The following is a 70797-nucleotide window of genomic DNA, read 5'->3' on the forward strand; positions in this document are numbered from 1 at the left end:
CCGAACGGGTACTCTTGCTTCTTAGTACGATTCAGCTGTTAGACCACCACTATGTCTCCTACCTGGAAAGGGTGTGTAGGTTCCTGTGAAGAGAAAGGAGAGGTGCGAGCAACATTTCTTTCAACTCTGTCCAGGGTTTGAATGAGTTTCCTAATATACTCTCTCTGTATTACTTCTAGATCCCCTCTTTCTAACATAAGTGGTTGTCTGGCCCACGGGGTGGGAAATGGCCTACCCATAAGGACCTCAAATGGAGAGTATCCTGTTTTCTTTGAGGGGGTCATTCTTATTTCGGACACAACTGCTGGTAGGACTTTCTGCCACTTATTATATGTGCCTCCTGTTGCTTTTCTTATTTTATCTTTTATTGGTTCTGTTCATTCTCTCAACAATACCTGAACTCTGCGGGTGATAGGGTATATGAAATTTCCAATCAATTTTAAGTGCTTTCACTAAATCTTGTCACACTTTTGAAATAAAGGCAGGACCATTCTCCAAGTGGGCATTCCCATCTTGAGTACATGCCTACTATTACAAGTAAATATTTTTGCCTTTTACCTAGCTTGGGCATATGGGTAAAGTCAATCTGTAAATGTGTAAAAGGTGTGGATGGATATGTTAGGTGTTCATGTTTTGCCTTGTGTGGATTTCTTGGGTTGTTTCGGATGCATGTGATGCATCTGACAACATATGATTTGACCAAAGAAGGAAGACCGGGGATAAAGAAATCATTGTCCAATAATTCACATGTGACCTGCCAGCCTCTGTGCCCTACCCCACGATACTGAGAAATAAATAAAGGTGCACTAGCTACAGGTATACGTTGTCTCCCCTCTTGGCAGACAAGTCCAGTATCTGGATCTTTCTGCACTCCTGCAATATTCCATTGTTTAATATCAGTTTCTGTAGCATATGTCTTAAGATCTGACAAGGTTTGGTCTAACAGGGGCATTTCAGGTGCAAGTGATGGCATTTGTATGGTAGCTTCTTGTTTAGAAGCTGCTTCCTTTGCCACTTTATCAGCTAAGGCAATAACTTTTGAAACACCATCTTGGTTTGTGGTATGTTGAATGTAAAATAGATTCAACATCTGCTGCTTTAAATCCTCTTTTTAACCAGATAATACCAAAATCGTGGAATACACCGAATGTGTATTTAGAATCAGTATAAATGTCCCCATCTTGTCCTTCAAAGAGCTGGCATGCTCTTGTAAGGGCAATCAGTTCTGCAGCCTGAGCTGATTGAAATGGGACTGGGTTTGCTGGGCTACAACTGAACCATCAACAAAAACATTTTGTGCCCCAGGGATTGCAGTGGAAGACATATCTGCACGTGGAGATGTATCTTGGTGGATTATTTCAATGCATTCATGTTGAGGAACTATCTCATCCTCTTCTCCTTTTAGACCTAGTAACGCATTTAGAATCGGGGCTGGGCCTGAAGTGTGGGCAGCATATTTTATTTCAAGATTAGGATTTGAGAGGAGAATCACCTCATATCCACACAATCTCTGAGCTGACATGTGCTGGGTATGAATATTTTTCAACAAAATGGATACATTATGAGTAGTACGTAAGGTGGTTGGATGTCCTAGAGTAAAATAAGTAGCCATTTCTACTACCATAGCACAGGATGCCAAAGCTCTGAGACACGCCGGCATACCCTGTACCGGCATTGGCACAATTCTTGAAAAATATGCAATAGGGCAGAGTTTTCCTCCGTGCTCCTGCACCAGGATTCCCACCATTGTTTTACAATTGTCCCTGGCAAACAAGTGAAACATCATGCCATAATTGTGCAATCTGAGGCCAGGGGCCAATTCTAGTGCTGTCTTAAGGTGCACATCTGTCCATTTTACACAATCTGCCATGTCTGAGCCTGTCGCTTGCCTCACGAGGTTATCATAAAAAGAGCAGTCAGGTATCCATTGGTGGCAGTAACAAATCATACCAAAAAAAGATAGCATATCTTTCTTTGTCAGTGGGCGGGGCAGACCCACAAAAGCCGCAGCTCTCTTGTGACTGACTCTTCTTTCTCCTTTTGTGAGGGTAAAACCAAGTTATTCAAGTCTCTTGACACCATTGCAATTTCTTTTTGGAGACTTTATGACCATTTTCTGCTAACCAGTACAATAAATCTCTAACATCCTCTCTGCTAGCAACCTGACTTGGACTGCATAACAACAAATCATCAACATACTGTAATAGGACTGAACCATGGCGGGGAGTCCAGGACGGCAGGGTTGCCTGGAGTACAACTGAAGAGACTACAGGGGAGTCTACATACCCTTGGGGCATTCTGCACCAGGTCATCTGGTGATTTCTAAAACAGAATGCAAAAATAGGCTGTGTCTCTTCATCCAACTGGACGCTAAAAAATGCATTTGCTAAATCAATAACTGTAAAATACTCTGCATCGGATGGTATGGAAGCTAAGAGTGATGGCACATCAGGTACTATAGGTGCTATGGGCACTACGAGATTCTTTATGGCCCTAAGGTCTTGAACAAACCTATAACTGCCATCCAGCTTTTTGACTGGATTTATAGGAGTGGTGTAAGTAAGGTGAAATGGTTTCCTTTAAAATTCCTTGTTTAAGAAAATGTTCCACCATGGGAGCAATTCCGTCCTCCTTGTCTTTTGACAAAGGGTATTGTTTGTGGTAGATGGGTTCTGCCCAAGGTTTGAGGGTGGCTTTGTATGGGGTACAGGAGATGAGACCCACACCCAAAAACCCATCTGACCAGGCATTTTGTAAATCTTTTGGAAATTCTTCTGTTGGTACTTCATTACTTAGGGCCAAAATGGGCACAATGGGGACCTTTTTTAAATAGATAGTAAGGCTGCCACTAGGGGACATTACTATTTTCATACCCAATTTTCCCATTAAGTCCCTACCCAAGAGATTAACTGGACAATTTGGTATGATCCTGAAACTCTGGTGGGTAATTACAGACCAATGTTCATCATCTACAATTGGGAGGAGAGGGGTTTTGTAGGTCTAGGTGAGTATCCCATTAATTCCCATTGAAGGCTCAGCATTTGTGGTTTCACCTCTATAATAATCTTGGCTTAAACTACTCTGAGTAGCCCCGGTGCCTGGGAGAAACGGGATCAGTAACCCATTTACATGTAGGGTCACCAATGGTTGATCATCAAAAGAGTAAGACACAATAGGAAATGCTGGGATACCACCTTCTGGGCAGCTTCATTGTTGTTTAGGCTGGGTCCACTGAATAGAGAACCTAGGACCAGCAGAAGGAGGTGGTTGGCTCAGAGACCTTTGTGAATTTGGATTGATATAATTTTGAGGGTTGTTGTAGGCTGTTTGGGTCAAACACTTCATAAGGACATTGATTTCGCCAGTGATCTTCAGCTCTACAGAAGCATCCAGTTCTAGTGGGAGGGGGTCCTCGGGAGAAACGTCTCCCTTGTCCTCCTCCTCTACCTCTGCCTCTGCTTCGTCCTCTACTCCCCTTATCCTGGGGTCTCATATCCTGTTGAGAGGGACCTCCTTGGAATTGGGCACCTGAACTTTTTTCCCTTGGTATGTCAAAACAACCTGCTGCATCCTTTTCAGTCAATGCTTTCTGAAAGTCCCCCATTGATTTTATGAGCCAATCAGAAATCATCTGCTTAACCATTAAACCATGTTATGGTTTAAAGGTTGTTAATGAAAGTTTGGATCATCAAGCTATGCACATTTGCCAGTGTGGATAATACAGCCTCCTGAGTCCATACATCCATGAACCTTTTTCAGAATTCTAACACACTTTCTCCAGATTTCTGTTTACATGCTATGGCAGTGGGAAGGGAGGTCCTGTTTTTAAATGCACTATTTGATTCTGCCTCCAATTGGTCCCACATTATGGTTCTTCCAGCTTCTGTATTTAGGCTATAATATAACTCAAATAACTCAGTGTAGCAGGTGATGATTGAGTGGGTTTAGGACAATGCTTGATAATGCGATTTATGTAATCAATAACTATAACCTTTTTAAGCATTGTAATAGTGAGAGTCCCTGTCGCTATAAAAATGGGGTTAAAGTGGACATAGGGTATGCACATTTGCTTGAGGCAAGGCTTCAGAGCATAAATGTGGACTGGAGAAAACTGCTTTTGCAGCTTTCTCCAGGTTTTGAGATCCACCAGCAGATTGACTGGTCAGGTGTGTGTTGGGCTATTTGTAGACACCTGACCATAGTTCTGGGCTCCACCCTCCCGAGGAGTCCAGGCAAGCAAGGGAGAAGTGTGCATGTCTGCACAGGTCTGTCAGAGTAGACAGAGGGTTCAAGCCTATGGGCTGGAAAAGGAAGCTGGAAAAGAGTGCTGAGGTACTGGGTGTACAGGAACTCTGTTATAGAGCCGAGAGGGCTGAAGCATAAGTTTGAGCAGCAGTGCTGCTAAAGAGAGCCAGGTGGCTTGGTATTTCTGATTGAACTTACATTGTTGCTGTGGAAAGCTGAAACCCCTGTGTGGGCAACACTTCTGTTATCGGACATTTTCTTTCTTTAATAAAAGTGGGCCGACAAGCCCTTAAAACTGCGTATCTGGCGTGGACTCGGCTCACTGGTAAGCTCTACCTTTAAGCTAAACCAACCCCCGATGTTACAAGTGGTTGTTGGATGTGGGCAGAAGACGGTGGAATCCGGGTCCTTGCTCCACAGTGAGTTCAAGTCAGGAACTATTGGCTGTGTGTGGAAGTGCAGCCAGGCAAAAGGCATTGTGTGTTACAGGTGGTGTACCTGTGAATGAAAAGTCAAACTTATTTTTTTTTTTCCTGCTATGAACTGTGTTTGTGTGCATGAGACAGCACAATCTGTGTGTGCACTGTGCAGGTGAGGAAATCTTGCATGAAGTGAAAAGCAACTTGCTTTAAAGTAACAGTGCTTCATTTTTTTTTTTGCTGGAAAGCGCAAAAGTGTGGTGGAAGTGAGCTCAGCGTGGCCTGAGAAGATGTCGCCACCTAGGAGGGCCAGTCCAGAAGGCCTAGTGATGTGCGATGCAGTAAATGAATGGTTCAAGCGGAATCGCAAAGAGTGGGCCGCAGTGCAAGGGGCTGAGATTGTGGCCTCTGACTATGTGCAACCCATGCTACCTACAGAGGAGGTTGGGGAATTCCTGAAAAAATTTGAAAAAGTTGCTGTAAGGAGAAAATGGCCTAGGGATCGGTGGCCAAAATTGCTGCAACCCTTGTTACGGATAGAGTTCCGGTCGGTTTACCATTTAATGGATTGGGAACAGGATGACTACTGCAAGTTTAACCACTTGCCGACCGCCTAACGTATATATACGTCGGCAGAATGGCACGGGCAGGCAGAATCACGTACCTGTACGTGATCTGCCTCCCGCGGGCGGGGGGTCCGATCGGACCCCCCCCCCGGTGCCATCGGCGGTCGGCATCTGACTGGGAGCGTCGGGAGGCGAGGGGGAGACCATCCGATCGTGGCCCCCCCCTCGCGATCGCTCCCAGCCAATGGGAATCCTCCTCTGCCTGTGTGTAGTTTCACACAGGCAGAGGATGTGATGTCATCTCTCCTCGGTCTGGCAGTTTCCGTCCAGCGCCGAGGAGAGAAGACATGTAAGTCCACACAACACAAACACACACAGTAGAACATGCCAGGCATACTTTACACCCCCGATCCCCCCCCGATCGCCCCCCGATCCCCCCCCAATCATCCCCCCCCCTGTCACAAACTGACACCAGCAGTATTTTTTTTTTTTTTTTTTTCTGATTACTGCATAGTGTCAGTTTGTGACAGTTACAGTGTTAGGGCAGTGAGTATTACCCCCTTTAGGTCTAGGATACCCCCCTAACCCCCCCTAATAAAGTTTTAACCCCTTGATCACCCCCCGTCACCAGTGTCACTAAGCGATCATTTTTCTGATCGCTGTATTAGTGTCGCTGGTGACGCTAGTTAGAGACGTAAATATTTAGGTTTGCCGTCAGCGTTTTATAGCGACAGGGACCCCCATATACTATCTAATAAAGGTTTTAACCCCTTGATTGCCCCCTAGTTAACCCTTTCACCACTGATCACCGTATAACTGTTACGGGTGACGCTGGTTAGTTTGTTTATTTTTTATAGTGTCAGGGCACCCGCCGTTTATTACCGAATAAAGGTTTAGCCCCCTGATCGCCCGGCGGTGATATGCGTCGCCCCAGGCAGCGTCAGATTAGCGCCAGTACCGCTAACACCCACGCACGCAGCATACGCCTCCCTTAGTGGTATAGTATCTGTACGGATCAATATCTGATCCAATCAGATCTATACTAGCGTCCCCAGCAGTTTAGGGTTCCCGAAAACGCAGTGTTAGCGGGATCAGCCCAGATACCCGCTAGCACCTGCGTTTTGCCCCTCCGCCCGGCCCACCCAAGTGCAGTATCGATCGATCACTGTCACTTACAAAACACTAAACGCATAACTGCAGCGTTCGCATAGTCAGGCCTGATCCCTGCGATCGCTAACAGTTTTTTTGGTAGCGTTTTGGTGAACTGGCAAGCACCAGCCCCAGGCAGCGTCAGATTAGCGCCAGTACCGCTAACACCCACGCACGCACCGTACACCTCCCTTAGTGGTATAGTATCTGATCGGATCAATATCTGATCTGATCAGATCTATACTAGCGTCCCCAGCAGTTTAGGGTTCCCACAAACGCAGTGTTAGCGGGATCAGCCCAGATACCTGCTAGCACCTGCGTTTTGCCCCTCCGCCCGGCCCAGCCCAGCCCACCCAAGTGCAGTATCGATCGATCACTGACACTTACAAAACACTAAACGCATAACTGCAGCGTTCGCAGAGTCAGGCCTGATTCCTGCGATCGCTAACAGTTTTTCTGGTAGCGTTTTGGTGAACTGGCAAGCACCAGCCCCAGGCAGTGTCAGGTTAGCGCCAGTACCGCTAACACCCACGCACGCAGCATACGCCTCCCTTAGTGGTATAGTATCTGATCGGATCAATATCTGATCCGATCAGATCTATACTAGCGTCCCCAGCAGTTTAGGGTTCCCACAAACGCAGTGTTAGCGGGATCAGCCCAGATACCTGCTAGCACCTGCGTTTTGCCCCTCCGCCCAGCCCAGCCCACCCAAGTGCAGTATCGATCAATCACTGTCACTTACAAAACACTAAACACATAACTGCAGCGTTCGCAGAGTCAGGCCTGATCCTTGCGATCGCTAACAGTTTTTTTGGTAGCGTTTTGGTGAACTGGCAAGCACCAGCGGCCTAGTACACCCCGGTCGTAGTCAAACCAGCACTGCAGTAACACTTGGTGACGTGGCGAGTCCCATAAGTGCAGTTCAAGCTGGTGAGGTGGCAAGCACAAGTAGTGTCCCGCTGCCACCAAAAAGACGAACACAGGCCCCTCGTGCCCATAGTGCCCTTCCTGCTGCATTCGCCAATCCTAATTGGGATCCCACCGCTTCTGCAGCGCCCGTACTTCCCCCATTCACATCCCCAATCAAATGCAGTCGGCTGCATGAGAGGCATTTTCTTTATGTCCTCCCGAGTACCCCTACCCAACGAACCCCCCAAAAAAGATGTCGTGTCTGCAGCAAGCGCGGATATAGACGTGACACCCGCTATTATTGTCCCTCCTGTCCTGACAATCCTGGTCTTTGCATTGGTGAATATTTTGAACGCTACCATGCACTAGTTGAGTATTAGCGTAGGGTACAGCATTCCACAGACTAGGACACACTTTCACAGGGTCTTCCAAGATGCCATCGCATTTTGAGAGACCCGAACCTGGAACCGGTTACAGTTATAAAAGTTAGTTACAAAAAAAAGTGTAAAAAAAAAAAAAAACACATACAAAAATATAAAATAAAAAAAAAATAGTTGTCGTTTTATTGTTCTTTCTCTCTCTATTCTCTCTCTCTATTGTTCTGTTCTTTTTTACTGTATTCTATTCTGCAATGTTTTATTGTTATTATGTTTTATCATGTTTGCTTTTCAGGTATGCAATTTTTTATACCTTACCGTTTACTGTGCTTTATTGTTAACCATTTTTTTGTCTTCAGGTACGCCATTCACGACTTTGAGTGGTTATACCAGAATGATGCCTGCAGGTTTAGGTATCATCTTGGTATCATTCTTTTCAGCCAGCGGTCGGCTTTCATGTAAAAGCAATCCTAGCGGCTAATTAGCCTCTAGACTGCTTTTACAAGCAGTGGGAGGGAATGCCCCTCCCCCCCAACGTCTTCCGTGTTTTTCTCTGGCTCTCCTGTCTCAACAGGGAACCTGAAAATGCAGCCGGTGATTCAGCCAGCTGACCATAGAGCTGATCAGAGACCAGAGTGGCTCCAAACATCTCTATGGCCTAAGAAACCGGAAGCTACGAGCATTTTATGACTTAGATTTCGCCGGATGTAAACAGCGCCATTGGGAAATTGGGAAAGCATTTTATCACACCGATCTTGGTGTGGTCAGATGCTTTGAGGGCAGAGGAGAAATCTAGGGTCTAATAGACCCCAATTTTTGCAAAAAAGAGTACCTGTCACTACCTATTGCTATGATAGGGGATATTTACATTCCCTGAGATAACAATAAAAATGATTAAAAAAAAAAAAAAAATGAAAGGAACAGTTTAAAAATAAGATAAAAAAATAATAATAATAAAGAAAAAAAAAAAAAAAAAAAAAAAGCACCCCTGTCCCCCCTGCTCTCGCGCTAAGGCGAACGCAAGCGTCGGTCTGGCATCAAATGTAAACAGCAATTGCACCATGCATGTGAGGTATCGCCGCGAAGGTCAGATCGAGGGCAGTAAGTTTAGCAGTAGACCTCCTCTGTAAATCTAAAGTGGTAACCTGTAAAGGCTTTTAAAGGCTTTTAAAAATGTATTTAGTTTGTCGCCACTGCACGTTTGTGCGCAATTTTAAAGCATGTCATGTTTGGTATCCATGTACTCGGCCTAAGATCATCTTTTTTATTTCATCAAACATTTGGGCAATATAGTGTGTTTTAGTGCATTAAAATGTAAAAAAGTGTGTTTTTTCCCCAAAAAATGCGTTTGAAAAATCGCTGCGCAAATACTGTGTGAAAAAAAAAAATGAAACACCCACCATTTTAATCTGTAGGGCATTTGCTTTAAAAAAAATATATAATGTTTGGGGGTTCAAAGTAATTTTCTTGCAAAAAAAAATTATTTTTTTATGTAAACAATAAGTGTCAGAAAGGGCTTTGTCTTCAAGTGGTTAGAAGTGTGGGTGATGTGTGACATAAGCTTCTAGATGTTGTGCATAAAATGCCAGGACAGTTCAAAACCCCCCCAAATGACCCCATTTTGGAAAGTAGACACCCCAAGCTATTTGCTGAGAGTCATGTTGAGTCCATGGAATAATTTATATTGTGACACAAGTTGCGGGAAAGAGACAATTTTTTATTTTTTTTATTTTTTTTTGCGCAAAGTTGTCACTAAATGATATATTGCTCAAACATGCCATGGGAATATGTGAAATTACACCCCAAAATACATTCTGCTGCTTCTCCTGAGTACGGGGATACCACATGTGTGGGACTTTTTGGGAGCCTAGCCGCGTACGGGACCCCGAAAACCAAGCACCGCCTTCAGGCTTTCTAAGGCCGTAAATTTTTGATTTCACTCTTCACTGCCTATCACAGTTTCGGAGGCCATGGAATGCCCAGGTGGCAAAAAAACCCCCCAAATGACCCCATTTTGGAAAGTAGACACCCCAAGCTATTTGATGAGAGGTATAGTGAGTATTTTGCAGACCTCACTTTTTGTCACAAAGTTTTGAAAATTGAAAAAAGAAAAAAAAAAATTTTTTTTCTCGTCTTTCTTTATTTTCAAAAACAAATGAGAGCTGCAAAATACTCACCATGCCTCTCAGCAAATAGCTTGGGGTGTCTACTTTCCAAAATGGGGTCATTTGGGGGGGGTTTGTGCCACCTGGGCATTCCATGGCCTCCGAAACTGTGATAGGCAGTGAGGAGTAAAATCAAAAATGTACGCCCTTAGAAATCCTGAAGGCAGTGATTGGTTTTCGGGGTCCCGTACGCGGCTAGGCTCCCAAAAAGTCCCACACATGTGGTATCCCCATACTCAGGAGAAGCAGCTAAATGTATTTTGGGGTGCAATTCCACATATGCCCATGGCCTGTGTGAGCAATATATCATTTAGTGACAACTTTGTGCAAAAAAAAAAAAAAAAAAAAAAAATTTGTCACTTTCCCGCAACTTGTGTCAAAATATAAAACATTCCATGGACTCAACATGCCTCAAAGCAAATAGCTTGGGGTGTCTACTTTCCAAAATGGGGTCATTTGGGGGGGGTTTTATGTCATCTGGGCATTTTATGGCCTTCAAAACTGTGATAGGTAGTGAGGAGTAAAATCAAAAATGTACGCCCTTAGAAATCCTGAAGGCAGTGATTGGTTTTCGGGGCCCCGTACGCGGCTAGGCTCCCAAAAAGTCTCACACATGTGGTATCCCCATACTCAGGAGAAGCAGCTAAATGTATTTTGGGGTGCAATTCCACATATGCCCATGGCCTGTGTGAGCAATATATCATTTAGTGACAACTTTTTGTAATTTTTTTATTTATTTTTTTTTTTTTGTCATTGTTCAATCACTTGGGACAAAAAAAATGAATATTCAATGGGCTCAACATGCCTCTCAGCAAATTCCTTGGGGTGTCTACTTTCCAAAATGGGGTCATTTGTGGGGGTTTTGTACTGCCCTGCCATTTTAGCACCTCAAGAAACGACATAGGCAGTCATAAATTAAAGGCTGTGTAAATTCCAGAAAATGTACCCTAGTTTGTAGACGCTATAACTTTTGCGCAAACCAATAAATATACACTTATTGACATTTTTTTTACCAAAGACATGTGGCCGAATACATTTTGGCCTAAATGTATGACTAAAATTGAGTTTATTGGATTTTTTTTAGAACAAAAAGTAGAAAATATCATTTTTTTTCAAAATTTTCGGTCTTTTTCCGTGTATAGCGCAAAAAATAAAAACGGCAGAGGTGATCAAATACTATCAAAAGAAAGCTCTATTTGTGGGAAGAAAAGGACGCAAATTTCGTTTGGGTACAGCATTGCATGACCGCGCAATTAGCAGTTAAAGCGACGCAGTGCCGAATTGTAAAAAGTGCTCTGGTCAGGAAGGGGGTAAAACCTTCCGGGGCTGAAGTGGTTAAAGAGGAAATTCTTCTTAGAGGAGTGTTCCAGCGTATCATGGGCCACCAGCAATGCTCCAGGATGGGAGAGGTGTCACCGGAAGACCAAGGTTTTGGAAATGCAGAGAAACGCAAAGTTTCGTGTCATGGCCGCTTAGGGAAAGTGGTCAGCCCAGAAAGGAGGGTGCAACAGTCTACATCCTGCATGAGGTATAGCCAACCAGTTTTGGAGTGCAAGTCTGCTGTTATCCCTAGCAACAGGAATCGTGTGTTGCCTACAGGGGGCATCAGTGGGTCTAGAAAGGCTGCAGTATTGCTCCGTGACCACATGGGGGCGTCAGCCTGTGGAGACACCACAGATGAAAGACATCGCACTCAAGTGAAGGCTATGACACCAGCTGCAGGAACTGGTAAGACTGTTTCAGTTTATGATGCTGAACCCGGTGAAGTGGGAGTATGTCCAGTGGGGAGATCCGCAGTACAAATGGACATAGACTTGCTGCAGTGTGCTACCCAGAGCAGTGGGGAGGCACAGCGTAAAGCCCAAGTAGCTGCAGGGCTAAAGACTGGAAAGGACATGGGGACTCTGCAAGTGCCTGCTATAATCCAGCAGATGGCTGGAAAAATTGAGCTAGGGGTGACCAAAACAGTGTTGGTGCCATGTTCCCTAGTTACAGGTGCTGCAGGGTTGCCCAGGGAAACTTCCAAGGAGCTCGCAGTGACGGAGCAGAGAGTTTCCCAGGTCAGCTATGGAGCTGCCCAAGTAGGTAAGAGTGCCCCTTTACAGAGAGCAGGCGCTGTGAAGAGTCACTCAGAGGTTATGGTGGCTCATAGACAACCCATAAAAACGGCAGTTGTGTCTACATGCAATGAAAAGGCTAATGATTGTTTTGACAAAAGTGTTACTATGGGTAAAAGTGATGTGGATTGTAATGACATTGAAACATGTATTTCTTGTAATGTCATATCTGAGAGTGAGGTTGGTAATATGTTCACTACCAATGATGAGAGTAGATCTCACGTGACAGGCGGAGGCATAGGATTGTCCATGGAGGTCTCGGGGTCTCCATGTGATGAAGCCAGAGTCTGTCCAGGATGGTTCTGGTCCTACTCTGGTGGAACAAGGTTGGACTGAGTCACACAGTGAGTGTGTGTGGGCACAACCTGACAACCCTAAGTGTAGCCCAGTTGGCAAGGGGTTAATTCAGCCTGTAAAAGCTGAGAGTTCAAAGCTAGATGTGTTTGTAGCGCCACCAGAGCAAGGTGGTCAAAATAAGGCATTGCACATTGCCTTGGTTGAGGATGCAATTTCTCAAGTTGATATGAGTAAAAAAATATTGTCACAATGTGAGGTAGATAGAAGTGACAAGTGTGCTGTTTTGGCTAGTGAATCCCAGGTTCCTGTGGGGCCTTCTAGAGCAGTTGATGCAGCGCTGTGGAGCACTGGTGATGGAACCACAAGGGACTGGGATGATTGGTGCAAGGAAACACTTGCGGCGCTAGGCCAAGTGACAAAGAATTATGAAACAATGATGTGTAACAACGGTGTGGACAGAACACCTGCTATGCCCATTGGAGGGGTCACAGAATGGCCGATGCTCATGGGTACACTAGCCCCTGTAAAGACTGAGGCCCTCCAGTCTGAAGGAACGGTTCTGGGCGCAGGCATGGCAGATGGGTTGTCCACAACCCAGCAACTAAGTAATAGCAAGTGTCAAGGTGACAATGTGACTATTGTTGACCTGCAGAGGCTCATTGTTGAGTTGGAGGGGAAGAGGAGACATGTGGCTGACAGTGCTCCAGGGGAGCAACAGGCAGTGATGGTGAGTACCTCCAAAGAGGTGGAGGTCTCTTCCAAGGTCTCAACCTCTCAGACTACAGTGGATGAGCCCCTCCATGTCTCGGAGGAGGGAAAGGTCCCTAAAGAGGTCACAAATTTAGACTTGGAATGTATTGAAATGACAGAAACTTTACTTGAAATGCTGGAGTTGGCAAAAACACGCTCACTGTACACTTGGGTGTCTCCATCGTGGTCGGACCAGGTGGTGCTGCGTAGTACCAATGGGTGGAGCCAGGTGATACAGGCGGTGCTGGAAAACCTTGCCCAAGAGTGGAATTGGTGGAACCAATGTTTATTAACCATTTGGCACAGGATCTCTCGATTCCCGGTGAGAGTACTTCCAGTTGTTGATTGGTATGGAGGTCGCTCAGGGGAACTGTTGGAGATATCAGAGGTCTCTCCGCCTGGTGCAGTGACTGAGAACATCTTTGCTGGTGCAGTCCGAGGTGCGGCTGAGCAGTGGTCAGTAGAGGGCGCAGACACTGTCTCACCTGCTAGACCTCATGAAAAGGAAGGGCCCAGAATGGACGCGGCAGTAGTCGAGATGCTTTCTGTCACTGGCCAAGAGGTACAGGTTAAGGTACCCGGAGACACTGTAGGAGAAAGTGCTGAAGGTTGCTGTAGCAATGTAATGTGTACACCAGTTGGCATTATCGCAGTAAGGAATGATTTGTGCTTGGGTCTGTGTTTGTTAGGACAGCCGCCCATGGAGCGTTGGACAGCAGGTGAGGTGGAGCTTGGTGATAGTTCCATGGAGCATAGTCACTCGCCTGTGTGTGGTCCCTCCTCAGGACAGGTCCTAACAAACTCTGAAAAAAGCACTGGTGGTATCGGAAGTTGGAATCTCAAAATTGGTGATCTGATGATTGGTGCTGTTAATAATGACGTGGTTGCCGTAGACAACCAGAGAAAGATATTAGAACCTATAGTGAAGGTTAAAGCTGATGTCAGTGAGTTGAAAGAAAGGATCAGGGAAAGCAGAGTTTCCCCTAGAAAGATGAATAAGCCCAGGCACCCAAAAAGAAGAGGGAGAAGGCTGAGTATAGGGAAATGTAGGACCCTGTTAAGATCCAGGGTGGGACGTACCTGGAAGCGCACCCGAAAAAAAGGTTGGGCCTACGTGGCTGACAGCCAGCACAGAGGTGTTCCAACCATGACGGGTGCTGGTGTTCCTCCCTCCGGATCGAAACAAAGGGGGGGGATATGTAATAGTGAGAGTCCCTGTCGCTATAAAAATGGGGTTAAAGTGGACATAGGGTATGCACATTTGCTTGAGGCAAGGCTTCAGAGCATAAATGTGGACTGGAGAAAACTGCTTTTGCAGCTTTCTCCAGGTTTTGAGATCCACCAGCAGATTGACTGGTCAGGTGTGTGTTGGGCTATTTGTAGACACCTGACCATAGTTCTGGGCTCCACCCTCCCGAGGAGTCCAGGCAAGCAAGGGAGAAGTGTGCATATCTGCACAGGTCTGTCAGAGTAGACAGAGGGTTCAAGCCTATGGGCTGGAAAAGGAAGCTGGAAAAGAGTGCTGAGGTACTGGGTGTACAGGAACTCTGTTATAGAGCCGAGAGGGCTGAAGCATAAGTTTGAGCAGCAGTGCTGCTAAAGAGAGCCAGATGGCTTGGTATTTCTGATTGAACTTACATTGTTGCTGTGGAAAGCTGAAACCCCTGTGTGGGCAACACTTCTGTTATCGGACATTTTCTTTCTTTAATAAAAGTGGGCCGACAAGCCCTTTAAAACTGCGTATCTGGCGTGGACTCGGCTCACTGGTAAGCTCTACCTTTAAGCTAAACCAACCCCCGATGTTACAGCATGTAATTTCCTATAGTCATAAAAGGAGCCTGCATGCTAACACCTTGTACATTTGCATCCATCCCATATACCTTTCCACTCTTTGTTCTGGTTAGGCTTAAAAAAATTACAATAGCACCTCCAATAGCTTTTGTGATTCCTATCATGTCAAGATCATCTTCCTCGTCTATCTTTGCTACTATAACAGCAGGGGGGATTGGGTAGTTGGGTAGGCGCTATCACTATCCTCAGAATCTTGTGATGGTTGTCTTTGTGGGGTGGCGGGTGCCTGTGTGGCTTCTACTGTTGGCTGATGTGCCTGTGTGGGTGCTCGTTGTTGTGGTGGAGCCTGTTGCTGGGGTAATGGGGCATCTGCAGGGGGAACCTCGCAGAGGAACCTCGTTGCTGTCTGTTTTGTTATCTACAGAGAGGAGAGCTGCAACAGTCTAAGAGACTTGATTATCTAAGATTTACCTGCTTAGTGAGACTGCCTGGTCCCCACGTTGGCTGATTGAAGGTTGCATTCTTTTATCATACCTCTGCGGGTGAGGCACCCACATCTAGCTTTGGATTATCCATCTCCCTCAGCTCACCAACGATTGCCACGGAGGAACCAGGGGAACCTGCCGTATACGTCCTCCCATCGAGCTTCCATTTGGATCGGTGATCCACAAGCCCGTATGACACCTAGCCATATGGCAAATGTGTCCACCCATTCCGGTAAGGGTATTTGCTCCTTCTATTCTTTTTTGTGGATATTGATTATTGGAACACCATCTCTGTGATTTATATGGCATCCAAGAGTTTTGGGACACCATCCTTGTGATTTATATGACATCCAAGAGTAACTTCTTGTCTACCTATAAACACACCATCCCACCTTGTTGGACACTTACACGATTATAATACTCACTCATGCAAAAAAAAAATGTTTCTCACATATGGTCATCACACCATTTTTTTTGTATGTTTGATAGTCACATATATGTGCAACGTTCATTTTTATTTAGCGCTGCACCTATATCATCCATTATATATATCAGGGCCGTCTTTAATGTTGATTGGACCCTGGGGAAAAATTTTCTTGGGCCCCCCCCATGCATTTTTGCTCTCCACCTGCTTTGAGATATACATTAAATATCAGCTAGACTCAAAATCAGTTTACTGTATCAGATCAGGAAGTGATTGCGATTGGTTGCCAGAGGTTACAGCATATCATTACCACGTACTGACTGGTTGCTAGAGGTTATAGCACACATTATGGCTCACTGATTAGTTTCTAGAGGTTAGAGCACATGATTTCTTCTTGTTGATTGGTTGCTAGAGATTACTGTATGGTAATACTGCTCACTGATTGGTTGCTAGAGGTTACAGCACATCATCTCTTCACTGCAGAGGGGCATGATATACATATGAATGCCGCCGGCCTCCACCATTAACATATGAATCCTGCCGCTATTTACATATGAATGTTCCTGTTATTTACATATGAATGATGGTTATTTACATATAAACACAGGGTCTGCAGGTGAGTCATCTGTACACAACAATAGGGCAGAGCTGGGCAGCAGTAGTAGCAGCACTTCACACTGAGATATCAGGACACAGCACAGGACTAAAACTTCAAGGGTCAAGGGAATTTAAGCTGGGATAGTTGCCAAATATGAGGCTGCTGCTTTGAGCCCCACAACAATGACAGGGCCCAGGGCAGCTGCCCCTTTTTCCCTGCCTTAAACACGGCCCTGATATATATAAATTATTATACATGCTTATGGTTTGGTGATATTGATTGCGCATTGAGTATTATATATTGAGTCCATTTTTCCTGAATTCTTATGCCCTGTACACACGGTTGGACATTCCGATGGAATATGTGCGATCAGAGCTTGTTGTCAGAAATTCCGACCGTGTGTGGCCTGCATCGGACTTTTTCCATCGGAATTTCCGACACACAAAGTTTGAGAGCTTACAACAAAATCCGATCCTTTAAATTCCGATCATGTGTAGACAAATCGGACAGACAAAGTGCCACGCATGCTCAGAATAAATTAAGAGACGAAAGCTATTGGCTACTGCCCTGTTTATAGTTCCGACGTACTTGTTTTAGATCACCGCGTTCAGAACGATCAGATTTTCCGACAACTTTGTGTGACCGTGTGTATGCAAGACAAGTTTGAGCCAACATCCGTCAGAAAAAATCCATGGATTTTGTTGTCGGAGATCTCCCAGCTCCCTCATCCTCTTCTCCTTATTCTTCTATTTCCTCATTTCTTCTGTCTTTGTCCTTTTTCTCTTTTTTTGGTCTCTTTCTTGAGAAGTTTGTAGTAACTGGGAGGTGTCACGTTTTTTTAAGACTGTTCTCTAGCTTCCTGATGTGAGAATAGTGAGCTGAGAGAAGCCCTGGAGGTAGATGACACCCTGGAATCAGAAGTATCAGATGTCTCTGACTGGAAATCAGCTGCTTCTTGGAAATTAAAGTTAACCCTTTGGTTGAAGTGTTTGTGTTTTTTTTCTTTAGAATGGAGTGCAGAGTTTTTTGGAATCTTTCACTCCCCTCCTTCATTCATAAACAGAATTCTCGGTGTAATCTTCTACATCTCTGAGGAATATAGATCTTTCTGTTTCTATAATGTCACTTTCCAATGTTTCCACTATATCTTGTGTAGCACCCTGATGTTTAGGCGGGGTTGCTATTAAATTTATTTGCCAAGTGATAGTTGCCTTAGCCGATTGTTAGGAGGTCAATTGATTTCACCCTAATTCTGGAATTGCTGCACTTCTCTCTTCTGTCATTAGATGGCCGGGTATCTGGTGACATTAGGTAAGACAAGAGCATTGCAAGGACAGATTAAGAATGAATGGGGTATCTCAGGCAATGGGCAGGGATTTTCTTGAGTCCCTTGGCCTGCTGGGAGAGCCTATATATTCAGGTGAGGTCAGGCGATCTATGTTCTGTGCCACCTGGACGGCTGTCTGGGTGGACGTGTGTTGTATTGCCCTGGGCTGCTAGGCCAGAGACCTGAGGCCTATCCCGGGGACATCTGGTTGCTAGGCTGTCTGAGGGCCTATCTAGAAGCAGGAGAGCAGCGTAGGGTTGGGATTGTGGCTTGCAGTGCAATCAGAAGTGACGGTTCTGCTGGCTGGAGAACCTGTCATGGTCAGAGGTAAAGGGGAAGCTGTCACCACTAAGGGACCATCCACCTTGTTACCAAGGACCACTGAGAGTAGCTAAAGCAAGTACCGGAGCAGTATTCTCACCAACCAGGGACGGTGAAGAATTGGGAAACTTCAGCAAGTGCCAAGCCAGAGACCCAGCCAGTGGAGGTGATGCTTGCAGAGCATTATTGTGTGCTAAGCCAGGGACCGAGCAGGTGATCGGGGGGTGACGCTTGAGGAGTATCTGTAAGTGCCAAGCTAGGGACCCAGCAGGGACGCGGGGGTGACACTTGAGGAAAATACTGAACGAGAAGATTGGAAGAGCTCAGGGGATCCAGTGACAGTGGATCAGTGAGTCTAGTGAAAGACTGGGAGCTCAGTTGAGTGAAGATCTTCAAGGGGAGATTGTAGAAGAAGTGAAGGAGTATGTTGCAACTTTGTTAGAAACTGTTACAAGACTGTTGCCATAGGAGACAGCGATCCTACTCATGTAGATGTGGCGTCTAGCTTGATGCATTTCCTGCATGGCTGTCTGCCTATAGAAGTCTCGGAGTCTGACAATTACAGTAACATTGCATCTACTTAAGGGTGTCCTTATATCTCGGTCAGTGATGCAGCTGCAGCAATGATCAAGAAATCATTGTCTAGAGCCAGCAATTCTGCACAGGATAAGAGTAATTGGAGTGGCTAATGAGCTGCTGAATTACTTTTACAGGGGGGTGGGGTGGAAGGGGGCCCCACCTCCTCCCGCCGCCATCTTTGCTGGGCTCTCCCGTGCAATAAGGGAGCCTGGTAAGGAAGCAATGGGTGACATTCAGCTCTGGGCACATAGTGAGAGGAACAGATGTTGTTCCTCCCACTGTGTGACATCAGAAACCGGAAAATGACGTGGCGATTGTGGCGCAAACAAATGTTAACCACTTCCCGCTGGAAGGCCGTCATATGACTTCCTGGAATTGAAGTGGAGATATCTGGATGATGGGTACAGTTCAAGGCATATCTTTGTTTTCAGCCGGCAGTTCCCTCTCTTGTAAAAGCCATCCTAGGGGCTGATTAGCTGCTGGATTGCTTTTACAGACAACGGAAGTCCCCCCTCTTCCGCCGCCCAGGCTCTCCTGTGCGAATGGATTGGGGACCCGGAGACCTTATCCGGCAGTGGAGGATTACCATATAGCTGGCCCTGAACTGGATAGTCCCTGACCACCACACATGTGAGGTATCGCCACAAACTTTATAGCATAGATCTCCTTTGTACTGTAACTCTAAACTGGTAACCTGTAAAAATTTGAAAGCGGTGCCTGTGGAGATTTTTAAGTACCGTCGTTTTGCGCCACTCCTCAAGTATGTGCAATTTTAAATGTGACATGTTGGGCATCTATTTACTTGGCATAACATCATCTTTTATATTTTATCAAAAATTGGGATATATATTGTGTTTTTTTGCATTAAAATTAATTAAAATTTGGAAAATTGCTGCGCAAATACTGTGTGACATAGAAAAGTGCAATAACTGCCATTTTATTCTCTAGGGTATCTGCTAAAAATATATATATATATATATAGATCTGGATCTCAAATTTTCCGACAACAAAATCCGTTCTCATAAATTCCGATCATGTGTGCACAATTCCGACGCACAAAGTGCCACGCATGCTCAGAATAAATTACGAGACGGAAGCGCTCGGTCTGGTAAAATTAGCGTTCGTGATGGAGATAGCACATTCAAATACCTTTTTGATCATTGAGGGATTGAAGATCTTAAAGACGATTAAACCTTCACTCCAAAGATCTTTTGCCCACCCGGATAGGTCTCTCTCACTGACCTAGCAGCCGGAATGGCGCACGAACAAAAAGTCTTTGCCAGAGACTTTAAAGGAACAAAATTTGATGTACGAACCTCTGCCACAGGATGTAGTATTAGATGAACAGTCCTCTGCCACAGGACGTAATGGTTTTAGATGAACAGCAACACAGTACCAGAACCTTTAAGCCGACCCGGCAGTACTTGTGCGGTAAGTTAGGTTAGGATGCATCCTCCAATTGAGTCACCAGGCCCCTTTTGAGACAAGCCTTCCGCACGGTCCTCTCCAAGATGGGTCCTCCCCCAGATCTTCTCAATTGCTTGGCTTCTTCCCGCAGGACAGATAGCACAGGACCACCTCTAAACCAGCGGGCCCCAGATGACCTCTGGGCCCACTTATAGTAACCCAGCCTCAGGCCAGCATGGCCCCAAGACTGAAAAGAAGCCGTCACATACCTCTAGGCCAGGAGGGCCAGCAGGTGAAAGAGAAAGAAAAATGGCGTCTTCTCCTTAAGTACTCTCTCCCAGAATGCACAGCAGTGGACCACCTCTGCCGAGTTGCTTCTGAGAAAGAAGAGCACCCAATACACTTCAGCCTGTTGCTTTTCAACACCGGCCTGTGGTGACAACAACATTTACAGGCAACAGTGTGAAACTGCACACAACATAGCCAATGCTGGAACAGGGGCTAATTTAGCCATAGATTAAATCTGTATCATATATTAACAGATAACCCACTAAATTTACATATAAGCGCCTGATCAACAGGAGCAGGGCACTACATAGCGTTACCAGAGAGGAACTTTTTACACCAATTAATTAAAAATACATTTATTATAACAAAGTTTATACATAGAAAAAACACATAAAAACATCCAATTCAATCTGAGGTGTAAAAAGTTCCTCTCTGGTACCGCTATAATCCATCATGTCGGTTCTCTATTTCTGTAAAGTCTAGTAAGGATGAGGTACCCCCATAGCCTTAATGTTCAGTTTTCCATATAATCTCAAGGAGGTTGGTGTTGGTGTCCCTTGTTAATTTGACATTGTATTTTTGAACTGTACCTGCCTACTCACAAAAAACGGTCCTTTTTGAAGTAAAACACATAGCCAAGTATTTCAGAAAAAAAAAATATCCATTTATTCTGGGTCATGACAAAAAAAAAGAGGAAGGCAACGCTGGAGAAACTGCTGAAATTTGCGAAGCCTTTGTACCCCAGGGCAGACATCAATAATTTTACAGTCAAAATTGGTGGCTTGAGTGTCACAGATCAGCTGCGGAGCTGATCTGTGTCTCACCTTTACTGCTGGCACCTGTTGTTCCACTAGCTTGTGTTCAGCTCTTTGCAATCTGTAGCTATGGGTGTCACCGGTCTCACCTGTTGCTTAATATAGGATTCCTTCCTGCTACTTCCTGTCCAGCCCCTCATGTGATTCTCTATTTAAATCACTTTCAAACCAGCTACTGGTTGCTTGAGCAACATTTGTTTCTGAGCTCCCTTTGTGTAACCTGCCTTAACCTGACCTCTCGTGAACTGATCTCTTGTGTACGACTCGGCTTGTTCTGGTTACGTTGTCTGCAGCCTGCCCTGACCTTGGCTCGCTATCCGGCTCTCCTTTTGCTTCATCCATCCATCCTTGTCTGACAATGTCTTCTGGTACTTCCCTAGGAGGGTCGTGACATGGGGTCAGCACGCAGCTAAGCCCAAACCCTTATGAGGGGGTCCCTGGCAGAATACCGGCTGGCCCTTAGACTCCACGGCCTGGGGGATCCCGTGTCACCTGCTCGCCTGTGGGCTCACTGTAGATAGTACTGTGACACTGAGGAGTCCTTATAATAGTGAGCACAATCTGGTCCAGGACTACAAGAGATCAGGAACAGCAGCAGATGACATATATGTCCCCAGGCTGTGGTCATACAACAGCCTGCAGCTTTTGTCAGATCAGACTGAACCCAGGTCATCACTTTCTTGTCTTCTTTACACACTTCCTTCCAGGCTGTGGCTCTGGTGTTGTAGTTGTGGCAGGAGATGGAGGAGGAGGAGGAGGAGGAGGACCATGGTTGAACTCACAAAAGTGGCTTTGGTTTGTGAGTTCGCCCCTCAACCCCTTATTTAGGGCTAGTAATATCAGATATTCACATAAGAGGCGTTGCCCTCCTCCATTTCCTGCATTTTACAGGCTGCCATGTAGGCATATTCCTCTTGATTATTGGGGGGGGGGGGGGTTCTGAGGGCCGCAGTAGCCTTCCGAAATGTAATGCAGAGGGGAGGAACCTGGGTTTCGGGCAGGCTACTGGGCCCGGCCACCTCCTGGCTGCCACTTTCCACGGCCTGGCTGAGGCTTTCCTGTGTATGAAAAAGGGAGGTAGTTTTAGTTTTTTGTTCAGCAATCACACACAATTTTCAGCTCATGACTGTTGCAAATTGAATGTAAATAAATTGAAACGACTATCATTCTGACCCCAGCATTTTTCATTCATGTCACAATCATTTTTGTCTACTACTGTCTATTGATATGTAAAACACTTTTTGAAATCATAAATTAGTGATAAAAAATAAAATATATTTAACATCATTAATTTGATAACCAGAAATATTTTTAAGAATGCTATACCTGACTCAAGCTGGGCTCCTTCACATGTTGTTTCCTGGGAGGCCCAGGTTGGACGTCTGAAGCCTCAGGTGGGGGGGAAGGAAGCCTTGAAGGAAGACCGGAGAGTGCTGGCCTGGGTTCCCTCTGGTCTGACAGAAAATGAAATCTGTCACAGTACCACAGCCTGGGGACATAAATGTCATCTGCTGCTCCTGATCTCAGGGAATCCTGGACCTTATTGTGCTCCCTAAGATAAGTGCTCTTCAGGCCACCAATTTTGGACTTTAAATACTTGATGTCTGCCGTGGGGATCATCGGCTTCACAAATTTAAGCAGTTTCTCCAGCGCTGCCTTCCTCTTTGTTTTGTTATAAAAAAATGGGTGGTTCACCTGCCACAGACAGGGCAGCTCCCTGAACATATCAATGAATATTGATAGAACTTCCATATTAATGAAGGGATCCATTTTCTCTGCAAGACACAACACAAGACAAACCCTAATGTCAGGCGAAACTCTCCTAGTCTTCACCCAATATAGGCCTCAATCTATAAGCAGTATAGGCCACTGATGCACCAAGTTAAAATTGTACCTTCGGTAAAACGATCAGCGCTTCCGATACTCCTTCCTCCTCTCACAGATCGTACGTACGACGAAATGGAAACTTGATTCAGTGTAAGGAGAGGACACATGGAAGAAAAATATATTTAAAAAAAAACATTCTTAATATATTTTTCCCAAATATATTGACATATATTTGAAATACTACAATTTTGGCCATATTCAATATATTTCAATATATTTGTGAATATATTATTGAATATATTTCAAACTATATTTTGGAATGCATTGTGAAATATGCTGCAAATATAATCAGAAATATATGTTAAAGAGGGGATCCGGCCGTTTTTTTTTTAAAGTCAGCAGCTACAAACACTGTAAGTACTTAATAAGGACACTTACCTGTCCAGCGAGCCCGCAATGTCGGCCCCCCTGAGGCCGTTCCGTCCATCGGATCGGCTGCTGGCGCCGCCATCCTAACTAAGGGAAGCAGGCAGTGGAGCCTTGCGGCTTCACTGCCAGTTTCCTACTGCGCATGCGTGAGCGGCTTTCTGTGAATGGCCCCTTCGTTTCCTGGGACACACACAGTTCCCAGAAGGCAACGGGGCCACACACCGAGGAGCAGGACACGCCGCAGAATAGGAAGAAGCAGATTACGAAGACTGCCTAGCAACAAGGGTTTCGGGTAAGTTTAAAAAAATTTTTTGTTTCAAATGTTTTTATTTTTTTTATTTTTTACGATGCTATTTTTTATTTTACGGTGGCCCTCCACTTTAAATGTACTTCTGAATGCATTTAGCAATATAATTTCTGCAGCCATAAATATATTGCAAAGTGCATTTTGGAATGCATTGTGAAATATACTGTGAATATAATCTGGAATGTATATTAAGTGCCGGTTCACACTGCTGTGACTTGTAATGTGACTTGAGAGTTCAAAGACGCATTGCAGGTCACTCCCCATTAACGACAATGGAACCGTTCTAATCGGTGCAACTCAGAAAAAGGTTCCTACACTACTTTAGGGGCGACTTCATCATGACTTGATTTTTGTTAATGAAGTCGCCCAGGCTGTCAAAGTCACAAGACTTTGAAGCCGCATAGATGTGAACCGTAGTAAATGTACTTCTGAATGCAAAATTAAAGAAATACATTCCTATTACATTCTGAAATGCATTTATATATTTTATTTTATATATTGTAGGCCTATAAAACCAGCAAACATTTCTGATAGTTTTCAAAATAAATTTCTAATGCATTTCAAATATAATCCAAATGTATACCCATTGAATATTTTCTGGATGTGGAAAAAACAATAACAAAGTACAATACACAAAACGTTATTATCATGTAAATATAAAAAAAAAACTACAACACACAGAATAGAGAGTGGTGATAAATGACATTAATGACATAAAAGTTTATTTGTGGTATTATGCTGAGGTTCCTGATGTTTCCTTCAGGCGATATTTCAGCTCCTCAATTTTTCTCGTAGCGGCGTCACTGATCACACCTTTTCAAGTCCCAGGAAACTTTGCAAAAGTAGCAGCTTTAAAAAGTAAATGGAAATATTAGATTTATTAAATTTTCCTTGTGAACCAAAAGCCATATAAGACCCTTTTCACACTGCAGTGCTGCTAAAGCTCCGGACGTTTTTGAAGTGTTTTTGTAGCGCTTTTCAGGCGCTCGCGAGACCTTGTTATTTATTTATTTTTTTTTAAGGGGAAAAAGTCCAGTTTTGCTGAGCTTTGAAGGCTCTTTGGAAGCACTGCCCAATAATTTCAATAGGCAGGGGCGTTTTAGGAGGGCTATTTATAACGCTCCAAAGCCGCCCCAAAAGATGCTGCTTGCAGGACTTTTTCTAATGTTCTACAAGCGCACCGCCCCGGGGTGAAAGTACTCATTGCACTGAAAGGGAAGCAGTTTTCCTGCGCTTTTTAGAGGCGATTTCTAGCACTAAGGCCTCAGTGTGAAAGGGATCTAACAGATGCAACTGAGTAAATAAAACGAACAAAATGAAGCATGAAGCGTGTATAAAAACACCCAAATATTGTAGACTTTTCAAAAATCTGTATAAAAATCAACATCTTGCCTACAACTTGCCCTATTAATTCAGACTAATACCAGACTGAAGAAGATCTCATTTTCACACAACAGTCAAATTGGCTTACAGGCTACATGTCAAAGCTGATGTTTTTATAGGGTCCAACTGCACCCGCTTCTCTCCACCTGTCACCCGCTTCTCTCCACCTGTCACCCGCTTGGAGACACCGCCTTGAAAGTTACTTTTTATTAACCATCTTAATACCGGGCACTTCCACCCCCTTCCTGCCCAGGCCATTTTTCAGCTTTCAGCGCTGTCACACTTTAAATGACAATTGCGCGGTCATACAACACTGTACCCAAATGAAATTTTTATTCTTTTTTCCCCATAAATAGAGCTTTCTTTTGGTAGTATTTGATCACCTTTGCGGTTTTTATTTTTTGCGCTATAAGCAAAAGAAGAGTGACAAGTTTGAAAAAAAAAAATGCATTATTTTTTCCTTTTTGCTATAATAAATATCCAATTTTTTTTTTTTAAACAAATTTTTTGCTCAGTTTAGGCTGATATGTATTCTTCAACATATTTTTGGTAAAAAAAAAAAAAAATCGCAATAAGTGTATATTGATTGGTTTGCGCAAAAGTTATAGCGTCTACAAAATAGGGGATAGATTTATAGCATTTTTATTATTTTTTTTTTACCATTAATGGTGGCTATCTGTGATTTTTTATCGTGACTGCGATATTGCGGCGGACACTTTTGACACCACTCACATTTATACAGCGATCCATGCTATAAAAATGCACTGACTACTGTATAAATGTGACTGGCAGGGAAGGGGTTAACACTAGGGGGTGATCGAGGGGTTAATCATGTTGCTAGGGAGTGTTTTTAACTGAAGGGGGAGGGGACTCGCAAGGGGAGGAGACCGATCGGTGTTTCTCTATACCAGGGATATGCAATTAGCAGACCTCCAGCTATTGCAAAACAAGTCCCATCATGCTCTGCCTGGTTGGTGTCATGCTTGTGGCTGTCAGAGTCTCGCTATGCCTCATGGGACTTGTAGTTCTGTAACAGCTGGAGGTCTGCTAATTGCATATCCCTGATCTATACTGAGAACACACATCGGCCTCCTCTCCTCTGACAGGACGTGGATCTGTGTGTTTACACACACACAGATCCACGGTCCTGCTGTGTTACCGGGCAATCTCGGGTGCCCGGTGGACGTCGCGGTCGCTGGGCATGCGCATCGGGTGCCCAGTGACATGGCGGGCGCGTGTGATTGCCGCCAGCAGTGCGTGCGCCCCCTGGTGGGCTGGGAAGGCGAGGGCGTCTTATGACGCCCTCCCAGAACGAGAGCCGCACCGCCTGGCCGTCATATGACAGCCGGCGGGCGGCAAGCTGTTAAAGTGGTTGTAAAGACACAAGGTTTTTTACCTTCATGTATTCTATGCATGAAAGGTAAAAAACCTTCTGTGTGCAGCAGCCCCCCTAATACTTATATGAGCCCCCTCTCGATCCAGTGATGTCCACGAGAGCCTTGTCTCTCCAGGGACTTGCACTGCTGATTGGCTTTCTGTAGTGGTGGGAGCTATTGGCTCCTGGTCTTGTCAATCACAGCTAGTGAGCCAATTAGGAGACGGGGCCAAGGCACAGCTCAGTGTGTGATTGGATACCCAGAGATGTGGTTCAGGAGCCCCGGCATGGGACCTGAGAAGAGAAGGATCTGGGCTGATCTGTGCAAAAAATACCCCTTACACAGAGCAGGTTAATATGACATGTTGGATATTTAAAAAAAAAGACAAAGTTTTAATGTTTCAGTACCAAAAGAAAACCTACCTGATTAGGCCTCGAGTACGACACTTGACAAGGAGATGAGCTGAACTCTTCAGATGGGACAGATGTACAGAATACACCCAAACAGGATGAACTGCCACCATCATTCTTCAGTGCTATCAGCTGCTCTCTTGTGGTTTTCAAAGTATCCAATACTCCAGGTAACGCTATGGAAATGCATAAAAACGTTTTAAGTAACACAATAGCCTATTTTCTCACTATATCCATTCATTTCATTTGTTAGAAATTGATTACTTGTGGAAAAATGTACTTTTACATGATTAGAGGGTTTCCTCCAGTCCGCTGCTGACCCCCCCCCACTAGATCAAAAATAATTCCAGGTGGGTTTCACCCCAAGGTAAAAGTAAGGATGTTCCACAAAACAAAAATCTTACTTGTGCATATAGTATAGTATAGTATGTGCACTCACTGATATTATAATGAATGTAGTACAGTAAACTCCCAGTTACCCAACGATCCCCATGGGTAATGTTGTATCTGGTTGCTTCAGAGCTAATAGTAACTCTCAAGTATCCACCTCCCATGGCACCCTGCCACCCCCCCCCCCTTAGCAACTAAAGGGGGTAGGGATTGGGGGCAGGGCCTTAAAAGTGCCAAATGCAACTAAGGTCTCATTCACAAGTGCGGTAAGCAATGCTCCAATGAGCCCCTGAAAAATGATGCAAGTGTGTTCGGCAGGTGGTGAGGAGGCAAAATGTTTACACCAATAATTGCAGTGAAAGGCAGGTGATTGCAGCATGATGGCGATTATAGGTTTACATCAGAGGTGAGGAGGCCACATTGGAGGACACTGCGCCCCGTGATCTATGACTTCTCCCATGTTATTCAGGTGGATCTTCACCTCTCTGCGGTTCCCTACCTCTGCCTTAAAACACTGCACAATGAAAGGGAAATGATTGGTAAAATGTCTTCATTTTCCACCTGCCAGAAATCTAACGACCTACCTGAGAGGTAAGTTATATAGACTTGTCTGTAATAAATAATTGTCTCAGTTGTTGGTTTTCTTCTTCCAAATGCTTATTCCAGTTTTCCATGTACACACAAACACACCCCCCCACACACACACCACACCCCCCACACACACCACACTCCCCCACACACACACCACACTCCCCACACACACACACACCCCCAAACACCCACCACCCCCCCACCCGCACACACCCCTACACACACACCCCCACACACACACCCCCAGCCTCCTTCTGCACAATTCATTTGATAGCAGCTAAATGTAAACAGCAGGTAGTGGGGGAACCATAACCAGACTGCCATTGGCTGTTTTAAATTGTAATAGCCAAAAGCATTCTTACTATTGCACCCCCTTCCCACTGCCTGCTGTCAATCATCAGAGGAAGACCTGAAGAAGAATGTTCTCCTTCAAATTCTCTCCTTTGCTGATTGACAGCTGACAGTGGGCGGGTGTAATAGCCCACTAGCTATTGGCTACTGCAATTTAAAATAGTCAATAACAACTTGGCTATTGGATCCCCCTGCTATCTGCTCTTTTCTCCTGTATTCTGACAGTGGCCAGTGGCTGTCAGAATACAAAAAAAGGCCAGGGGACAAATGATATCCGGCTACTTCTGGAGCAGCTGGATGTAAACAGGATATCAGTACCTCATATTGTTATCGGCCTGAAAGGTGGCACATAATTGGTATCAGTACTGAAAAATCCATATCTGTTGACACCAGATAATAATATGTACAAGGAGAGGGAGACATAAAATATTGGTAGCACTGTGCACTGAGATTATGCTGCATTGTGACTGGATGTAGCATGGAAGCCATACATATTATATGCAGCAGGGTGACATATTGTGGAAGAGGAGCTATATAATATTACTTGTACCCTGTTTCCCCGAAAATAAGACCTAGCGATTGTCGGTGTTGGCTGCAATATAAGCCCTACCCCCCAAATAAGCCCTACCCTGTTTCCACCAAAAATAAGCCCTACCCTGAAAATAAGACCTACAAGGACTTTAACTAGGGCTTATTTGGGGGGTAGGGCTTATATTGCAGCCATCACCGACAATCACGCTAGGTCTTATTTTCGGGGAAAGAGGGTAGCACTCTGCACATGCTGTATGGTAATTGGGAAGGTGAATGAATACAGAATGAGAACTATTCAGCAGGGAATAGACAAATAAAACTCATGCACCATACTTTCACAATTCTCATATTATTTGATAGAAGGCACTTACCTTTGATCCAGAAGAATACAGAGAGCCCTCTCCACCATGCTTTCCATCCAGAGGCCTTAACAGGAACAGGAAGTGAGAGGTGAAAGTTCACCCCTCTAGTTCCCACTTCCTCCCACAGACTTGCTGTACTCTAATTGCAGTCTCTCTCTGCTACTCATCCTGTTTGAAGAGTTTCCCCCCCCAAGCATGGATTTACATTTTAGGAGATTGTAGGCACAGGAATCAGACCCCAGTAAAGAGAATGAGAAAAAAGAAATGGGAAAAATATTTATACATGTAAGTAAGTGATGGGAGATGCATTTTATATATATATATATATATATATATATATATATATATATATAAATAAGATATACTGTGTGCATACACACACCGATCAGACATAACATTATGACCACCCACCTAATATTGAGTATGGCCCCCTTTTGCTAAAACAGCCCTGACCCATTGAAGCATGGACACTGTTATATTCTTAATATTCAAAATTTAATTAGGTTTTAAAAAATATAGCTCTGCAGTGTTCCCTTTTATTTAGTGTGAATGAAAGTTTTTGAGTTAATGATTTACAGATGTGACATTTGTACTAAGTTTGAGTTTTAGAAGTTTAGAAGTTGTTTTAGACATTTGATGGACATTGTAAATTATATATATATATATATATATATATATATATATATATATATATATGTTTCTAAAGGAGTATTCCTATGTAACTGATATTTTGTTTGAAAGATGCAGTCTGGTCGCCCCTCACCCACATTCTGTAACCTGGCATAGTTTAAAATTAAACCAGATGTTTCATATCCCTCTCTCTTGATGCCCACCCTTGGAAGGGAGGAGAAGGAGTGTTCAGGGAATGGATATTTTTGGGCGCATTTGTCAAACAAAGGATGTGAGTTCTTAAACGCATAAGGTGTCATGAAGAAAGGTCTCTTTGCCATCTTGCCTGCAATCAGATAACATCCATTCTACAGCACACAGACTTTCTTCAGCTACTCTTCAGCATACAAAGGGTTAATCGGCCATCTTTAAAAGCCAAAAAGACAAAGACCACATGGTCTGATACATGTAATTTTTAGGAACTCTTTTCAGATCTTTGAAACAAATGAATAATACTTGAAACTTTTGATCATATATGAAGCCACATTTATTTTGTACTATTGTACTATTTTTGTAAGTATTATTTTCCTATTTTTGTGTGTATAATAAAACACACAGTTTGATTTAAGCTGACTCAGACATAATTAGGAAATTCGTCTCACAATCATTATTTAAAAGCTTTTGAAATATAAAGCTATTTTTACATTGACTCGCCAGCCAGTCAATCAATTTTCGAAAGTTTTTTTTACCACTTTCTTCATTGAAAAGAGGGGAAAAGTGAGTGAGTACGGAAAGAAACTTTAGAACGATTGAAAAGAACCTAGAGGATTGATTGATGATATTGATGATTGTGAAAGACCGGAGAATTTCAGACATACAGAAGTCTTCACAGACGGTTTTAATCAAGTTCAGCGGAAAACGGAAATAGTATTATATTCGGTGAGTAGCAAAATATGGATTGATCAATGTTTTCAGGCAAATGTTGAAATTAATAAGATTAGATTCTCATTAGCTAAAACAAAGAAAAAATTACGTAATGTAATGAAGTTGGTTAAGGTTTTTAATACAATGGTTTATGATGTTTCAGAAATTATGCAAACCCAGGAGAATTTATATATTGAACAATTACTGACTGAGAAAGGTGAATTGGAACAGAAAATGAATGCGCTATTGGAATTGTCTTTTTTGACTCAGAAAGAGGTTGAACATGAGAATATAATAAGTTTGCTTATTATTATGTAGCATATAGCACTGTGAAAAACAATGTTAGCAGTCCTTAAATGAACTGCATGGAAGGTAAGGATTTTCTGGTTAATGTCTCTTTGCTATGAATAAGGTTTGAGCTTCTGAGATTTGGCTTTTATGTTTGGAATATTATATAGAGGACCATGAGATATTTTTAGTATTTTCTAGGATAATCCTCTGGATTATTATTTTTTTATTAATTTTTCCTTGTTATGATTATTATGTTTTTTATTTTTGTTTTGTTCAGTTGGAACATTGAGAGGTTTAGTTCACCTGAAAAGGGGGATAATTAACAGCTTTGTACTCAATTAGCAATTGAATACATTTTGTTTAAGACAACCGAGAGTTAGCTGTAGGCAATAGAACAGCAGACACATTAAATTAGCAAAGGAAGCAGATTTGTATGGAGAATTAGTGATTCAACCTGATACGGTTTAAATTAATGTTGTGAAGAAAATAGACACACAGAATCCTTAATTTGTAGAGAAACATGAAGGGGTGATTTATTTTGTGTTTTTCTCCGGGTGTCATAAGATCTTTCTTTGTTTGTGAAACCGGATCTTGTGTCATGACTTAGATGGTTTTTGCATCCTGTTATACCACAACACCTACAGGTGGGATTCATTAATGATGATGTTATGATAACTGCTAGGATGTTGATTAATCATGTTTTTCCAGTTTGGGGTATACCAGCAAACTTCAGTAGTGACAGAGGATCCCATTTTATAGGTAGAATCATGCAGGTGATGTGTAAAATCTTGGGAATAGAACAGAGATTTAATGTATCATATCATTCACAGTCTGCAGGTACAGTTTTTTTTCAGTTACAAAGTATTCTTCTTTTGAATTAATGACAGGAAGGAATGTGCTGTTGCTCATTGTATTGTACTGCAATGCTTGTGATTTGAGAAGGCATATTAGGGTGTCATTTAGAATGAATTGAATGTCATTCAGAAAATTACATTTCATCACATCAACATGCATTGTATCTTTTTAGTGGTTTTATTAAACCAAAATTATCATTTGTACAAGATAAGCGGTCTATCAAGATTGATGACCAAGAACAGAAAGGTTTATTAAAACCAAAAAAGTGGACCGTGGCAAAATAATTGGGAAGGTCCATTTGACATCTTGGATGTTTAAGGGGTAATGGTACTACTTCAAAGACCTCTCAATTCAGTGAAAAATGCATGTAGAAATAAAAATGTGGGTACAACAAATGTAATATTCCGAGATAAATGATGCTGCTTTTCTTTTTCCTAGGAATGAATTATAAAAATTTAACCTGGAGGAATCATGGATTCCAAAAAGAAGAAAAGATGTCAGCACAACAAAAGAAACATTTTAAAGAGATAAGATTTATCGTCATCACAGGATTCATTTTTTCTCTAGTGACAATTTTATCTGTGGTAAAATATATCACAAACTGTTCCAGCTATGCAGAGGTTAACAGGATTGAAGATTTACACAACAAAGTCATTATATTATTCAGAAACAAAAGAGATCTAGACATTGATATCAATATAGATGACAAAAGTGATAAAGACATTGATATCAATACAGAGGACAAGAGTGATAAAGATATTGATCTTAATACAGGAGAGAAATCATGATTTTAGATATGTTGATATTAATACAGCAGAAGATTTGTATGGATATGTAGGCGAAGGACAGGGATATGATTGCTGTATGCAATTGTATTTTATTCATAGCAATAATATTGAGGTCAACGTTAAAATAGAATTTAAAACAAATTTTGTTAAAATGCAAGGATCTTATAGATTAAACAACAAAACCGGAACTTTTGAATGTAATATATTGTGGAGGAGTTTCTGGTCTATATATTTAAAAGTTAATGATTCAACAATTTGGTCTGGAGATGTTACTAATACTTTGTCAAGATCTGGGAAAATACTTTATCCCTTAGATCAATTTTATTTCCCTTTTCAAAGTTTCGTAAAAATATGAGATCCAGAACATTTAAATATAATTTGAGATGACGTTGTAAGAACATGGGATTTTAAAGTAACAAGAAAATTAACTCAAATAAGGGTTAAAATGAGTATTTCTGTGGTTGATGTGATTGTTCCAGAAATTAATATCTTTCCACTATCTTTAAAAATCGTTGAAGGCAAAGAGAGTTTGCATTTGTAATGTAAAACAGAAATATATTTACCTCAAAATTCATTGTTAACTTGAAAAAGGAACAGTGAGTTTTTAGGTAGCTTTCTTCACAGTTCTACTATTATAATTCATAAATGAATTTTTGGTAGTGTGAATTGGATCAATAATACATTTGTTTATCAACAAATGAGAGTATCTTTGAATGATACTGGTATATATGAATGTTGCATATCAATAGGAAATTATCCGGGGAAATGTGCTAAGGTAAGTGTTGTTGTAATGTCTCCAAGGAAAACTCCATGTATTAATAGGAAAAGTGTCCCAGCGAATCCATTTCAGATTAACCATTTCCAATCCAGAACTCTTTTGAGAGAGGGAAAGTTTGTCATTATATTGTGGAACTTTAATGTTTCAGAATGGAAAATCTCTACAAGGTTTCCACAATGTCAACAACATTTGGTTAATATGGAATTGGGCATGGAAAGATGGTTTGGAATTAATAGTAGAATAACAGAAATAAGTGTGGTATTGTTGAAGGTATTTTAGGAGGGATTGGCACAATTGGGAGTATAACAAATAGTATGGATATTAATACTTTAAAGTCTGATCTTGAAACAGCTGGTTTAGTGGGGAGTAACGGAATTAAAATACAAAAACATTTAAATGAGATTTTAGGAAATATGGTTATTAAAACAGCTAATATAATGGGTCCATCTATTTTACATCTTCAAAATATTACTCTTAATTTAATGATAAGTGAACAACATTCTCATAAAGCCAGAGCCTGCTTAGAGATCCAGACTGAATATTCCACTAATTTTAAAATAATTGCTCAAAGCATTTCAGAGTGGAATAACTCCTCTTGGCATTTTACAGAATCTACCCAGAGAATATGTATATGCTATAAATCATACATATTTATGGGTAAATAAATGGATAGGATGCAGTGAGGATGTATGTTATAGTTCTTCTATGATTCCAATAGCAGGGAAAGAACATATTTTAGTTCCAATTACTGTCTTGGGATTACCGGTCAGCAATACACAATTATTATATTATAAACTAGAAAAGGTACAATTTCTGGGGAAATTGTGAAAGTGTTCTTGCCTCTACAACTGGAATGGGCGGAGTAACTGGGTGGGGTGGAGTGGCTTCAGTAACTGTGAAAAGTGTTAAAAAGCTTAATATTTTAAAAAGTATAAATAGTAGTAAAAAAGTTCCATCATTCGCTGAAAGAGCTGAACATTTTTTTCAAAAGTAATTTTTTTTTTCAAAAATGATTTTTTTTTAATCAAAAATGATTTTTTTTTCTTCAAAAATGATTTTTTTTTTCAAAAGTAATTTTTTTTTTCAAAGGTAATTTTTTTTTTCAAAAATGAATTTTTTTTTTTCAAATATATTTTTTTTTCAAAAATAATTTTTTTTTTAAAAGAAATTTTTTTTTCAAAAATATTTTTTTTTCAAAAATTATTTTTTTACTTTTTTCAAAAAATTTTTTTTTTTTTCAAAAATATTTTTTTTTTTACATGGGGCGGTCATAATGTTTTGGCTGATCATGGGGTGGTCATAATGTTTTGGCTGATCATGGGGTGGTCATAATGTTTTGGCTGATCATGGGGTGGTCATAATGTTTTGGCTGATCATGGGGCGGTCATAATGTTTTGGCTGATCATGGGGTTGTCAGCTTTTGTCACTTCCCACTCTAGTTTTGAACATTTCGCCATTCATTCCTATGGGACCAATTTCGCCGCAAAAACGTCATTTCGTGGACCATTCGGCAAAACATTACACAAAGTAATAACACACCAATCGGGAACAATCCGCTCGTTTCGGTATATTATTTGTCTCTGTAGTGTGAAAACTGTGGGAGGAGTCTACAAGCATTATCAAGTCTAGCAGATGAAGTCACATGCATTTGGAGTGTCTCAGCATCTTGTGTTTACAACCACTGTTTCCTAGCAACGCTCATGCCCTGTTTATGCTTCCCAAATACTGCTTCATCAAAACTGCCCCATCAGAATTACCCCATCAAAACTGCCCCATCATATTCCTCTATTATAAATCAGTACATGGTGTGTCTGTCCCCTCCCCCGGGCTCTGTAATCAGCTGAGATGCTCCAGCCACCTCCCCCCCTGTGTATAACAGAAGCTTTGGTAACCATGGCAACAAAACAAACACAGTACACTCTGATTAATGGCTAAAATTTCCTGAAATGACCTCTAAACAAATGGCCGTATTTTAAAAACTATACATCCTACAGCGAAGATCTTTATATTGTGAGAATCACAAGACCCAGACCTAGATTTTGATGTATAGTATGTCTCTGAAATATTAAAAATGAAGGCACAGTCGCAGTTTAGAAATTGCCCTTCAAATTTGGAGGGGGCTAGAGTGTAGTTTCAATGAATGTCAATGGACGGCGTGAGGTGCAAACAAATGGTCATATTGTGAAAACTATCAGGACTATGGCTTAGCCGTGGACAAGAGAATAAGAAAACACTGCGCTCTAATAGCAAAAATAAAGTATATGTGAGCCAGCAGCTGCATACATTGTGACAAACAATAACTGGTAAATGTGAAAAAAATGCAGCGCTAAGAAGTAATAGGAAGTTAGGGTGTAGTGAAACAATTAAGTAAGAGATGCTGTACTGAACAGTAAAGCATATGTGCAAAAACCATAAGTGAAATGAAATGAACAAACACAGTATAAAGTGTCCACATATGGTAAATGGATGATTCCAAACTCAAATTATTAAGAGGAACTGGTATGGACCAAAAAATGATGTGAAACTAGAAAATAAAGTCAATGGTGCACGGTATGGATCTGTGACTGAGTCAACAACGGGGTACAGAACTTCCGTAGCTGTAAACCAACATCTCGATATGGGGCATCAGAATGAAAACATCAGGAAGTAAGATAAGATGGGTACTCTTACCAGATGACGTGGACTCCACTGTCATATGACATGGAGTCAATGGTGCATGGAGCCAAACCTAGGCTGGAAAACGATATCCGGAATGGTGGAACCTCTGTCTCCCTTCTTGACTTCTCTGGTGGGGTGAAGAAACATCAGGAAGGGCCGCCAACTGGATATCAGCCAATAGACCTCAAGGATGTGTTCCAAGGAGAAGCCGGGGACAGATTTGATCCAGACCCCGTGATGGAAGTAGGGCTACTGGAAGGCAGTTTCTTGCATCGGGATAATATGCAAATAAAAAATAAAAAGCTTCTGCATAGTGCAGGTAAACCAGGGATTTTTATTTCTAAAAATACCATACAAAAAATGGATAAAAGTGATCACAATTAAAATAAAATCTAAGCAGCGTAAGGAAGGGGACGATCTCCCCTTCATTTCACTTATGGTTTTTGCACATATGCTTTACTGTTCAGTACAGCATCTCTTACTTAATTGTTTCACTACACCCTAACTTCCTATTACTTCTTAGCGCTGCATTTTTTTCACATTTAGCCGTGGACATGTTTAGTGGCAGCAGGGATAGCTGAACGTTTTGATATAAGATTTGTGTAGGTGGGCTTGAAAATGAGGGAATGGCGGCAGTTTAGAAATCATGTTCTGATTTTCCAGCTTTTGTCATCTCCCACTCTAGTTTCCCCATTCATTCCTATGGGACCAATTTCGCCGCAAAAACGACGATATTTCGTGAACCATTCGGCGAAACGTTCCACAAAGTAATAGCACACCATTCGGGAACAATCCGCACGTTTCGGTATATTACTTGTCTATGTAGTGTAAAAACTGTGGGAGGAGTTAGGGTGGTAAATTTGGCTATAATAATAAGAATAATATATATGTGAGATAACAGTAAGTGGTCTTGCTATGCAAGAACACTTAATGACAGTTTATAGATTTTGCATTTAACAATGAAAATTCTGAATTAGAACAATTAGATCTGTCATCATGTTTACAATTCCAGTCTAAAGTTATCTGTTTACCTAATCAAGACAAAAGTATATTTCATTCTTGTTATCATAATTATACATGTTCAGCAAGAATAGAAAAAGTTGAAACAATTTCTGAATTAATTACTCGTGTAGATAAAAAGAAGGTTTGTTTTCAGATCATGTCAGATACAGAAAGGATTAAAACTTTTTTCTCTTCTTGTACAAATACAGAAAACCTAAATCAAGGCTTGTATTGTATAGAAGGAGACATTGTAGCAATAAGTGTTAATTGGTTGAGAACAAATATGCTTATGAAAAATATAAGCGCTCTTCCCACACAATATAATATATCTCAGATAGATGAATTTCCTTGGGAAAAATGCGCAAATGTAATTCAAAAGGATAAAGGTTTATTGATAGCTCTAGCTAAGGAACTTCAGAATGCAGAAATATTGTTTTAATATGAACAAGGTCATTTGCAAGAAATATCACATCAATGGTCAGAACTTTCAGGAAGTAATTGGTGGAAAAAATTCAGTAATAGTCACATCCTATAGTTATTATTATTATGTTATTCATTATATTCCAGTTATGTTTGATGTTTAGAATGAAAAAAATTATATTATTGAATTAGAAATGAAATCAGAAAAGGAGATGATTTATTGCAAAATAAGCTTAAAAGAAGAATGGGTGTTGGAATTGCAAACTCAGTTACAAATGAAAATACATGGAAATATTAGATCAAAGACAGAGTGTTTGTGACATAAATGACGTATGAATGGATTAAAATATGGAATATGGTTATTATTCATATTTCAAAGGGGAATGTTATATTCTTAATATTCATAATTTAATTTGGTTTTAAAAAATATAGCTCTGCAGAGTTCCCTTTTATTTAGTGTGAATGAAAGTTTTTTGAGTTAATGATTTACAGATGTGACATTTGAACTAAGTTTGAGTTTTAGAAGTTGTTTTAGACATTTGATGGACATTATAAATTATATATATATGTTTCTAAGGGGTATTCCTATATACTGATATTTTTTTTTTGAAAGATGCAGTCTGGTCGCCCCTCACCCACATCCTGTAACCTGGTATAGTTTAAAGTTAAACCAGATGTTTCATATCCCTCTCTTGACCCCCACCCTTGGAAGGGAGGAGAAGGAGTGTTCAGGGAGTGGATATTTTTGGGTGCATTTTTCAAACAAAGGATGTGAGTTCTTAAAAGGATAAGGCATCATGAAGAAAGGTCTCTTTGCCATCTTGCCTGCAACCAGACAACATCCATTCTACAGCACACAGACTTTCTTCAGCATACAAAGGGTTAATCGGCCATCTTTAAAAGCCAAGAAGACAAAGACCACATGGTTTGATACATGTCATTTTTAAGAGCTCTTTTCAGATCTTTGAAACGAACAATACTTGAAACTTTTGATCATATATGAAGCCACTTTTATTTTGTACTATTGTACTAATTTTGTAAGTATTATTTTCCTATTTTTGTGTGTATAATAAAACACACAGTTTGATTTAAACTGACTCAGGCATAATTAGGAAATTCGTCTCACAATCATTATTTAAAAGCTTTTGCAATAGAAAGCTATATTTACAGACACCAATGTAACATCCAAATGAATGGCAGGACACAAGGTTTCCCAGCAGAACATTACCCAAAGCATCACCCGGCCCCCGTCAGCTTGCCTTCTTATAACGCATCCTGGTGCCATCTCTTCCCCAGGTAAGTGACGCACACCCACCCAGTCATCCACATGATGTAAAAGAAAACATGGTTCATCAGACCAGACCACCTTCTTCCCCTGCTCTGTAGTCCAGTTCTGATGTTCATGTGATCATTGTAGAAGCTTTTGGCTGTGGACACAGGTCACCATGGGCTTCGGAGTCCCATACACATCAAACTGCGATGCCCATTTTTTTTTGCTTTCACATCAACTTCATAGACAACATGTTCACTTGCTGCTTAATATATCCCACCAATTTTCAGATGCCATTGTAACAAGATATTCCCTTTACCTGTCAGTGGTCATAATATTATGGCTGATTAGTGTGTGTGTGTGTATATATATATGTGTATACACACACACACATAGTATATATATATATACTGTATATACACACACAAGAATGCAGCTCTCATCACTTACATATTTATCTTCCAGCCCAGCCTAGTATTGACACATGGCAGCAGTGCAGCTTGGGCAGGGATATGACACTTAAAGTGGAGTTCCACCCAAAAGTGGAAGCTCCACTTATCTGCCCCCCCCCCCCCCCATTGCCACATTTGGCACCTTTCGGGAGAGGTGAGCAGGTTCCTGTCCCCACTTCCAAGAGATCTCGCTGCGGCGGATGCGTTCCTGATGCTTTTCTGCATGCGTGTTTTTAATGCATTCCAGGGCATGTTCGGTATGTTTTTGATGCATTCCAGTGCATCTCCCCCCCCCTCTTTTTTTCTTAACCTTAAATAAGGACATGTGTGTTCCAGTGCATTTTTGATGGGTTTTACAATGTTCCAGTGCAGGGAAAATGCAGCATGTTCTACTTTTTTTTTCTGGAACGCACTGGAACTGCAAGCACTGGTGTGAACTATGCCATTGAAAACCATATAACCTACTTTCCATGCAGAAAAAAAATGCACTGGACTGCATGTGGTGTGAATTGGCCCTCATAGGTGGCAGCAGCACCCGAGAGCCGATGAAAACATTGCCTGGGGGGCCAACATCGCTGGATTCCAGGACAGGTAAGTGTCCTCCTAGTATTCAAAGTCAGCAGCTACAGTATGTGTACAGTGTGTGTGTACAGTGTGTGTGTACAGTGTGTGTACAGTATGTGTACTGTGTATGTGTACAGTGTGTGTACAGTGTGTATGTGTACAGTGTGTGTGTACAGTGTGTGTGTGTACAGTATGTGTACAGTGTGTGTGTGTGTACAGTGTGTGTGCAGTGTGTGTGCAGTATGTGTACAGTGTGTGTACAGTGTGTGTGTACAGTATGTGTACAGTGTGTGTACAGTGTGTGTGCAGTATGTGTACAGTGTGTGTACAGTGTGTGTGCAGTGTGTGTACAGTGTGTGTGCAGTGTGTGTGCAGTGTGTGTGCAGTATGTGTACAGTGTGTGTGCAGTGTGTGTGTGTGTACAGTGTGTGTACAGTGTGTGTGCAGTGTGTGTACAGTGTGTGTGCAGTGTGTGTGCAGTGTGTGTGCAGTATGTGTACAGTGTGTGTGCAGTGTGTGTGTGTGTACAGTGTGTGTACAGTGTGTGTACAGTGTGTGTGCAGTATGTGTACAGTGTGTGTGCAGTATGTGTACAGTGTGTGTACAGTGTGTGTGTAGAGTGTGTGTACAATGTGTGTGTGTGTACAGTATGTGTACAGTGTGTGTACAGTGTGTGTGTAGAGTGTGTGTACAGTGTGTGTGTACAGTATGTGTACAGTGTGTGTGCAGTGTGTGTACAGTATGTGTACAGTGTGTGTGTACAGTGTGTGTAGCTCCTGACTTTTAATTTTGTGCTGGGGGGAACTTTAATATCCAGATTCCTTTTAATTGGCTGCTGGAATTACCCTTCGGCAGGTACCAAGTCCAAACAATGGACTGGACTTAGTACAAAAAGAATATACAATATATTGCCATAAGTATTGGGACGCCTGCCTTTACACACACGTGAACTTTAATGACATCCCAGTCTTAGTCCGGAGGGTTCAATATTGAGTTGGCTCCGCCCTTTGCAGCTATAACAGCTTCAACTCTTCTGACCGTCCACAAGGTTTAGGAGGGTGTCTATGGGAATGTTTGACCATTCTTCCAGAAGAGCATTTGTGAGGTCAGACACTGATGTTGGATGAGAAGGCCTGGCTTTCAGTCTCCACACAAATTCATATCAAAGGTGTTCTATCGGGTTGAGGTCAGGACTCTGTGCAGGCCAGTCAAGTTGCTTCACCCCAAACTCGCTCATCGATGTCTTTATGGACCTTGATTTGTACACTAGACTAAATCATTTGGTGGAGGGAGGATTATGATGGGGGGTTATGGTGGGGGTTGTTTTTTTAGGGGTTGGACTTTGTCCCTTAGTTCCAGTGAAGGGACCTCTTAAGACGTCAGCATACCAAGACATTTTGGACAATTTCATGCTCCCAACTTTGTGGGAGGAGTTTGGGGACGGCCCCTTCCTGTTCCAACATGACTGCACACCAGTGTACAAAGCAAGGTCCATAAAGACATGGAGGAGCGAGTTTGGTAATAATAGTGTAACGATTGATTGATGGATTAAACAGAAGATTGAAGATTTATATCCAGAGTGTGGAGTTTCTCTTGTACCTCCTGTAAGCAGACAAGATCCTTGGACTGTGGAGGTCTCTGAAGTTCTCGTTCATTCAGATCAATAAATCAAGGTAAATGGACTTCCTGTATTTTTCTTGAAGACGTTTTGCTGGTCAGCCGACGAGTTTTCTCAATTCAGAATGACTTGTACAAAAATTCTTTGGGAATAGAAGGTGAATGCAAGAGGTTTATCTGCTCTGTATTAAATGGATTATGTGCTTGAAATCTTTTAAAAAAAAAATAAAATATTTTATTTGAATCTTTTGGTTTTTATTTATTTTTTTATTTTAAAAGAGTAAAACAAACCATATTAAATGGGAGTGGGTCTCTATAAATGTATTCAGAATGTTATCTATGTTATAGTTTTTTTTTTTTCTCTAATTCAATATTACATAAATATCAGAAAAAAATATATGTTGAAATTAGACGTTAAACATTTTCAGAAAAACATATTTAAAAAATATATTTTCTAATATATATCTTTGGAAATACATTTAAATTATATTTTTGGAATGCATTTACAAGTATATTTAAAAATATATGTTTAAATGCATTTTTTTTAGATCACAAATATCTGGAAAATATATATAAAAAATATATATTTTCAAATATATGCCTTTGGAAAATATATTTTAATTTACATTTTTGGACTACATGTAAAAATATATTAGCGTAAGCCAATATATTGTAAATATATTTAAAATATATCATTTTTGAAATAAATATATTGGAAATATATTTTTCTGCATTTCTATGGTGTGAACTGGCCTTTAGTGATGACAGTGGTAAGGCATTTACGTGAAATAGATCTTTTTTTTTTCTTTAAAAAAATTGCTTTATTTGTCTAGAAATAAAATTTGCCTTATTCTCAATATATGTAAAAAACATCTACGGGAGAGATGAGTTGATTTTTAGTGCTAGTTCACAGCAGATGCAGTTCCGTGCGCTTTTTTTCTGCACTAAAAGTGCTTTCCATGTATTCCAATGGCTCTAGTTCACACCAGTGAAGAAAGGGACTGGAACTGACTGCACTGGTGTGAACTAGAGCCATTGGAATACATGGAAAGCATTGTGCATGCATTTTTAGTGCAGAAAAAAAGCGCACGGAACTGCATCTGGTGTGAACTGGCCCTTAACCACTTCACGGCCGCGCTATAGCCGAAAGACGGCTGCAGCGCGGACGCTATCTGCCGGGCGGCCGTCACTGGACGTCCTGTTGTTTACTTCCGCGATGCGCGCTCCCGCGGGCGAGCATCGGTGAAGTTTTGTGCTGCCCGTGTCCTTCGGACTTGAAATACAGAGTAAAAAGAAATAATTGATATCAATAAACTGTTTTAAATAGTCATACAAATCTATATTTGAAATTAAATCTTTATTATTTTTTGGCAATAACATGGTGTGGGCGGATTTCTGCCAGTCACAGGCTGTTGCCACACCCCTCCAGCCTGTGTCTAATGCCCCGTACACACGGTCGGACATTGATTGGACATTCCGACAACAAAATCCTAGGATTTTTTCCGACGGATGTTGGCTCAAACTTGTCTTGCATACACACGGTCACACAAAGTTGTCGGAAAATCCGATCGTTCTGAACGCGGTGACGTAAAACACGTACGTCGGGACTATAAACGGAGCAGTGGCCAATAGCTTTCATCTCTTTATTTATTCTGAGCATGCGTGGCACTTTGTCCGTCGGATTTGTGTACACACGATCGGAAATTCCGACAACAGATTTTGTTGTTGGAAAATTTTATATCCTGCTCTCCAACTTTGTGTGTCGGAAAATCTGATGAAAAATGTGTGATGGAGCCCACACACGGTCGGAATTTCCGAAAACAAGGTCCTATCACACATTTTCCGTCGGAAAATCCGACCGTGTGTACGGGGCATTAGAGTAACAGGGAGGTGAAGCCTCCATCAATCCACATAATGTTTAGCTGGTTAGTGGGCACGGAGGAGGAGGAGGGAGGGAGTGGGCTGTCATTGTGTATACGCCCACATGGGTGACTCTATAGTCACATGGGCTGCTCAGAGGTGATAAGGGAAGAAAAGCTCAGCATAGAAACTCACTGAAAACTGAGCATGTGCAGAGCTGCCAACACCGCTCTGCAAAATCCCCAACTGCAGTGGGGACATGGACAGGAGGGGGAGATATAGAGAGCAGCAGGATCAACCAGGAATTTTTCAGAATACAGAAAAGGAATCTCAGAGTGATGAGTGAGTATGAACAGCATGGAATACATTATTTATTCATCTTTTTTTGATGTGGGTTTAGTGACATTTTAAGATTGATACAAAGTCCTCTTACACTGTTACTAACTGTGTGAGTTTGCAACAAACAGAAATCTTTTTTTATGACAATGTATGTATTGCATTGCTGGTTCTCACAGTGTTGGCTGTTGTACTTTTCTTAGTACTTCCTTTTGCAAAGATTCTGTTTTTGCCACTCGTTTTGTACTTTTATTATGCTTTTTTTTCTGATGCTGTTATTTGTAGTCCTTTGTGAGCTCAATCTGTTGACTGTTTTACTCTTTTAATTGTTCCATGCAGCTGTCATCATTTTTTTTTTACATTTTTTAAATCTCCCCCTTCTGTCGGTTTAAAAACCAATGACAAAGGGGCGGTGCCAAAGGGGTGGTGCCATGAAACGCGTAACACCTACCCACTCCACCTCCCGGCATTGGGTCTACATATTGGGGTTGATTTGCTAAAACCGGAGAGTGCAAAATCTGGTGCAGCTCTGCATGGGAGCCAATCAGGTTTTTATTGTCAAAGCTTAACTGAACAAGCTGAAGTTAGAAGCTGATTGGCTCCCATGCAGAGCGTCACCAGATTTTGCACTTTCTAGTGTTAGTAAATCAAGTCCAGTGTGTCCGAGGATACCCCACACAAGCCCAGGCACACCCCCTGCACCCACCTATGGCTCTTAGTAACACTTGACTGTGGGACCCCACAGTGTGATAACGGTCACCAAAACGTATTCTGCACAGCGCCTTTTAGGGTTTTTAGTCCAGTGCAATTTGTGTTACCAGGCCTCGGGGCCCGGCCAGTGCACTATTGCATGGCCACTTATTTAATCAATTTATTTTTAATCTTCACGTTTGTCACTTTTTCACTTTTGTGTGTTTTTTTTTCACTTTATGGAGAGTGTGAGTCCTGGGGCTTGTTCTGACATCCGGGGGGAGGATGTGTGGCCATCAGGTTCCTTCCTCCCTTGACTTTGGGGGAGGAGTGTCTCTTCAGGAGAGCCCCTCACCTAGTTCTCAGTGGTCAGCTCCAGCTGGCCATGAGGAGAGGGGTCCGCCAGCCCTTTCGGCTAGGTCAGTGATGGAGAACCTCAGCACCCCAGATGTTTTGGAATTACATTTCCCATGATGCTCAACTACACTGCAGAGTGCCTGAGCATCATGGGAAATGTAGTCCTAAAACATCTGGGGGGCCGAGGTTCCCCATCACTGGGCTAGATGAACCATGCTGACCTCATAGGAGTACGCAAAATTAGAAAAATAAGAATGAAAATCCGAAAATTCAAAAGAACGAAAATCCGAAAATAAGAACAAAATGCATTAAAAAACCCAAAAACTCGAAAATCTGAAATAATAACTAACTAATAATATCTAACTATTAAATTTATAGGTATTGGAATTTCCTTTTAAATTTGGCTGTTAGTGAACATAACAAATACAAATGTATCTGAAGTTACGAATGATCCGAAATAACGAATGTCGTATCTAAACGAATGGAGCGTAACTAAATATGCATAATAAATACCAATAAAAATGTATTATTAATTATTATTTTTTAGTTTAGTTCCATTTGTTTAAATGCGGCATTTGTTATTTCGGATAATTCGTAACTTCAGATACATTTGTATTCGTTATGTTCACTAACAGCCAAATTTAAAAGGAAATTCCAATACCTATCATTTAATAGTTAGATATTATTAGTTAGTTATTATTTCAGATTTTCGAGTTTTTGGGTTTTTGAATGCATTTTGTTCTTATTTTCGGATTTTCGTTCTTTTAAATTTTCGGATTTTCATTCTTATTTTCTAATTTTTCGAATTTCCATTTCTATTTGTTACGTTCACTAACAGCCAAATTTGAAAGGAAATTTCAATACCTAAAATTGAATGGTTCGTTATTATTAGTTAGTTAGTTATTATTTCAAATTTTTGGATTTTCGTTATTTCTAATTTTTGGATTTTTGGTTTTTCATTATTTTAAATTTTTGGATTTTCCTTTCTTATTTTCAGATTTCCGAATTGTAGAATTTCCGAAAAAAAGGAATGAAACAAAATCGCTAAAGCTCATTTTTCGGCAGTGCGCAGTGTATTATATACACGGCCCCGGTACATTGATCTCCCTGCCAACACAGTGAAAGAGAAGTGCATAAGCTGCAGAGGCGGTAAGAGGGAGATCTTAGTCCCCTCCGCTGCTTGCCCACTAGGTGATTAGGGTGTGCCCAGACACACCGGCACACCCGGTGCGCACGTCTATGCCGAAGCCTAGGTCTCTGTCAGGAGCCTTGCACCCCAAAGGATCAGGGAGTAGTCCTTCCCCTTCAGGGGGGGGGGAGCACACCCTGACGTGCACGTTTTAGTGTGTTTCACATGCACGTTTTTTGTTCTCCTGACGTTTTTCTTTTATTTCAGGTTTTTGCACCACTGCAGATTAAAAAAAAAACAAAAATAAAAAAATCTGTTCTGGTCTGTTCCAAAAGCACTGCATGGAGAAAGGAGGGAATTTAAATCCCTGGACTGCTGGAGCTGCTGCGGGGGGGGGGGGGGGGGATGGGTAGGGGTGACAGCTGAGTAACCTCGGAGGTAAGTGCAGCGGGGACCAGGTAGGTGGGTAGGTCATCCAGTGTTCACCTTTTCATGTTTTCTGTAAAGTAACTCTCTAAATAATGAGTGCAGATGATGGGAACCCCTGAACCCCAATAACTGTTCGGTATCGGGTCAGCAGGTCACTTAGTGAAGGTGATGAGATATTCGGGATAGGCCTGGATGTCATTAAATATCACATAGATTGAGGGGCTTGTGATATTGTCAGTGGTGCTGTCATACAGGTCGGTGGGGTTTGTGGGATTCTTAGGAGGGGGGGCAATCATCCCCTGTTTTCCGACACACGATACCCCTGTGACCACGCGGGCCAGGTACATGTACTTGTATCCATTCCCATCCGGACGGGAGTATGTGTCCTGTGCAGAATAATTGGCGTTCACTGCAAAGTACGTTCCATTTCCATAACAAGCCGCTGTACAAAGAAACAAAAAGAACGATTATTTTCTCTAATCAGGTATAACATCACATGTATACGACATACACAGATATACATGGTATTAACATTTTTAAACAGGTGTTGGGGACAGAATTCTTTGTTGGATCTCTACCTGGAATAATCTCCCTGGATGCCGGGGTCTGTGACAACAGCAGGGTAATGATGTGCCCATGGGTGCTCCGGGGTCAGAGACTGAGACCAGTGTGCTCGTTGTCCTCTCCTCTCTATAAAGGGCCCCTCACACCACAACCTTGTGCGGGAAAGCCGCGTTCCATGCGTTTCCACCCTGCATTCAATACGCACTGTAGTTGCGATCTGCAGGGGGTGTCAGTGTTAGGCTAACAACACCTCAAACTTGGGCTGCAAACGCAGTGAGTTTGCCTGCACTGAATCGAATGGGACAGAAGTACTATGTGATCGGCTTGCAGTGCGTTTTTTTTAACCACTTCAACACCGGGCACTTTCACCCCCTTCCTGCCCAGGCCAGTTTTCAGCGCTCTCACACTTTAAGTGACAATTACGCGGTCATGTAACACTGTACACAGAGGACATTTGTATCATTTTTGTCACACAAATAGAGATTTATTTTGGTGGTATTTGATCACCTCTGGGGGGGGTTTATTTTTTGCTAAACAAACGGAAAAAAAATAAAAAGTTTCAAAAATAAAAATCGTGTTTTTTTTTTTCTGTTATCAAATTTTGCAAATAAATAATCTTTTTTTATAAATATAGGCCAAAACGTATTCTGCTCCATTTCTTTGGTGAAAATTCCCACAATCAGTGTATATTATTTAGTCTGTAGGAAAGTTATAGAGTCCACAAAGGTTGGGATATACAGTATCTGACAAAAGTAAGTACACCCCTCACTCACATGTGTGTAAATATTTTCTTTTCATGTGACAACACTGAAGAAATGACACTTGTCTACAATGTAAAGTAGTGAGTGTACAGCTTGTATAACAGTGTAAATTTGCTGTCCCCTCAAAATAACTCAACACACAGCCATTAATGTCTAAACCGCTGGCAACAAAAGTGAGTACACCCCTAAGTGAAAATCTCCAAATTGGGCCCAAAGTGTCAATATTTTGTGTGGCCACCATTATTTTCCAGCACTGCCTTAACCCTCTTGGGCATGGAGGTCACCAGAGCTTCACAGGTTGTCACTGGAGTCCTCTTCCCCTCCTCCATGATGACATCACAGAGCTGGGGGATGTTAGAGACCTTGCGCTCCTCCACCTTCCGTTTGAGGATGTCCCACAGATGATCAATAGGGTTTAGGTCTGGAGACATGCTTGGCCAGTCCATCACCTTTACCCTCAGCTTCTTTAGCAAGGCAGTGGTGGTCTTGGAGGTGTGTTTGGGGTGGTTATCATGTTGGAATACTGCCCTGCGGTCCAGTCTCTGAAGGGAGGGGATCATGCTCTGCTTCAGTATGTCACAGTACATGTTGGCATTCATGGTTCCTCAATGATCTGTAGCCCCCCAGTGCCGGCAGCACTCATGCAGCCCCAGACCATGACACTCCCACCACCATGCTTGACTGTAGACAAGACACACTTGTCTTTGTCCTCCTCACCTGGTTGCCCCCACACACGCTTGTCACCATCTGAACCAAATACGTTTATCTTGGTCTCATCAGACCACAGGACATGGTTCCAGTAATCCATGTCCTTAGTCTGCTTGTCTTTTGTTTGTGGACTTTCTTGTGCATCATCTTTAGAAGAGTCTTCCTTCTGGGACGACAGCCATGCAGACCAATTTGATGCAGTGTGCGGCGTATGGTCTGAGCACTGACAGGCTGATCCCCCACCCCTACAACCTCTGCAGCAATGCTGGCAGCACTCATACGTCTATTTCCCACAGACAACCTCTGGATATGACGCTGAGCACGTGACCTCAACTTCTTTGGTGGACCATGGCGAGGCCTGTTCTGAGGGGAACCTGTGCTGTTATACCGCTGTATGGTCTTGGCCACCGTGCTGCAGATCAGTTTCAGGGTCTGGGCAATCTTCTTATAGCCTAGGCCATCTTTATGTAGAGCAACAATTCTTTTTTTTCAGATCCTCAGAGAGTTCTTTGCCATGAGGTGCCATGTTGTACTTCCAGTGACCAGTATGAGAGAGTGAGAGCGATAACACCAAATTTAACACACCTGCTCCTCATTTACATCTGAGACCTTGTAACACTAACGAGTCACATGACACCGGGGAGGGAAAATGGCTAATTGGGCCCAATCTGGACATTTTCACTTAGGGGTGTACTGACTTTTGTGGCCAGCGGTTTAGACATTAATGGCTGTGTGTTGAGTTATTTTGAGGGGACAACAAATTTACACTGTTATACAAGCTGTACACTCACTACTTTACATTGTAGACAAGTGTCATTTCTTCAGTGTTGTCACATGAAAAGATAGAAGAAAAGATTTACACAAATGTAAATGAGGGGTGTACTTACTTTTGTCAGATACTGTATATCTGAGAATTGATCAATCGTGATGTACTAATGGCCAATCTCATTTCTTGAACATGCCAGGACAGTACAAATACCCCCCAAATGACCCCTTTTAGAAAGTAGACAGTCCGAGGTAATTAGTAAGGAGGCATGGTGAGTTTTTTGAAGCTGTAATTTTTTGTCACAATTTTTTGTAAAATTAAGAAGAAAAATGCTTTTTTCAAATTGGTGTCGCGGTGACCTGGGACACTGACGGGTGACAGTATGTTAAAAAAACAAACATTTTTTTATGTTGAATGATGGCATTTTCCTTACACTCGGGTTGCACATGCATCACAATTGAGAGTTTTTCTTTTCTTTTGGTTTCTTTTTATTTTCCCTACACTTTTTTTTGTTCCTTTCCCAATTAATGGGTTAATTGTGTATTGTACTGAGCAATTTTAATGGCAACATGTGAGATATATTGTCAAGCTGTTTTAGGCTACCTGGTCACTGTACTTATTGTTCTCACTGTGCATGTACACCCAGTCTTTATGTTATTCTGCAATAAAAACGTTTGTAAACAAAAAAAAACAAACATTTTTAAATTTTTCTTTCAATTTTTTTAAAATATTTTTTTTTTCTTTTTTTACACACTGTGACCAGAGCAATACAGTGTTACCATAGTAACACTGTACTACTCTGGGGAGTTGATCAGGATTTTCTTTTTCTTACATGCTTTGTTTGCTTATAGCAGTGAATTTCGCTGCTATAAGCAAATCATTTTACTGAATGACAGTGTGTAGACACTGTGTATGGTTGTGATTAGCTGTGATTGGCCACAGCTAATCACATGGTACAAATAGGTTGTGATTGGCCCTGTCTGTATGATGCGATCACTGTGACCAATCACAGCTAGCAACACAATTGTATACGATGTATGGCATGAAAGGAAGTCATTCATTGTTTACAACTGTCCTGTGACCTGCTGTGATTGGTTACAGTGATAGGGTTGCCACCTGTCCAGGATTCACCCGGACGGTTCGGGTTTGGCATCATGCGTCCGGGTTTCAGACTGCCTGAAACCCGGACACATTAGTCAGACTGGACTATAGTTTCCCAGCAGGGTTGCTGGCTCCAGTTGTCTAAGCTGAGAGTGTCTTTTACACTCTCTATCATGCTGCCCAAAGCCAGCACTAACAATCCCCCCCCACATACAGATGGGAGAGTAGAGAGGGCCTTATCTGCACCTCTTCCTCCCACCCCTATCCCTCTGTGTCTGCCCACACTCCAATCCCCGGCACTGTGCCTCAGAAAAGGAAAGTGTGGGCTGGAAATTTTAAGTCCAGCAGCCTCAGATACATCTGGATGAGAGGTGCTGACTGCCAAGGGGTGAGTGAGCTCACCATACATCCCTGTCTGTGACTGAAGTCTACCCCCTTCTCTCTCCTGCCTCTGAGGGAGTACACTAAGATAAATCAGGGTTCTCAGAGCACCCCTTACATCAGAGCTCCCCTTTACACCAGAGGCCACAGTGTTTCCCTTTACATCAGAATCCTCTCCGTACATCAGAGTTCTCAGTGTTCCCCCTTAAATCAGGGTTCCCAGAGCATCCCTTATGTTAGAGTCCCCAGAGTTCTCCCTTACATCAGAGTCTGCAGAGTCCCCCCTTACAAATAAAGGGAACTCTGCAAGTTCCTATGTAAAAGGGGAACTCTGATGTAAAGGGGGACTCTTGTTATTAACTTCATATGATTAGAAATTTTATTTAATAGCAAATATATGTATAGTTTATACTACAAAAAAAAAATTCTGAGCGCCGCTAAAGTGTTCGGGTTTGATTTGAAGAAAAGGTGGCAACCCTATACAGTGATCACATGGTATTGGCAGTGGGTCGGTACATTGATCAGTTGTCCACCGTGTCCAGTGGACGCAGTGGCTGACAGATCACGCCGGAGCGCGACCTGAGGCATGTTCTTGGGAAGACGTCATATGACCTTCTCCCAGAATAATACGGTTACTGCCCGCCTGTCATTTTACAATGGTCCGGGCGGGAAGCATGCACTACTTTTGGTGCGGTCCGAATAGCACCTCACTGCACCACATGTGAATCGCACAGGAACATCAGCGCATGCCTGTGAGATTCCTGGTGTGAGATTTGGAGCTTCTGGATATTGTCCTCCAATGGATATTCCCTCATAGTGCAGCCAGTCTGCAGTCTCCACACCTGACCTCATCAACAGACTTCAAAGTGGGGCCAGATCTTCCAGGTTGCTAACATCTCTCCGACTGCCCCATATAATGGATTCTCCTTTCCGGTGTCTGGACTAGCAATTCTCTTTTGGTTACAAATCGAAATTCCAGCAAAATTTATTTAAATTATTTGGAGATGTGGATGTATCGGAATTACAACAGTAATGAATTTCAAAGAATCCAAAATAAATTAGAACTAAATGAATTATCCAAATTTGAATTAGAAAATCTATTTGATGTCAGAAATTAATTTGAAAATTAATTTGAAAATTAATTTGAATTTGAAATGGAAACATAGTGCAATAAAACCAGTAAGGAAAAAAAGTGAAATAAGATTATGATTCCTACTTAGGCTGCTGAAAAAATAAAATAAAATAAAATAAAAAAAGAAAAGAAAAGAATAGAATAGAATACGATAAAACAAATTAGAATAGAAAATAAAGGAATGGACTAGAATAGAAAATAAAATAATAGAATAAAACAGAAAATAATAAAATAAAACAAAGTAGAATAGAAAATAAAGGAATAGAATAGAATAAATCAGAATAGAATAGAAAATAAAAGACTAGATTAGCATAAAACAGAATACAAAATAAGGGAATAGACTAGAATAGAAAATAAAATAATGGAATAGAATAAAACAGAATAGAAAAAAAAAAAGAATATAGAATAAAAGAATAGACTAGAATAAAACAGAATGGGATAGAACCAATTAAACAGTAAAGAATAGAAAGGAATAGATTAGAAAAGAATAGAATAGAATAAAATAGAACAAATAAAGCCGTCTCCCCAAATTCGAATTGATTTGAAAATAACGGATGTACGACACAAATTTGTATATAATTATTTCTGAAAACGAATCAAACATAACAAATATAACGAAACAAAATTGAACGAATCCGAGACGAAGTGAAAGTTTCCATCATGTACATCTCTAGTCTGGACTCTGGAAGGCATTTGAACTCCTTTATCTGCCCCTCCTCTGATCATCTAACTGCTCTCTCGGCTTTGAAAGTCATTTGCTGTATCCACCGGCTTGAGGAATTTGTAGCTCTTCGGTGTCTGTCACCTTCTAGGAATTCTCATGGTTTACACACCGGGACGATAGTGACACAACATCCACACTCGTGAAGACCTGACACATGAGGGATGGTACGGAGGGTCCACACATAGTAAAAATGGGCTACCTAGATATAGGGTTTACTAACAGCAATGGACTACCTGGATATGGAGGACCCCATTTATCACCCTTATACCTTGGTGAGCACAGGGGTCCCTACCAGAGAATGGTATTAGCAGATGTGGTCACTCACCATTCTTTCCAGCGTAGCTCCTGTTAAATCCATTGTGGTTCACACTGTTCACAGTATTGGAGTTCAGACCATGGAAGAGCTGCTTCTCGTTAGTGGTGGAGCCATTCTTGTCATCAATACTTTGCTTCTTTATCTGGTAGTTTATCCACAGGTGGGGGTTCTGGATCTTCTCGATCTGCTCAGGACACAAATGTCATTATGTACCGAATGAATGGCAAGGAATGTGAAGATACAATCAGCCAGATGTACGACATCCTATCACAGAATATAAGAAAAATTCACTAAAGAGGACCAAATGATCTCCAAATGAGTCCCATGAAAAATCCCCCCCCCCCCAAATAATGTAGAGTGTACCCCCAAATCCCTGTTACATCATCCATCTCCATTGGATACTTCAAATACAGTGGCAGCTGGTGTTCAAAATTTTTTGGGGGGCGCAAACTAAAAAATACTGAAAAACAAACAAACATCAATTGCAGCCACTGTGCCCATCAAACGCTGCCACTATGCCCCATCGAATGCTGCCACTGTGCCCATCAAATACTGCCACTGTGACCCCCCTGCCCGCTTGCTGTCTGCCCGGCACTTACCCTGTCTCAGTGAAGCAGCGGGTGACGGTGACGAGCGGTGTGCTCCATGCATCTCCTGCCGCCCTCTCCTCCCGTCAGGTGTTCAATCACAGCGCCTGTCGTTTCAGCCAATCAGGTGACAGGTAACAGACCTGAGCACCTGATTGGCAGAGAGGTGGTTGAGTGTTAGGAAAGCGAATATTAATTCGCTTTTCTAACACACCTGAGTGGACTGTGAGCGCCAAGAATGGCGCTTGCAGGTCACCTTTTTTGAAGCCTAATAGAACCAATCACTCTAATCAGGTGTTTAAAAAAAAAAAACCCTGTCGCTGTAATTCAGGCGCCTGAATAGGGGGTGGCAGCGGCAGCCATGGATAGATTCATGCAATGCATGTATCTATCCATTATACATAGAGGGGGTGGCTGGAGAGAGGGGGAGGTGCCCTTATGGACGCACCGCCACTGTTCAAATACATCAAAAAGATGAATTACCTTGATAATTTCCATTTGGCAGGACCTCCTGAATTGTTTCTCCACATCTGTGTTCTCCTGACTCCCAGCACCTAACGGGACCACCTTGACATAGTCATTGTTCATTGGATCCCAGTGTTGGGGGACATGTAATCTTCCTGTAATAGAAACACTCAGTAGTGATATCTGCCCTCTGCTTGCACACCCTCCCTGTATAATAATGTCCATTGTGTGCCATATACTGTATACTACAATCAGCTGATGATTCTAGGGGGGGGACTACAACTCTAGCAAATTAATAAATCGTCACCTTATATTTCATTATAATGGACTCCAGCTCCACTATAACAGTTGGGGGCTGCACTGTGTCACTGTCAATTCGATATTCCAGTCGCACACGTTCCCGGACAAATGGCAATAGAACATTAACGGGTGCTGTAACGATTACCAGTTGGGTTCTGGAAGCATCCAACAGAGGTACATCTTCACCAGCACACCATGGATCAGCAATCAAGATTGTCCAAAAAAGGTTTTTTAATCGAAAACGGTCACATCACAGGGGAGGTGCAACGGTTCGGGGCCACGCAGGACCCCTTCGTCAGGCAAGTGATGGGGTGCACAGTAAAATACAACATATATATAGTGGTCACCAATAAAGAGAACAACAAGTGCAGAGTGAGAGAAATAGTCCCCTCCCCCTCCCACTGACGTCAATCTGACGTCAGAATCCCGCCAGAATCATTTAAAATCATAGTTTATATACATAATCAATAATCCTAACCACAATGGCAAGCATAAATTGTTGTAATACAAAGTGGCGTCAATACCTGTCTTTGATTGTGTTCGATCGGCAAGCATTGCTGATTTCGCCCGCTCGGGGCGTACTGTTGCCTAGGACCCAGCGACTGTCAGTCAGCTGGAGGTCCAGGGAGCCAATAGCATAGCGCTACGTGGGTAGCGCATGCGCCCGGCTCGTTGGCAACCCCTGAATGCGAAGGACGCCTGGCAGCGGGGCCGCCGTCGTCACGGTAACCTGTGACGTGCGGCCGACGCCACGTCAGGTAACCAAGGGGAGGAGGGAGCATACGGGGAGAGGAGAGAGGGGAAAGAAAAGCGATATAGCGGGGAAGAGCATGAGAAGGTGCTGCAGGAAATGGTGTGAAGGTGAAGAATCAAGGGAAAGAAATGCTGTGACAAGATCAATGGGATATAGCAAAAAGGAAAGAAGTGGAGAATAGAACAGAATAAAGTGACTGAAATAGATAAAAACCCATGTCATGGCAAGCGTGACAGGGTGAAGGAAGGGGGGAAAAAAACACAAGGGGGAAATAAAAAGGGGGGAAGAAGGGGGGAGAAAAGAGGGGAAGAAAAAACAAAACAAACTGAAATAAACAAAGCACGGGGTGCAAGGGAATGTGAAACAAGTTGCAGTGTATAGGGCAGGGAAAAATAGTTGAAATAAAAGAAAAAGAAAAAGGGAAAAAAAGGAAAGAGGGAAAAGAAGGAAAGAGAAGGAAAAAAGGAGAAAAAGAAAAAGAGGAAAAAAAGGAAAAATAGGGGAAAAAAAGGGAAAAAAAAGGGAAAAGAAAGAAAAAAAAAGAAAAAAAGAGGGGGAAAAAAAGGGGAAGAGAATCAAAGGGAAAAAAGGGGAATAAAAGGAAAAAAGAAAAAAAGAAAAAAAAGAAAAAAGAAAAAAAGAAAAAAAGGGGGGAAAAAAGGAAAAAAAGGGGAAACGAAGGAGAAAAGGGAAAAAAGGAAGAAAAAAGGAAAAACAGGAAGAAAAAGGAAAAAAGGAAAAAAAGAAAGAAAAGGGGGAATAAACGGGAAAAAGGGGGAGAGGATAAACAAGGGAAAAAAACAGAAAAAGGTAAAAAGAAAAAGGAAAAAGAGAAAGAAAAGGAAAAAAGCAAAAAAAGCAAAAAAAAAGGGGGGGGGGAAGAAAAGGAGGGGGGAAAAAAAAGGGGGAGGGGGGGAAAGGGGGTGAAGAAAAAGGGAAAGAAAAAATGGGGGGGGGAAGGAGGAGAGGGAAAAGAAAAGAGGAATCTGGGGGTATCAAATGTGATTACCAGCGGGAGCCCGAGGGCTAGATAATATCCAATAAACTTAATTGGGAATTTAGTAAAGGACTCATTGTCATAAGTACAAAAATGGTTAGAGTGCCCGCTGGATGATTACCACTGATAAATACCAGATGCGAGGAGAGATGAAAAAGTAGTAAAAGGTCCCCAAAGGGGAGAGAAGTACCAGGTATATAAATACAAGGTATATATAAACATCCGATGAGTAATTGCTAGAGTGATACTTGGATGATCAAAATTGCGCGTTTTACGTCATCCTGGGTGGAAAAGAAAACATACATGTGAAACAATCATCTTTCATCAATGAAGCATGTGAACGACAGGTTAGTATTGAGTCCCCCAGGGTGTACCGTGCCCAGGGTATAAATCCAGTAGGCCTCGCGGCGGAGAAGTAACAGATCTCGGTCCCCTCCTCTATGGGGAGGTTTGATGTGCTCAATCACCATCCCACGGAGCTCATGTGTTTGGTGTTTAGCTGTTACAAAGTGTATTGCCACCGGTTTGTTGGGATCAGCCTGTTCACCCTTTTCGGTCTTTCAGTCGCTTCTGTGTTTCTGGAATTTTTTCTTTTTTTTTTTAAATCAGAAAAGAAAATTTATTTTTGACTTTAACATTACATAATATATGACAGTTGATGTAATGCAATATCATGGCAATATGGAACATACATCTTCAACAACACATCATCGGATACCACCGGATATCAATGTCCTTAAGAATGCGTTTTCCTATTACATTGTCATAGCCATATAAAGAGAGCAAAGAGAAGAGTATAGAAGGGTAGGAACAGAAATAAAGAAAAGCAAGCAAACAAAAAAAAAACTTTTCTCATTTCTCTTTTTTTTTTTTGCCTTTTTCTTACTCAAGCTTCCCCAATACCCTAAGGGCATGGGGTATCAAAATATCATAAAAGTTGCCTCAGCCCACCATGGCATGTTGCTTCCCCTGGAATCACACATTTTCTTTTTGCCAAGTATTTGGCTACCTCATTACCAATGCAGTTAAAATCTTACATTTGTAATAGCCTATCTTTAATCAGCTGATGTGGTGCTAAACCCGGGACATCTAGCCAAGCCTGCCATAATGAGTAGAACTTGCGTGGAACTTTTCTGTGTTGGTATGTTAGTTTCTCCCTGATTAGTAATTTTTTATCCTGTTCCACCCATTGTTTTCTAGTGGGTACTCTGGGAGTGATCCATAGTTGAGCAATGAGTTTATAATTGCCATATTGGTGTATGCCCTATGAAACCTCTGATCCCCACTATTTTTTTCGTGTGAGCCCACAATGTTTTAAGCATTCTCACTGTAGGGGCTTCAGGGTCAAGATGCATGTAGCCCGCCTCCAGGCACTCCAGAGCCGTCACACTCTCATCCTGTACAGCTTGCAGTCTGCGGATAGGGTCCGCTAGATCTGTCACCCCCCAGCCCCCCAGTTGCTGGAGCTGGGATGCTAGGTAGTAGGCCCTAGAGTGAGGAACTGCCAACCCACCCTCATCCTTTCTATACTGTAGTGTCTTTAAGCTAATCCTTGCTGTCTTTTTGCTCCAAATCAGTTCCCTGAATTGGGAGTCTATCCTGTCAAACCACTTTCTAGGGATCCAAACCGGGGAGTTGTTAAATATATACAAGAGCTGCGGTGCCCATACCATTTTTATCAAATTAATTCTTCCTACCACTGAGAGTGGCAGTTTGCACCAGGACGTGCATTTTTCATGGAATTTACTAAGTAAAGGAACTAGGTTGAGGTTTATATATTGGGATGGGTTTGGGGATATCTGTATACCTAGGTAACGAAAGGCTGGTACTATTTGTATCATCTCAGCTCCCTGTGGTAATGGTTCAGTTATGGGATCTACCGGCATCAACACTGACTTATTCCAGTTAATGGAAAAGCCTGACAGGTTTCCGAATTCTTTAATGAGGGACATAACATGCTTTAATGTATCCTGTGTGTCTCCCAAGTACAGTAAAGTATCATCCGCATACATGGAGACGACATCTGTGCCCGTATTTCGTTTGAATCCTGTTATGTTTGGGTCCCCCCTTATCTTTGCTGCCAGAGGTTCCAGGGCCAAGGCAAACAGCAGGGGCGACAAGGGGCACCCCTGCCTAGTGCCTCGAAACAAGGAAAATGGTTCTGACAGTTCACCATTAATTCTAATCCTAGCTGAGGGCGCTGCGTATAACAGTTGAACCCATTTAATAAATGTTGCCCCCAAGCCCATATGTTCAAGTACCTTCCACAGGTAAGGCCATTCGACGCTGTCGAAGGCCTTAGCTGCGTCCAACGAAAATATTGCTCTATTGCCAGGTTTATCCACAGGAATCTGTAGGTTCAGAAAGAGCCTCCTAATATTTTGGGCCGTGGATCTGGTTGGAATGAATCCTGATTGATCCCTATGCACTAGTTTGTGTACAACCTTGGCTAGTCTGGTTGCTAATATCCTAGCCAACAGCTTCACATCCGCTGTAAGCAAGGATATAGGTCTGTATGAGTCTGGTGATGTTGCATTCTTGTCTGGTTTCAACAGTACGATAATAATCGCTTCATTCATGGAATCAGGAAGTTTACCTTCCCTTAATCCTTCATTGTATACTTTTAATAATTCAGGGAGCAATGTATCTGCATATCGCTTATATACCTCGGATGGGAGACCATCTATTCCTGGAGATTTATTGTTATGCGACTGTGCTAGAGCGATAGACAATTCTTCCTCAGTCAGTTGCGCATTAAGCATATTAACATCCGAGGCTGACAAGCGAGGCAGCTCACACTGTTCTAAAAAATCATCTATCTGTTCCCCTGTGGGTTGTACCTGAGAGGTGTAGAGGGAGGCATAAAATGACTTAAAAATTTGTAATATGTTTGCGGTCTGGTATTGAGGGGATCCCTGCTCGTCACAAATGGCCGAAATCAGGGAGGAGGGCCGCTGCGCACGCGCCATCACAGCTAGCATGTGCCCAGTCGCCTCACCTTCCTCAAAATGGCTCTGTTGTAGGAAAAAATGTTTGTTTTCGGCCAGTTGTAACGCCAGTTGTGTGGACATGGACTGAGCTCCCAACCACGCTCTTTTTGTATCTTCTTTAGGGTCAGCTATAAATCTATCCTCAGTCTTAGTGACCTTTTCTCTTACCAGTGTTTCCCATGCCTTAGTGTCTGTTTTAATGCGATTTATTATTCTGATAAATTGGCCACGTAAATATGCTTTTGCTGCATCCCATACTATACTGCGCGTAGTACTACCCAGGTTGTCCTTAAAAAAAAGTTGTAATGAGACTCGTATGGGGTCCTGTTCTGGGAACAGTGAAAGCCAGAAAGGGTTTAACTTCCACCCTGTCCTTTTCTCTGTGACGGGGAGCAGAATAGTCACCCAAAATGAGGAGTGATCTGAAATATGTCTGTCACAATAATCTGACTCCGCTACCAATGGCAGCATTGCGAGATTGCCGAGACCCAGATCTATTCTGGACAGTCCCCCATGTGATGCTGAGTGGCATGAGAATTTTTTGGCGTGTGGGTGACCTTGCCGCCATATGTCTGTCAGTCCAAGTTCCCCAAGTAACCTGGCAAAGGGTGTAAACCCCCCACCTCCCAGCGGTATATTAGTTGGGGCTGGGAGCTTGATACATTAAGAATTTGTTGAAGTCTCCTAATGCTAGGAGCGGAGTATCAGGAAATTGAGCCATAAACCCTGCCAGACACCTGAGGACCCCTGTCGAAAATGGCGGCGGTATATATATTCCCGCTATAATACATGAAAAACCAAATATTTTACACAATAAGAACACATATCTCCCTCCTGGGTCTATAATTTTCCGTATGCATTTAAACTCTACATCCTGGCGAATCAGAATGCTGACTCCTCTGGAATATGCTGTATAAGTCGAGTGAAATTGAATATTATATATGCGAGGGCTGAAACTGGGCGCCGGATCTGGAGAAAAATGCGTTTCCTGTAGGCACACAATTCCAGCCCCCACAAATCTAAGGTGTCTAAGAACCGCTACTTTTTTTATTGGGTTGCTTAGTCCTCGAACGTTCCAGGACATAAATTTAAATTTAAATTTAACCGCCATAAGGAAGTCTATCTATCAATAAGAATAATAACCACACATTTGCCGTACAATCCCCCTCCAGCATTCGTGTTAACTCAGTATATGGACATAAAGAAGCTGCATTTGCTAAACCAGTTTTACCATATGTACATGTGAACACGCACAGGGTGACCTTACAGTTCGTGATGGGGTTGGTCCTTCGTGTAATTCTTGGTGGGCTAAAGCAACATCCGATGGTATAACGTAAGTCTTGTAAGAAACAAAAATAAACTGTTAAAGCCAACATGGCTCCTGGCCAAACAGGCCTCTGAATGTATAGTCTCCCTAGCTTAGCCATGGATGGGGGAGGGCAGTGGAAACTCCCGTTAAGATAGTGGAGGGGGTTTCACCTCTGCATACTACGTGGGATGTACCGCGTAATTATGTTTCTAGTGTTCTCCTTTTTCAACCCGCCTTGACTAGGGGTAACGGAACAGAAAGAAAAAGATAAAATAAAAAAGGATTTTTTTCCGGAATTGCAGCCATTCCAAAGGGATCAACGTACCCTGAACCTGTGATCAGTGCGTCCTGAAGAAAAGTCAATGAAAAATGATGAATCTCTCAGCTGACATCAGAAAAGTCATTATATGTTCAAACCGGTGCTTGACGTTGCGATTTGGCTGCCCTAATTGCACGTTCCTCTCGGTCCAGCCACTGTGCAGCCATGTCCGGACGATCAAAGAAGTGTGTTGCTCCCAGGGCTGTTACCCTGAGGCGCGCAGGATATAGCATTGCATACTGTACACTTAGTTCCCGGAGCCTCTTTTTCACCTCAATAAATTTAGCACAATGTTTTTGCAGCTCTGCAGAGAAATCTGGAAACAGAGAAATCTTGGAGTTGTCGATAGCCAGACTGCCACTCATGGTTCTAGCCTTAGACAGGATAGCATCTCTATCTTTGTAGTTAAGTAACTTGAAAAGAAATGGACGTGGGTGATTACCCGGTGGCAGGGGACGTGCTGGCACCCTATGCGCCCCTTCTACAGCAAAAAGTGGGGAGAAGGCCTCTTTGCCAAAAGTATTTATTAGCCATTGCTCAATGAATGAGACAGGATCCTTGCCCTCAGCCCGCTCTGGAATACGATGCGATTTTCTAGGTCATCTAAACGTGCTGCATGCTGGTCTGTGAGATGACAATTGTATTGTAGATCTCTTTGCATGGGGGTCATTTCATCTTCCATTGTGCTTATTCTACCCTCTATGGCGGAGGTACGCTCCCTCAGCTTTTGCATATCATGGCGCACAAACGATATTTCAGCTTTCACCCCCTTAAGTTCATCAGCCATAGCAGTAATGGACATATTACAGGATGTCACTGCTGACAATATATCCCTTAAAGTGGGCTCTGTCTCATCTGTAACAGGAGATGCATTCTGCCGCCCTGTGAACACATCCCTGGGGGTACTCACTGTGTCCCAGGCCTGAGACAATCCATCGACATCTTCCAATGGGGCTGTGTCATCTGTTTCAGACTGGCCTCCCACAGCTTCTCCTTGTGCAGATGAGGATGTCTGAGGGTCTTTGGGTAATTTACCTCCATATAGAAGTTTCTGTGCAGCCTCTTTATATTTCTCCTTGGAAGATCTCTGTGTCCAGGCGCCATCTTGGCTGAGTTCTTCCATGAGGCTTCTGGCTTCTTTATTTTTCCTTGTCATGGCAGGATTCGTGCAGATAAAGCAGCGGTACGGGTCGCGATCGTATCCTGATCGGTTCCGATCCACAGGGGGTCCAAGGTGGACCTGTAATAATGTTCTGTAGGATGTTTTGCCCGGATTCTCGGCGGAGCAGGAGAGAGATGCGACCGTCTACATCTGCCGCTAAGCCACGCCCCCCTGGAATCTTTTCTTAAACGGGCCAACAGTCTTGCCCACATATGATAATGTACAGGGGCATTTCAGCACATATATGCAAAAATCGGTATTGCAGTTATAGTATTCGCGTATCGGGTAACGTTTACCCATACGTGGGTGTGTGAAATGTGTGCCACAGATGAGTGAGTTGCACACATTGCAGTTGTAACATCTGTAGCAACCTGTTTTAAGTGATATTTTGGGTATTGTCTTGATGTACTTATGTCTGGGATCAGCTTGTATGAGATGGTCATGCAGCGTTCTGCCCCGTTTATATGCTATCATGGGCCTGGCCTTTGTAGTGGGTCCCAGGGATCTGTCAGATAATAGGATATTACGATTGTGTTCAATAGCGTGTTTGATCGTACCGGACTCTTGATTGAACGTATGTACGAACAATGGACAGGTGACAGGGTTAGGGGTTCTGATCCGTCTTCTCTGGGCTTTGTCCAGAGCTTGGTCAAGTACCTTCGTGGGGTACCCACGCTCCAAGAATTTGTTATACATGATCTCGAGTTGCTGTTTTTTATCCTCCTCATCGGAGCAAATGCGTAGTACCAATTGTGAGATAGGTAGATTATTATCAAACCCGCCGATAAAGGCGGAAGTATTGTTATTATGGATTACAGTGAGTATAGTAAGGGTATGCTCTCCCTGTTGGCTGACTCCACTAGCTACACAACATTGAGTAGGGATCCATCTGAAAGTGCCAAGAATACCTTGTTTCATCTAATCAACATAGGTCGATCGGGCGGTTGGCTGACCGATGAAGTGGCCAATTTCCTTTATAATGACCATCCCCGTATGCCTGTCATCTATAGACTACCTAAGATCCATAAAGGCACCACACCATTGAAATTTCGACCCATAGTATCAGGTACGGGAGCCATCACTCAACCATTGGCTCAGGTCATTGATTTCTACTTGCAGCCCATCGTTAAAGATTTACCTGCCTATACACGTGATACGAGTGATTTCCTCGAGAAGCTGAAACCCTTCCATACCCTTCAGAACAATTGGAAATTCGCCACAATGGATATATCTTCCCTATATACCTGTATACCGAATTCTGCTGGCCTGCGGGCCGTTGAACACTTCTGTACTAAGCATGACCTCCCTGGGGTACCATGTGGATATATCCTCGAATGTCTTGAATTTATTCTTACTAACAACCAATTTAAGTTTGAGGGAAGGACATTCACACAAATACGTGGCACGGCTATGGGGAGCTCGGCAGCACCCTCGTTTGCCAACCTATTCGTTGGCTACCTTGAAGAACAACACATCTACCCATCCCCCCCCTTTCACAAGCATGTTGTTAAATGGATGAGGTACATCGATGATATTTTCCTTATTTGGTCAGAAAGCAGCGATGAGTTCAGCATGTTTGTAGACTTTTTGAACAGTATTTTTCCAGGAATTGTGTTCAATCCCAAATTCTCCTGTGAACGTATCTCATTCCTTGATGTGCTCATCACCAACAACCATGGCACTATCACAACATACCTATACTCGAAACCCACTGACAGGAACATCTTACTCCACTTTCAGAGTGCACATCCCGAACACCTACGCAGAAATCTACCTATCTCACAATTTTCCAGGGTACTACGCATTTGCTCCGATGAGGAGGACAAAAAACAGCAACTCGAGATCATGTATAACAAATTCTTGGAGCGTGGGTACCCCACGAAGGTATTTGACCAAGCTCTGGACAAAGCCCAGAGAAGACGGATCAGAACCCCTAACCCTGTCACCTGTCCATTGTTCGTACATACGTTCAATCAAGAGTCCGGTACGATCAAACACGCTATTGAACACAATCGTAATATCCTATTATCTGACAGATCCCTGGGACCCACTACAAAGGCCAGGCCCATGATAGCATATAAACGGGGCAGAACGCTACGTGACCATCTCATACAAGCTGATCCCAGACATAAGTACATCAAGACATTACCCAAAATATCACTTAAAACAGGTTGCTACAGATGTTACAACTGCAATGTGTGCAACTCACTCATCTGTGGCACACATTTCACACACCCACGTATGGGTAAACGTTACCCGATACGCGAATACTATAACTGCAATACCGATTTTTGCATATATGTGCTGAAATGCCCCTGTACATTATCATATGTGGGCAAGACCGTTGGCCCGTTTAAGAAAAGATTCCAGAAACACAGAAGCGACATCAGGGTCGCCCTGGTCAAGACCGAAAAGGGTGAACAGGCTGATCCCAACAAACCGGTGGCAATACATAGAGGAGGGGACCGAGATCTGTTACTTCTCCGCCGCAAGGCCTACTGGATTTATACCCTGGGCACGGTACACCCTGGGGGACTCAATACTAACCTGTCGTTCACATGCTTCATTGATGAAAGATGATTGTTTCACACGTATGTTTTCTTTTCCACCCAGGATGACGTAAAACGCGCAATTTTGATCATCCAAGTATCACTCTAGCAATTACTCATCGGATGTTTATATATACCTTGTATTTATATACCTGGTACTTCTCTCCCCTTTGGGGACCTTTTACTACTTTTTCATCTCTCCTCGCATCTGGTATTTATCAGTGGTAATCATCCAGCGGGCACTCTAACCATTTTTGTATTTTTGTACTTATGACAATGAGTCCTTTACTAAATTCCCAATTAAGTTTATTGGATATTATCTAGCCCCGGGCTCCCGCTGGTAATCACATTTGATACCCCCAGATTCCTCTTTTCTTTTCCCTCTCCTCCTTCTCCCCCCCTTCCCTCCCACCCCCCCTTTTTTCTTCCCCTTTTTCTTCACCCCCTTTTTTTCCCCTCCCCCCCCAATTTTTTTCCCCCTCCTTTTCTCCCCCCCTTTTTTTTCATTTTTTTGCTTTTTTCCTTTTCTTTCTCTTTTTCCTTTTTCTTTTTACTTTTTTCCGTTTTTTTTCCCTTGTTTATCTTCTCCCCCTTTTTTCCCGTTTATTCCCCCTTTTCTTTCTTTTTTTCATTTTTTCCTTTTTCTTCCTGTTTTTCCTTTTTTTCCTTTTTCTCCTTCGTTTCCCCTTTTTTTCCTTTTTTCCCCCCTTTTTTCTTTTTTCCTTTTATTCCCCTTTTTTCCCTTTGATTCTCTTCCCCTTTTTTTCCCCCTCTTTTTTTCTTTTTTTTTCTTTCTTTTCCCTTTTTTTCCCCCTTTTTTTCCCCTATTTTTCCTTTTTTTCCTCCTTTTTTCCTTCTCTTTCCCTCTTTCCTTTTTTTCCCTTTTTCTTTTATTTCAACTATTTTTCCCTGCCCTATACACTGCAACTTGTTTCACATTCCCTTGCACCCCGTGCTTTGTTTATTTCAGTTTGTTTTGTTTTTTCTTCCCCTCTTTTCTCCCCCCTTCTTATTTCCCCCTTGTGTTTTTTTTCCCCCCTTCCTTCACCCTGTCACGCTTGCCATGACATGGGTTTTTATCTATTTCAGACACTTTATTCCGTTCTATTTTCCACTTCTTTCCTTTTTGCTATATCCCTTTGCTCTTGTCACAGCATCTCTTTCACTTGATTCTTCACCTTCACACCATTTCCTGCAGCACCTTCTCATGCTCTTCCCCGCTATATCGCTTTTCTTTCCCCTCTCTCCTCTCCCCGTATGCTCCCTCCTCCTCTTGGTTACCTGACGCGGCCCCGCTGCCAGGCGTCCTTCGCATTCAGGGGTTGCCAACGAGCCGGGCGCATGCGCTACCCACGTAGCGCTATGCTATTGGCTCCCTGGACCTCCAGCTGACTGACAGTCGCTGGGTCCTAGGCAACAGTACGCCCCGAGCGGGCGGAATCTGCGATGCTTGCCGATCGAACACAATTAAAGACAGGTATTGACGCCACTTTGTATTACAACAATTTATGCTTGCCATTGTGGTTAGGATTATTGATTATGTATATAAACTATGATTTTAAATGATTCTGGCGGGATTCTGACGTCAGTGGGAGGGGGAGGGGACTATTTCTCTCACTCTGCACTTGTTGTTCTCTTTATTGGTGACCACTATATATATGTTGTGTTTTACTGTGCACCCCATCACTTGCCTGACGAAGGGGTCCTGCGCGGCCCCGAAACGTTGCACCTCCCCTGTGATGTGACCGTTTTCGATTAAAAAACCTTTTTTTGGACAATCTTGATTGCTGATCCATGGTGTGCTGGCGAAGATGTACTTCTGCACTGTGTCACTGACATCGTCTGTGTCTGCAGGAGTGTATTAGGGTAAGAAGGTCCAACACACAAAGGCTGAGGCTTAAATGATAATTATATGATTATTAAAAATCCCATGGCAATGTCAAGATAGAGAGAAGATAAAAAGACCCCAACAAAGCATTGTGGGAAGGTTTCAGTACGGAGTTATGAAGGTATTCAGGTTGGATTGCATGCTGAGTGCAGTACTGAGATAGATAGTCAGTCCAGTGGTGTAGCGCGTGTTGGCAGTGTCTGGGGCGCTCTCCTGGGTAGGGATGATCTCAGGCGTGTTCAGTTTGCACATGAGTCTAGGTAACAATGGCATTCCCCACCCCACAGCCACATGTATGCAAGGGGCATGCTGCAGGGTGGGGAATGCCTCCACTGCCTGTGATTGGCTGTCAACTTCCTGGCGGCTGCAGTGGCATAGTGTGGGTTGCCAGCACCCTGAACAGGGCAAGTATTGCGCCCCCTAACTCAAGGGCACAATGCTTTTACCTTGTCCATACTATGCTACTGAGTCAGTCTGACTAAAGAGCCACAGGCATTACTAAATAGCCTGAAAAGGTAATAGTAATAGAAAAGACTTGCGATCTTGTCCTTTAGGCAGATTGGCTGCCCAACTCCTGGGATTTTCCAGCCATGTAATGAAGGATATCTGACATAAAATATTAATTACCGTGTTTAGAATTACGTTGAAGCGTCACGGTGTTCCCTCTGGGATCTCTTGCACTTAGCAGTTCTACAATCACTGTGTATTTTGCCCCATTAATATAGATAGGTATACTTTGTCTGTCCTCGGTCTTGGCCTTCTCCAGCTCCATGTTTGTCATTTTGTCGAAAGGAGTAAAGTTGCTTCCGCTGAGGTATCCCCATTCCACCAGATTACTGCACAGCTCCGCCTCCCGCTCTCTCGTCTTCTTATCTCACACATTCTTTATCATGTCTTGGATTTTATTACTGACCTCCAGGACATCCCTGGACAGGCCCAGCACTTTGACTGTGAAATTGGGCAAGTCAATAATAAGACTAATTGTGTAAATAAATATGAAAAGAAAAAGTGTAGCGCTATATTATACTAATGGACATCAATGTGAACCTTTGTGTGAAATGCCCGTGAATACATCTATACTTGGTCCTGCAGGAATAATTAAATAAAATAATATAATAACACCATATAAATAAAAATCTGGTGGTATAAAAAATTTGTTGTAACAACCTTTGTGTGAAACACCCGTGTGTACATCTATACTAGGTCCTGCTAATCCTGCAAAAATGATTAAAATAATGTAATATCACCATATATGTAAAAATTGGTGGTATAAAAAATACATTGCAATAACCTACTATATAGTAAACATTAATACAGACTGTATTTACACAGTAAAATGATCCCAAAACGTCCACCAAAATAAGCATATGCAATACAAATTGGGGTGGGATTGGGTAGCGAGTCTCTGGGGTATTGACCAGTTTGTTTAATCAGACGGATGTGTCCTGGAGCATAGATATAAATCTCACAGTAGTATCCAAACGTATCCCCAGTAGACTCTTCATATATTCAACAAGGCAGAAAATAGTATAAAATGCCCTTACCGGAGGTGGTGGACTCACAGACCATTGGCGGTGAGTCGTATAGGCTTGCACCGTTTTAACGTAAGGATACGACTACTCTTGGTCCATAGTAGAGGGTCTTGGATGGATCCCCGATCACGAGCAGTACCATGGGTTCCTCTTCCGATGATCACTCAATCTCATCCGGATGAGACAAAGGGAAACGGAAAAAAAACGGCTCCACATAGCATAAAATCCGGGTAACCAGGAAGTTTTATTGCATTGATTAAAAAATTCCAATAAAAAATCGTGTTTAAAAGCAAAGTTCATATGAACCAAATGGAAAGTTTAGCACAGTAATCAGATGGCTGTGGTAGCGTCACAAACCCTGATAAGACTAACTTGGTAGATCTTCTGAAGCTGGAATAAAGCCTCACGTTCCTTCTTATCAAACTCTTGGATCCAGTCCTCCGTGATGATGTTCTCGTACTGCTCCTTCATTATAATTATATCCACATCAAAAATGCATATTGATATAATTGTCCATTGTGATGCACATGGGTAACACGTGGAAAATGTGTGCGTGTGTGTTTTTTTTCAATATAAGATTGTTTCTTTGTCCTATTTTACATTTTGTCAATGGTTACCAAAAATGCTGCCAGTAGCAATATAAAAATTCCCCACTAGATGGCAGCACTACGTATGTATAAATACAGTACATCCAGCTCATCTGAAATAGCTTGAAAAAGGAGCGCGCATTCCTCCCACCACAAGGGTGCGCCAGCCCGGAAGCACGCCGCGATCATGCTTGTGACGTCATCCCCTCCAGCGCTGCGGTCCAGGGAGCGTTCCAAGCCTCCTCTCCAGCTCTCTCGCACCATACCATCTTCCTGCCGGCCGGGAGAGCCCACAGAGTGACTGAGACAGTTTACTTTACCTGAGTACCTGCCTTCAGCCCATCCTAGTACCCGAGTACCGGGGAGTGACCGGATTTTGGAGTGAGCGGATGTGAGTGAAGTCTCTCCCCGCTCCGTCCTCTGCTACTATCCTGTTCTATCCAGAGGGGCTCTCTCACCTAGAGTGTCCCCACTCCGAGTGCCTGTTGTGAGGCATACCATGAGTGGAGGTGACAGGCTGGACGGGGAGAACAAATGGGTGGATAGCAGCCTGCAGCTGTCCACCTCTCGTGGCATAAGACAAATTTTGAGCGGCTTCCTGTGTAATCCTGGTAGCCCTGGCAACAGCCCGAAATCCCACAAAAAGCTGGGGGGGGGGCACGCATAGCTGGGCGTGCATAGTGTGGGGCAGCTTCCTGGAGACACCGGGAACAGTGCGGTGTGGCGGAGGAAGTCTGACTGGAGACGAGGGGCTTAGCGTGTGTATACCCCTGTTGCAGAAAATTGATCCGGCTGTGCAGCCTGTGTTAACCAGCCATGACAAGAAAGAAAGGAGAGGAACAGCCACATCAGGAGAATCCAGGATCCCAAGCAACACATTCTGCAAAGGAGAAAGGGAACCAGGTGGCAGCAGCAGCTAAGCTGGAGAGGTTTGAACATACCCCTGCACAGTCACCAGCTAAAGGTTTACTGTTGGAGACCTATAAATATTATGGGGAGGTGTTGCTTCCGGAGCTCCTAAAGACACTGAGTTGGGCAGCAGTAGAGGGGAGGCTGCTCTCCTCGATGTCAGAGTTCTGCAGAAGGAAGGGAAAGACCAGCTTGAAGCATCTTCCTACAGACCAATATCATTATTGTGTTCTGATGTTAAAATTGTAGCAAAGGTGCTGGCAACTAGACTGAATAAATGCATTTCGAAACTCTTATGCCGCGTACACACGGTCGGACTTTTCGTCTACAAAAGTCCGACAGCCTGTCCGACAGACTTCCGGCGGACTTTCGGCGGACTTGCAGCAGACTTTCTAACGAACGGACTTGCCTACACACGACCACACAAAAGTCCGACGGATTCGTACGTGATGACGTACACCGGACTAAAATAAGGAAGTTCATAGCCAGTAGCCAATAGCTGCCCTAGCATGGGTTTTTGTCCGTCGGACTAGCACACAGACGAGCGGATTTCGGGGTCCGTCGTAGTTACGACGTAAAGATTTGAAGCATGTTTCAAATCTGCTGAAAGTCCGGAGAAGCCCACACACGATCGGATTACCAGCCAGCTTTAGTCCGTCGGCGTCCGTTGGACTTTTGTAGACGAAAAGTCCGACCGTGTGTACGCGGCATTACACCCAGATCAGTCTGGGTTTAATGCAAACAGATCTACCAGTATCAATATTAGAAGGGTATATATGAACCTGCAGAGCCCGACAGAAAACATGTGCTCAAGGGCCATTTTGTCCCTAGATACAGCTAAGGCCTTCGATAGCCTGGAGTGGAAGTATCTCTGGCGGGTTCTGGGGGGGTTCAGATTTGGCCCCATCTTCATAGGATGGTTAAAAACATTATACTATGCCCCAAGCATTAAAATAAAAATTAGTAACGAATACTCAGAAAGGATTCAGCTAGAGAGAGGAACGAGACAGGGGTGCCCTTTGTCACCCCTGTTGTTCGCCTTAGCTATGGAGCCATTAGCAATTGCGATAAGATCAACAACTGGTATGCAGGGGTTCCAAAGGAAGGTGGGGGTAGATAGGATAGCACTATATGCTGACAATGTTTTATTTTTTTGGTTGGACACGGAGTCTTCTTTGACTACGGCAATGAATAAAGTGGAGGAGTTTGGTAGGTTTTCGGGCCTAGTTATTAACTGGGAGAAGTCAGCACTTTTGCCTGTTGACCCACTTATTAATTCTATCCCGTTGAGAATTCCTCAGTTAAAAGTAGTGGAGACAATGAAATATCTTGGAATAATGCTATCAAAAGACCCCAATCAGTACATTGGTGATAATCTAATTCCACTTTTGTTAAAATTTAAGCGGAAAAACGACATTTGGAGCCGGGTCCCCTTGTCCATGGCGGGATGCAGCAACTTGGTCAAAATGATCTGGATGCCGCAGTTGCTATATTTGCTCCATAACACCCCAGTTTGGATAGGAAAAAAATGGTTCAAAAAAATAGAGACCCTTTTCAGGGAGCCAATATGGAAGAAAGGCCAGGCTAGGATCAGTCTACAAACGTTGGAACTACCAATAAACGAGGGGGGAATGGCCATTCCTCACCCGCAAAGTTATATCTTAGCAGCCCAACTGCACCAGTTGGGGAGGGAATGCCAGTGGTAAACTGATGCTACAGGAGGCACCACATAACACAGTAGTTGAAGCGCTGGATTATTTTCCGCGTGGGAGCCCAACATTAAAGATGATTACTAAAGTATGGCAGGCAGTTAAGAGACTGATGGGGTACAAGGGAGTAACAGAATACTCCCCCCTCTGGTATAATAAACATCTGCAAGAATTGTTATGGGGAGGACTGGGGAATGGGAAAAGTAGGGTATAAATTGGGTGATTCAACTGTATGTCAGTAATACCCTAAAATCATTTGCAGAACTGAGAAA

General features: G+C 42.6%; 1 protein-coding gene across 1 annotated transcript; it reads right to left on the reverse strand.

Annotated features, from left to right (window-relative positions):
* Positions 1–46081: 46081 nt before the first annotated feature.
* On the reverse strand, positions 46082–60554 carry LOC141148097 (protein mono-ADP-ribosyltransferase PARP15-like). Its single transcript, XM_073635249.1, has 4 exons — positions 60288–60554; positions 58238–58411; positions 52478–52652; positions 46082–46457 (listed from the first exon to the last, which is right to left on the reverse strand). The coding sequence occupies exons 1-4, from the start codon at positions 60552–60554 to the stop codon at positions 46168–46170; spliced, it is 906 nt and encodes a 301-aa protein (XP_073491350.1). The 3' UTR covers positions 46082–46167.
* Positions 60555–70797: the final 10243 nt, after the last annotated feature.

The sequence above is a fragment of the Aquarana catesbeiana genome, linkage group LG06, assembly GCF_042186555.1.
Source record: "Aquarana catesbeiana isolate 2022-GZ linkage group LG06, ASM4218655v1, whole genome shotgun sequence".
In the NCBI taxonomy this organism is placed as follows: Eukaryota; Metazoa; Chordata; class Amphibia; order Anura; family Ranidae; genus Aquarana; species Aquarana catesbeiana.

Bases quoted from the DNA above. Each gene is read 5' to 3' on its own strand.
- LOC141148097 (XM_073635249.1), bottom strand. From the start codon at position 60,554: ATGAGTGGCAGTCTGGCTATCGACAACTCCAAGATTTCTCTGTTTCCA. The intron at 58,412-60,287 runs GTTTGAACATAT...TACACCTCTCAG, and splicing joins AATCGCAACGTCAAGCACCG to GTACAACCCACAGGGGAACA. The intron at 46,458-52,477 runs GTGAGTGACCAC...TTCTTTGTACAG, and splicing joins GAGCTACGCTGGAAAGAATG to CGGCTTGTTATGGAAATGGA.